This window comes from Copadichromis virginalis, linkage group LG7 (genome assembly GCF_057382275.1).
Source record: "Copadichromis virginalis isolate Kocher_CV1m ecotype Utaka linkage group LG7, C_Virginalis_male_GT1.1, whole genome shotgun sequence".
Taxonomy (NCBI): Eukaryota; Metazoa; Chordata; class Actinopteri; order Cichliformes; family Cichlidae; genus Copadichromis; species Copadichromis virginalis.
In genome coordinates this window covers 6,988,292-7,060,380 of record NC_140624.1, presented here as the reverse complement: position 1 = coordinate 7,060,380, position 72,089 = coordinate 6,988,292, and the positions used below count along the sequence as shown (strand labels likewise).

At 38.7% G+C, this 72,089-nt stretch overlaps 3 protein-coding genes across 6 annotated transcripts in view; all 3 read left to right on the top strand.

Moving 5' to 3' along the window:
* The first annotated feature begins 22,018 nt into the window (after window positions 1-22,018).
* Window positions 22,019-28,577, top strand: ehf (ets homologous factor). 3 transcript variants are annotated; one of them, XM_085461425.1, is made up of 9 exons: window positions 22,019-22,194; window positions 24,497-24,635; window positions 25,002-25,259; window positions 26,251-26,295; window positions 26,452-26,472; window positions 26,559-26,621; window positions 26,705-26,749; window positions 26,848-27,043; window positions 27,875-28,577. In XM_085461425.1, the coding sequence occupies exons 2-9, from the start codon at window positions 24,560-24,562 to the stop codon at window positions 27,972-27,974; spliced, it is 804 nt and encodes a 267-aa protein (XP_085317551.1). In that variant the 5' UTR covers window positions 22,019-22,194; window positions 24,497-24,559; the 3' UTR covers window positions 27,975-28,577. The 3 variants fall into 3 exon arrangements, with proteins under 3 accessions (XP_085317551.1, XP_085317550.1, XP_085317549.1); XM_085461424.1 differs by having other exon boundaries at window positions 26,431-26,472; XM_085461423.1 differs by having other exon boundaries at window positions 26,428-26,472.
* Window positions 28,578-34,579: 6,002 nt separating this feature from the next.
* pdhx (pyruvate dehydrogenase complex component X) lies at window positions 34,580-65,031 on the top strand. 2 transcript variants are annotated; one of them, XM_085461421.1, is made up of 12 exons: window positions 34,580-34,597; window positions 34,800-34,975; window positions 38,794-38,877; window positions 41,300-41,400; window positions 44,975-45,183; window positions 46,428-46,526; window positions 51,996-52,161; window positions 52,623-52,770; window positions 54,836-54,894; window positions 57,269-57,427; window positions 63,241-63,305; window positions 64,134-65,031. In XM_085461421.1, the coding sequence occupies exons 2-12, from the start codon at window positions 34,840-34,842 to the stop codon at window positions 64,387-64,389; spliced, it is 1,482 nt and encodes a 493-aa protein (XP_085317547.1). In that variant the 5' UTR covers window positions 34,580-34,597; window positions 34,800-34,839; the 3' UTR covers window positions 64,390-65,031. The 2 variants fall into 2 exon arrangements, with proteins under 2 accessions (XP_085317547.1, XP_085317548.1); XM_085461422.1 differs by lacking the exon at window positions 34,580-34,597 and adding an exon at window positions 37,261-37,540 and having other exon boundaries at window positions 34,941-34,975.
* A 6,716-nt stretch (window positions 65,032-71,747) lies between these two features.
* Window positions 71,748-72,089, top strand: part of cd44b (CD44 molecule (IN blood group) b) — an 11,873-nt gene continuing 11,531 nt past the window's right edge. The window contains exon 1 of the mRNA XM_085461420.1: window positions 71,748-72,089. This exon is cut by the window's right edge and continues 35 nt beyond it. Within this exon, the coding sequence (XP_085317546.1) occupies window positions 72,052-72,089 (38 nt within the window). The 5' untranslated portion in view covers window positions 71,748-72,051.

Here is a 72,089-nt window from a genome sequence, read left to right as displayed (position 1 = left end):
TCTGCATATTAACACAATATATTGAACTGAGTTTAATGAGCTGTATCCAGCAGTGAATCAGCTGAGTGGAAATCAACTAGGGCATTCTTTGTCAGTAATTTTTTTTAAATTCCGGTGGCAGAGACATATGAAACTGAGCCTAAAAACAGACATGCTTTAATCACGAAGAACAGAAAAGATGAAAATGAAATTGAAGCAGGGATTCTTTAGTTTGTTTTGCTTTTCTTTTACTATAATTTATGTTAAATTGTGTTTCCTAAATGCAATCTGCAAACGTATAGAAAGACTGTATGCAAGCAAATATGGCCCTCACACAAAAGTCAGCAGCGCCATAAGAATGCTCCTCCCTTCAATGTTTCTGACACCAGAGCCTCAGCAGGACCTTCAAATAAATGAAACTGAACCAAATTACATCACTGAGTGAGCACTCATTTAAGCACAGAGGGAAACGCAGAAAGAAAAATGCTATGTGGTCTCTGGCTGTAAAGCGACAGAGAATGGCAGTTTGTCTGACAATGGAGAATGGCATTAAATACAGGACCACTCTGACAAAGTACAGAGTGAGCGGGAACAGCTTGCCTTGGCCGAGCTCATGAGAAAACATGGCTCCCTACAGAAAAACAACACTTTCAGCAGCAAAAAGGAAAAAAAAATACACAGCAGCACCAATGCTCTAAATTTCAGGCTGTCGAAATGTTACAGTTAGTCCGTTCACAAATACCTGCAGCTGCACAGTGTATGATGATACCTCCAGTCTTTTGGCTTGTGACTTTATGAACACTCATCAAGCAAGTTTATGTCTTCAGAGTGTTTTCTGAGATTTTTAATTGCAGTTTTTAACAACTTATAATGAAGCATGTCAATCGTATCATCAAAAACTTCCCCTAGGACATTTGCTTAACATGCATTAGCTGTTGACTCTGCAACTCATGCTTTTAGTCTATATGCAGACTCTCCAAAACTACTCCAGCATGAGGGTAGCCAAAACACTAGTGCTAAGGCTTAAAACTGCAAAGCTTAAGAATGATGACAGAGCCCAGATGATTGATCACTGATCATTCTCACATGCACAAGAGCCAACTCAAGTTGCAGCCTTTCCATTATTGAATTTCAATTAAAATAGAAAATTGATAGTTGATAGATTGATAGTCAAGGAGAATCACTAAAATACAAACTCCTGGTTCTATATAAGTAATCAGTTAACACCACAAACATGCACAAACATTAGTCAATATTTGCTTAACATTTCAAAAACACATTACCAAACCACATGTTGTCGATGTATACAAAGACGAAATAAAACGCAGCTGCTGTGCTGCATTGGCCTCTTCTTAATAGGAACATCACATCAAATGTCATGGAACATGTGGTTGTGTTTGGAGGCTTTCTTCTAAACCCCAGTGACCTGGATGTTATCCTGCACACAACTGGTAGGCTGCCCTTCAAGGAGCACATCAATGAGTAAATAAGTGGCTTCCCAGAAAACAAAACATAATCCCATGGTTTGATGCTGAAGAGGCTTGATTACTTTTGTTGCTCTGTGGATTCTTTATAAGAGTGGGGGCTGTGAGTCTTACCCCTGGAGACAAGAGGGACATCAGAAAGCACAGCGCCTGTCATGTTATATCCTTCCTCTCCATCCCCTTCTCCTGTCATCGTCAATTGAATCAGGGATAATGACTCTCACAGGGACCCCTAACAAGAAGGTGGTCATTACGCAGATATGATAGAGGAGCCACGAATACAGTCATCTGCACGATGGTTAACAACATGCTTCAACACTGCAGCTGAAAGAAAACACGACCAGCTACCAGCCGACTAATGGAGTGCATCATTTCATCACCCTTTCAACCCCTGCCGTGACTGTTACACATGATGGAGGAAGAAGATTTGTAAGGGGGAAAAATAATCATTTTTACAATCCTTACACAAGCCTCTTTAAAACATTTGCATTTATAATTTAATGGATAGGGTTTGTTCTCCTTTTTTATGATTTTGCCAGCTGCTTGAATGCTTAAATCTTGAATCCGGGGGTCAAGACATAAACAACAATAAAAAAGAAAGCAAGAAAACAAGAAAAGGCAACATATGCATAAAAGGATAAGAGGACCGCATCTGCTTGTGACTTTCAGGATTTAGCAGATGGCTATTCTTCATTTCTGGATGTTAATGCTCAACCCACTTACTGCCACTGGAAAAAGCGTTTTCTGTTTCTTTTCCCCTGTGTTTTTTTTTCCACTTTTCTTTCTAAAAGGAAAGGACTGGCCATCTTTTCTCAACACCGAACAAAGCAAGCATCATTATTGGCCAGACTGTGAAAGCTGTGGCTCAACACAAGCCTAGTCTAAGTAAATTCCAGGGAAAGAAAATAGCTCAGTGGTTTGAGACTTCTCAGTTGTAGGGTTTGTATAGACTGAATCAATCAGTGGAGTTTTGGCTTCATTAGGGGTTTAATTTAATTTAATTTAATTTAATTTAATTTAATTTAATTTAATTTAATTTAATTTAATTTTTTAAGACCATTAAATCCAGTCAATGTGCTAATGATAACTTATAGAAATAGCCAAAGTTGGACAAATATGCAATGATGACAGAATACTGGCTTGCATGAAAAATGTACAGAGAATGCATCATTCTGACATTAATCCTGATTTATTGCCTTCATTTCTTAATGTCATAAAGTCTTTCTTTCATTACTTCTCTCTCATCATTCCTCATTCTTCTCTTCTCGTGCTCTCTTACAACTCAAAAAGTCCACATTCTGCTGTTCAAAAGTTGCAACATGTGCCACAGGCGAGGCTATGCCACTTACACTCAGGTTTATAGTCTTAGTTTTATTATGCACTTCCCCATAAGGCAGCCCTCAGAGACGATGACACCCTAGACACCTATTTAAAGAGCTTGGTGCACATGATGGAGCCTGGGCGGTGGCAGGTTGTCATCTGCAGGCCTTGTCTCTGTTTATGGGCTGTTAGAGCATTTGAACCGCAGGGTCATTCCTGCTGTGGAGGCACCATAACACTCCATAGGCAGACCACAAAATGAACAAAAATAAATCCTAATGAACCTTTTAAGCCTTCTTGTCCATCCGGAGGGTAGGATTGCCATGTGTAAAGAGATAATGCAAGGGGACAGGAGGAGAAGTGGTCTGCCAGCAGGGAGAATGAGAATGGGCAGAGCAGGCTGTCACTGCTTGGTAAAACTGGCGATCATCCTCTGACATGACAGAAGCTTAAGAGGTGATGGTATAATGGTGTACATAAAACAGGCAAATGCCTGTTTGTTTGTGTCAACATGACTGTATGAGTGGGAGTGCCTATTTCATGTCTAACTTATCTTAATCAGAGTTCTGACAGCAGTTAATGACCTACGAAACATTTTATATAGGTGCCATCAGTGTGAAGTTGGTTTGTTTCAATTGAGACTTCCTCTTGAACTCCACCTGTCAGCAGGACCCTTTGTAAAACTGCTTTTTCAAACCTCTTTGTGATCACCTCTCAGGCCTTAGAGCTTCACTTTTAGACAGATTTACTGCTTCAGTCTGTCTGTGTGTATTATTGAGAGAATGAAAAAGACTGCTGAGAATAAACAAAGCAACACATGTCATATGGGAATGAGGAAACACCACCAGCATGAGAATGAGGAAGGGAATGAGGAAGTTTTCTCGAACTGTTGATATAGTGGATATGATTTCGAGGAAGTCCTAACAGTGTTTTTATTGTTAGCATGTAGGAGGTTGCTGACGCTACCGGCCACTAAACCTGTATTTTGGAAATCTGCCTGTTTAAAGACTGAATATTTTTGCATCTATCACCTTTCAACTAGCCCTGGATATCCCCACCAACCTACTTGTAATCTAATTTCACTCTGCACACACAAGATACCTTATTTAGGATTCAAGCCAACAAAGCCGTCAGTGTTGGATTTCATGATTGATAATGTTATATGAAATATTATATTCATACTGAAAGGAAATTGTGTACTATATCTCTTTCTGCAACCTCGTTGTGATATTGGTGTAAAGAGCTCAAGTATTTGCATGACAACAAATAAAAATGATATAGTCTTAATCCATTAGGGTCCAAAGTGTCATTTTAAACTTGTCTTTTTTAGTACTTAAAATTCTGTCTATTTGTTGTTGTTGTTTTTTTTACAAATAGAGAACTAGAGATTTCTTTTTTCTTTTAGGAAGAATTGATGGTATGTTTCTTTTTTCCATTGCACTAGAAGTTCACTGGCCACTGCAGACTGCATTTTTTTTAACTAAAAGATGGTATGGTACATTTTTGTATGACTGGATTCCAGAAAACTTTCATTCCTGTACTTCGAAGGCTGGTTTTGTATAAAGTTGTCAGGTTTTTCATCTGTAGGCGAAAGTTGTACCACCGCAAAGTTTGTGTTATCCCTGCTAACAGAAAAAAAATAATAAAAAATATATAACTATGTGTTTACATGATTATATATTTCATGAATATACTAGTCAAGTGTCATTAGTCTCTTCCATTCAATCTCATTTCATTGCCTTAGAGTTCATTTCATCATGTCTTTGATTTCAGATTTCAGACTGGAATAGTTACAGTTCTATGACTAAGCCTCGGCAGCACCCTTGCTACCATTATCTCCCTCCACCTTTGGTCCACTACCTCTATCAGAGAACATGTGGACAGGAGCTTGATAAAAAGGGAACATAGGCAGGCTGAGGAGGGAGGTGATTTCTGCTGTCTCACCTTTCTCCTCATTTGACTCTGATTAGCTCCAATAATGTATCTCAGACTTTTCAGCTATTCTAAAATAGGTTGGGGCTAAAAGGAAGCAAGCAAGTGGTGAAAAATGCACCCTGTCCCTCAGCTCTTCTAAACCATTAATCTTCCTCATGCTCTGTTATCTTGAGAAAGTGATTATGCTGACTTAATTGTATTTAAGGAGTTTCTCTCTACATTGGATATATTAAATGCTATATAAAAGAGGACTTGCCAAACTTTGGATTTGTAAATTACATGCATTTCTCTTGGGGAACTGCAAACCGGCAGAATTGAAAAATGCTGCAAAGCTGTTCTTGGATTTTTGGACTCCTTCTATAGTAAAGAGACAGTGTGTGGGTCATTCCAAGATAATAGGTGAATTCAAAGGAATGAGCCATGGGAGTTAACAAACTTTGGGGAGAAACATATACAGCCTAGGAGCTCATTACCTGTAATGAGTTTAGTGTGTGGATTACATTTTCCCCCTTAAATTCCCCATGTAACAACATTGTTAGTATTGAGCTTTGAGCCATTTGCAGCAGGATGCGTGCCAGATTTTTTTATGATCAGTCCAAACCATGAAAAGGAGCACCAGCCCTTCAAGGTTATGCAGCAATTTTCTTACACTACCCTAGCGGCTAACTATCCACTGCTTTCTACATCAGAATTGCAATTAAGCTTCGAAGGAAAGATGATTGGATAGTAAAGCACAAAGATGAAGCTTAATTTCCTTCAAAGAACATTGCAAGAGGAGTGCCCACACTACAAAGTCCAAAACTTCCGCTTCCACCACACAGTGTTGAGATGGGTATGCTTCAATCATGAAGAGGGCTGAGATGAGGTACTTTTCAGGGTTTTGGTAGGCAACCTTTTCCCTAAGGGATCTTTTTCTAACTTTCAGGAATTGTAGGCTAGCACAATTAGAGGTACTGGTAAGGAATTTCTTAAGCTGTTTACACGTGACAGGGCCTAGCTACTCAGTTACTGTTTGTTTTTACACTGTCTAGGTCTATATTTGGCTGTCCCTTGATAAAGATGAGAGCCAGGAATGAAAGAGATTTTACATTTCTTCATGTTAACATACAGAATGAAATCTCGGGTGCCCAAATGCATTACTAGATATCTCAAGTGTTCTGGAATACTAAAAACCATCTTCCACTTATCTTCTTCTGGAATTTTTAAGGAAGGGGTTTTAAAGCATGGCTTCTTGAGGAGATGTAAAAGTACAGTTAATTAGTGATGATGGGTACTTGTTCTTTACCATAATGTTGTCGGGGCCTCTGAAGTTGATGAACAGTCAGAGGGTCTTGGACAGATAATCCCTGCAGCCAGAGAGTCTTTGACATATTTTTCATGGCCACCTGTTCATGTTTGGAAAGGCTTTAGAGGCAGCTGCCAGGGAGGAGTGTGTCAGACAGAAGGACTATGGGGAGAAGCACAGTTCTTGAAAGGTACACCATAAAGAACAGGGTGCTAATCCCCAGACTTGCACTTGACTGAGCACAGATTGAGGCATAGCAGACTAAAGACAAAAGTGGCTACAACAATTTCAACAAAGAACCAAACTGTTAGGACAGTTTGTTTAATGCCACAGTTGACCAAGGAATATGGCAATAAAAGGTGACTGCACAATAAAGAAACTTTATTTCTCAGGTGCAGTGCTGGAGGTTATTCTAACATGGACACACCCAGATTTGATTACACTAAGATGGCTCACATGAGTGAAAGTTTTCATAAGTCGTCCAATTCTTTAACTACAACAGTATCCAAAAGGATCAGAGCTGCACCCTGGGCTCTCTCAACCACCTTTCTAAACAACAGAGGATGCATGTGGGTTTACAGCCAGTGGGAAGGTTGCTTGATTCATCACTATCCAACAATCCCACTCTTTTTAGGAGGTCACCTGTTGTGGTGGGCTGCACCAATGAACTAAACTCAATTCTGCCCTCGACAACATTCTCACTTGATTCAGCAGAGGCAGGGGTAGCTGAGCAGGAAGCCACAACTGTTTTTCACCTCTCTTCTCCCCCCAAAATATTTACCCATGAAGATGGTTTGCAACGTGTTGGCTGGCAGACATAGTTGGAACACCCATAATATTAATGAACATGATATTTTTATTTTACACAAATGATACAAATGATTTAAAAATGGTACTCAATACGTACAATTAGGTCTGACAAAATTATTCTCAATTCTTATTATTGTAATAGGACCAGAGAATTATGGTACAGATACAAGGTAGTGCATGTTTCTATGAAAAAAATCACAATTTTATCTTATTTAATTTAATATGAGGCTTGTTTTTGTTTTTGTTTTTTTGTTTGTTTGTTTGTTTGTTTTTATTTATTTCTCTGTTGTGCCATTAGCAAGTCAGTTGTACAAATTTCACAAAGTTAATTTTGATCACTAACTATAATAAAGAAATGAATCAGCTCCTGGATTGTTATACAGTACTATGTATGAAACTACCTAAAACATTATTGATTATGACACAACACACTGATTAATAGTAGCTATTAATGAAGGTAAATTATATGTAAGCATCAATCAGGTGCATGCTACCCATATACAACTTATTCATACAAAAACCCATGCACAATATTATCAAGGAAATAACTAATTAACACACAATGGACCTATAGTATATAAGAGCCTCAATAAGAAAAGATCTGTGTATGTGTAACCATGGAAAACTCAAACAATATGTTGAATGTTAATAATGTTAACAAAAGTAAATACCTGTGAAATTGCGTGCCACTGTCTATATGAAATTGTCACAAAGGAATGAAGACTCACAAAGGGCATAGTGTACAAAACACATGCAACACACACAATTTCCAGAAGATACCCGGTGGTCATCAAACATTGTCTCTTTCCTTCAGCTCAGGCAGAAGCTTGTGACATGTTCATTAAGCAGCAGGGATCCCATTACTGCACTCAACAGCCACGCTGTCACAATGCTCATACCTAATTAGTTACACATGCAGCCTCAGGAATGCTAAGTGTTGCTCTCCTCCCCTCACTCACTCATTTCTTTCTATACAATTCCTCACATCCTCTTTCTTTCCCCCCGTTTGATCACTCTGCAGGTGGCATAGTGTGCCACTTTTAGACTGTCAAAGTTGCTCAGAAAAGCTTTCAAATTACAGTTTAAATTTCCCTGCTGAGAACCTATTAACTTTATAATAGAGACCGCAAGAGAGAGACAGAGGGGGAGAATAAGATTCAAATAAAGTTAAAGGTAAGAATAAGAGGGTCGCTGACTTTAGTCACTGTTAAAATTCAAATCCAAATCTTCTTCTAACACTAAATGTTGCTGATTTAGGGGTAAAGGTTTGCAAAATAGCACCCCTTTTTTGGGTTGTTTCCTTGTTTGTTTCTTTGTTTGCATTTGAAACTAGATCGCCGTGGAGCATACTGAAACCCGCGAAGCAGCAGGGACTGGAAATGTTTATGTCTGCAAAATGAGTCCTAGTGCCGTATGCAGCCACCATCCCATCTCTGCTAAGTGATCCGTAATGAACATAATGAAATATAGCACTGCTACACGTATCAGATATAAAACTCAATAAATACAGATGACACTATTCTGGTGGAAATATTTATACTTTTAGCATTTATACTTTTTCATAAAGCACTATTCTGACATTACTGAAGAATCAAGCTATAAGGTACATCATAATTTAGTAAAATTACTTGTTTAGTGAGTGTCTTGGTCAAGAAAACCTATCAACATGTGTTGACCTTTCCCAACTATTTGATAACACATGCTTGCTGAGGTTTTCCAGAGTGGGCATTATGGTTCAAACCTCAGGCTCAAATATAGTCAGTCGTGTGGTCTTCTGTAACTGATCATTGATGTAATTCTATTCAGTCCTTCCACGTAGGAAACCTGTACCTTCTAGAACAGTATTTTTATTAGAAGTGGACAAAGATGAGATGCATGCTACATAATAACTACAACTGCTATATCCATAAGTCTCCCCAAACCCCTACTAATTACAATCTAATTACCCCTATTAATCAGACAGTTCATGTGCTTATATCTTTTCTACTGTTGCCCCCTTTTCACCCCCTATTTTTACTCAATTAATCTGTTAAGCAAAAGCTCTATATTAAAATATTTTTTGTAAAAGTAATTTTTATGTGGAGCTATGAAGAATGATTTGATATATTATGTTTGATTTTACTGAAAAACCAATGGGTTTAGTACTCTATATCTTGAATTAAACTGCCTCACTGTAAAATGAAAGAATAAAATACTTGGGAGAGAACAAGTAAATGTTAGCCTAAAGTAGATATAGACTCTTTGGCAAAATTATAAGGTACATTACAATCAAGTTCCAGAGCTTTTTCATAAATTTTAATTTTACAAATCTTATATTAAGGTCCTAGTGGGTAATGGCAGTGTACTAGACAGCATTTAGAAGTATTTCAAACACACACACAAACTTGTCCAAGATATATCTTTGAATCAACTATGATAACAAATGCATTTAACCATTCATACTAATGCTGCTGTAGAAAAGTATTGACAAGGGCATAAGGACTACAACAGTTAAAAATGATGAAGATGGCTTGGCAGATACCAGTGCATACTTGCTTTCCATTTCTGGTAAAATTAATTGTTACGTGTCTGCAGGCTGCATGTTTTCTTTCCCTTTCCTTTTGTTTGCCATTTCCTCAGGTACACAGACTGCAGGCTGGTGTCAATTTGAGGATCTCCAGCTAATCAGAGAAAGGAGGCTTTGATTGGTTAAACCAGGAGTGCACGCCTTGATAAGGAGACTCACCTGTGGCTGGGGGTGGCTTTCTCTTCCTTGCTTAGAGTTATTTGGCACATGTGCTCTGGTGTATTTCTTTTGTTTGAAGGTTGTGGTAGGAGTAAATAGGACTAGGGTAAGTCTGGGGACCCCATACACTTACTCACGTGGAGTCCTTTCTGTTAGAAACACTAGGTAAGTAGGTTGGTGCCACCCATGTAATTTTGAGCTTGTTTGAGTTGAGGATCAGGGTCTTTTCCCCTTTTTTGTTTTTCTAGGGTAAGAGCTCAGCTAAGTTTTGGTTTTGTCTTTTAGGTGTTAATTTTGGCACAACCTGTCCCTTTCTCCCCCACATGTGTTGTATGAATTTGGGTAATTGTTTTTGTGAGAAAACTGCCATTAAACTTGTTTTTCTTTATTACACTTGTACTGAGTTTCTGGAGTTGTTGTGTTACCCCCTCCTGCTCTCGAGGAGGCGTAACACAAGTGGGAGCTTATCTGGGATCTATTTTCCGGAGCTGTAGACAATTCTGATGTTTGGTACAATGTTGCTGCCTTGTATTTAATTATGGATTTCGACTTACAAGATTTCATTCATGCTCGGAGTTCTGAGAAGTTTGAGTTATGTTGTAAAGATGACTTGTTGAGTCTTGTGGCACACTTTGATAATCCAGTAAAGAAATATAGTGTGGAAAAAAAAATTAATAGTATTTTACAACTATTAGTTGAGTTGAAAATCTTGACGGGCTCTGATGTTTGTGATGATAACATTCCTTCTGTTGAGCAAGGTGTCAAACCTTTGAAGGAGGATGTTGGTGCTACAGCAACTCTCCCAAAAGTCCAGGTGGAGCCTAAGGAACTTCCCACTCTACCTCGTTTATATCCTGTGTCCCTAGACTTCAGTGGGTCAAACGGAAATGCTAGACTTAAGATGCGTCTAGCTCGCCTTCGGCTGGAGGCGCAGGAAAGGGAGCAAGCACGTAAGGCCAAGTTTGACCTCAAACTTCAGATACGTCAGCTGGAAATTGAAGCTGAGAAGGAGGTAAAGTTAAAACAGCTAGAGGTGGAAGCTATGAGGCTTACAAAGCCAGTCTTCACCCAGCTCACCGGTTACTTCATGTTCTTCACATTTATCTGGCAACACCTGCAGGTTTAATGTGAGCAAAAATATTGCTTTGGTGCCAACATTTAGAGAGACAGAAGTTGATTCCTACTTTAATGCTTTTGAAAGGATTGCAACAGCACTGGAATGGCCAAAAGAAATGTGGGCTGTGCTACTGCAATGAAAGCTGGTTGGCAAAGAACAGAATGTTGTGTCATCGCTCTCTCTATCGAAAATAGAATGAAATACAATGTACTGAAAGAGTCCATCTTTCGTGCTTATGAGCTTGTACCTGAGGCCTACCGACAAAAGTTCAGGAATCACAAGAAGTCTAATGGTCAAACATATGTAGAGTTTGCATGTGAGAAGGCAGTTCTTTTTGACAAGTGGTGCACAGCAAGTGAAGTGAGAGACTTTGAAGCTCTTCCTCAGTTAATCCTGTTGGAAGATTTTAAGAATCTGTTATCAGAGAAGCTTGTAATGTTTTTAAATATGTGTTTGCATCATCCCCTCGTTCAGATAAAGTTTTGATCACACGCTCACCAAAGCCTGATCTTGGTCAGCCTGAAGTCAAAGCAAGCAACCATTTCTTTCCCGTGAGGTACGTGAATGCTTCTATTGCCATAAAAAAGGTCATGTCATTGCTGATTGCCTTGCACTAAAAAATAAGACTACACCGCCGCAGCCCAAGGGCATGGGTTTGATTTAAAAACATGTTGCCTCCCAGAACCCAAACATCTCAGTGAAATAGATCCCTGTTTTAAACCTTTTATCACACAGGGTTGTTTCTTTAACAGGTGCTACTGTTGACAACCAGTCTGTAACAATACTGAGAAACACGGATGGTTCGCAGTCTATCATTCGAGAGGGTATTTTGCCTTTGTCTGTTGAGTCATCCTGTCAGTCAAGTGTTGTGGTCCAGGGTATTGGAATGACTTTTGTGTCTGCACCTTTGCACAATGTTCATATCACTTCCTCTGTTTTCAGTGGAGTTGGAAAGGTCGCTGTCCTCCCCTCGCTGCCCATAAAAGGAGTTGATTTTATCCTCGGAAATGATTTGGCTGGTGGAAATGTGCTGCCTGTGCCTGGATTAGCCTGAAACAAGCTTCAAAGTTAAACAGCAAGAGTTTGCCAGCATTTTTCCTGCTTGTGTGGTAACTAGATCTCAATCCAAGAAGAATGACTGATTTGTCTGACTCTTTCTTCATTATGAAAGAAGCACCTGATAGTGTTAGACCAGAAGCTAAGCTTAATGATGAGTCTAGAAAGATGTTTTCTCTTCCTAATGCAGACATTACACTGCCCGCTTCTAGAGAGGAATTTATTGTTGCACAGCATTAAGATGCCTTTCTTCTGAAATGCCGTTCTTCTGTACTTACTCAGGAGAAAGTTAAGGTAAAGAAGGTGGCGTACATTGTTGATGAGGGCCGCCTCCTACATCGCTGGGCTGGTGGAAACTTGGATGACTGGCATACAGTTTATCAAGTTGTTGTGCGAAACGTTTTCCGCTAGCAAGTTCTAGCATTAGCACATGATAACCCACTTTCCAGACACCTTGGCATAAATAAAACATAAGGTCCTCAAACCTTTTTTTTGGGCCAGGATTCAAGTCTGATGTTATACATGACTGTCGTACCTTCCATGTTTGCCAAATTGTGGGCAAGCGAAATCAAATTAATCCACCTGCACCCAATGTTCCCTCTAATTTTTGTATGTGTCTGAGCGAACACAAACTCCCTGAGCGATCCCGTGGACCACTGTGAGCAACATTAGACGTGTGCACTGTGGTCACGCCAGCGTCGACTCCATCCAAGTTACATGGTTTATTAAAATAATCAAATTACAGCATTTACATTTATGTTAGACTACCGTTAGCCAAGGTGTTTTTTTAAATAAACATTTCAAACTATTTACAGAACAATCAGCTGTTCTGCGTCAAATTTGATGCCTCACAAATTATTTGTGCCACTCTAAAAATAATTTCTGTCCACTATGAGATAAAGGAGAACAACAGCCTGATACCTGCAGGCCTGACAACAGGAGATGTCACTCCTGTAACACCTGTAACATTCAGCACTCGCCTCATTGTTCTGACACACACAACAAAGCTATTGACTACACTACACACTAACTACACAAGATTTGAGCTAAACGTTGCAAATCTCTCACATCTCAAAACACCACCGTCACTCCTAAAACTTCTTCCCGTTTCTTAACAACTAAATGCCATGTTTTGATTGGTCGACATGGTACATTTTTCGACCAATAGGAAAGGGTGGGGTGTTTTGGTTTCGTCTTTGCTTACAGGTGGAGAGTGCTTTCGAGCATTTTCCTTATAAAACGCCATTTTTACCGTTTCTTCCCACAGTAAATATAAACAGCTGTAGTATACAGGAAGAAAACCAAACATTGCGTATTTTTTCTATCATAACTCTGGTTTTACGTGGCCGATCAACACAATTTAAAAGCTGGTATAAAGTCCACACTTTTTCCGTCAATTGTTCCGTCTGTCCTGCTCACATCTCCAATGGTTGTACACGTTGTCATTAACGTGGCTTCACTCCACATCAGCCACGCCGCTTTGCTAGCTAAAACACCGGCACATATTTACTTTAATTTCAATTCAGGTTAGAATTCTTTTTGTGTGCGCAACACAGATTTTCTCTGCGCAGAGACCGTGCCAACAGTGCGCAATTTTGCACGTGCGCAGCTTAGAGGGAACGTTGCCTGCACCCCTGTCGCCAATTCCAGTGATGGGTGAACCATTTAGCAGAGTTACTGTTGACTGTGTAGGACCTTTACCAAAATCAAAGTCAGGGCACCAATACATTCTAACAATGATGTGGGCTTCTACTAGGTTTCCCGAAGCAGTACCCCTGCAAAGGATCACTGCCCCTGTCATCAGTAAAGCTCTGGTAGGGTTCTTCTCAGTGTTTGGTCTTCCAAAGGTAGTCCAAACTGATCAGGGAACCAACTTTAAGTCTAGGACCTTTGCTCAGGCATTAAAAGCATTAGGAGTGGAGCACATTACGTCAAGCTCCTACCATCCAGTCAGGGAGCACTTGGAAGATTTCACCAGACATTCAAGTCCATGCTCCGCAAATACTGGGATGAGGGTATCCCATTCTTAGAATCAGGGTCTTTTCCCCTTTTTTTTGTTTTTCTAGGGTAAGAGCTCAGCTAAGTTTTGGTTTTGTCTTTTAGGTGTTTATTTTGGCACAACCTAACTGTCCCTTTCTCCCCCACATTTGTTGTATGAGTTTAGGTTATTGTTTTTGTGAGAAAACTGCCATTAAACTTGTTTTTCTTTATTACACTTGTACCGAGTTTCTGGAGTTGTTGCGGTACCCCCTCCTGCTCTTGAGGAAGTGTAACATTCATTTTTTAGGTGAATGTTTCTCTTTACTCTTTGTCTGTTGCAACTTTCTGACTGCCACAGCCTCCCTCTGGTATGCATCATCCTCTGCTACAGCATCTTTGGCCAACCCGTTTTGTATTTCTTCCTAAGTTTGATTCTGGTTCCACATCTTCAAGAGATTTGTGGCACATCCGTTCCACCCTCATTTTTGAATGCTTATTTTCTCTGACCTGAGTCTTTCACACACTCAGGTCAGCTTGACTACAGTAGACTCTAATCTGACAATGATCTGTTTGCTGAGATCAATCTCTAGCATGAAATCTCATGGTAAGTGCATTTTCTATCCTGTCTATGTTTGGTTCATGAGCATTTGTTACACACAACCTTACTGCATTGGTCGAGTCATCACCTTGTGGCATTCTTATCGTACATTAACCTGCGCTCTCACTACTCTGCTTTATTTTTAGTGCAGATCGGTTGCACGAATATAAACCCAGAGAGTGCAGAGCATGGTCGTCGGCAACTGCGGTCTTGGTCTCTCTCCTCTTCCTTCATCTGCATCAGTACCAGCTTTAACTTTCTATTGCTTTTAAAGCTTTATTTATTAAGTATATTTTAGAGTTACTGGCAGTCCTGTTTTCAATTTTGTTTCTATTAGTTTACCAAACTAGTTTATTGAGAAGCCTGAGTCCAACAGCCCATTGCATGATTGGTTTATGGTCTCCTGTCTCTTTTGTCTGTATTAGGCAGGAATCCCGTCTGTTTGTGCTTCTGTTTATCCTTTGTAACTTAGTAACTGTATTTTCATTATTAAAAGCTTAGTGAGTGGCAGCAGTGTTGTGGTATCTTATATGTTAAGTTCTTTTGAGCCACGAAGTTAGAGACTGTAACAGTGTTCTATTTCTGTTATTCCAGTGTTGCTTGTATTTTCTTCCAGGTACAGTTTGTTTGCTGGCAGCAGCAGGTTCCTGTAGAGCACACACACTGTTTTGAAATTGTTCCAATGAGAGTGTTATACGTTCCATATCTGTGCGTATACAAAGGTCCACTTGGGGCTGAGTGATAAACCTTCTTTATCAGAAGGTGTTTGCAAGGCTTTTTTTTTTTTTTTATGCCCATGTATCCTCCAATTTGATGTACCATGCAGACTTGTCTGCATGGTACAACAAATTTTTATGCCCATGTATCCTCCAATTTGTTGTACCATGCAGACTTGTCTGCTGAGACACTACCTTAAAAAGGCACCAACTGTGCATGCTTCCTCTAATTCTTCAAATAAACTGAAGGTAGTATAATAAGAACATAAGGCTACCCTACCTGCTCCCAGGAAGCCTGCAGATTGCCAAGCCTAACTCTGTCTGACACATTTTTCACCAACGCTGTCACCTGGCAGGAGAACAACACCTTTCACTGTAGGATTTTTCAGTTATTTACTCTAATTTCATGTACGGAATATACTCTTTGTCTGCAGAAAATATGTGAAAATCTTTTTAAAAAAAATGTATATTTTAAACATGGAGTTTAAACAGTAAAGTGGAAAATTAGTGGATTATTTACACCTCATGCAGTTGTAGGCATTTACAACACAGGAATGTTGTATATGGAGACCATTTATATCTTTAACCCTCTCCAGGCAGACGTTGCAGATTTGCAACAGTTAAGAACTAACAACCTTATTACCCCACATACATATTTTATGAGTTGTTTTTTTTTGTTTTTGTTTTTTTTTTACTCAGAAGTACCACTGCAGGACTTGGTTGTGCATTAGCAACAAAGAACTTAATTTGGGCCTGAGAGAGTTAATATCTGACTAGAGGTTGCAGTTCAATCTGTCCACTGGATTGCTTTGTGGATGATATGGAACTGGTTGTGAATGACCAATTCCAGCCAGGTGGGAGGTTTGGATTAGTCAGCATGCCAGACTTGAAATATAGAACAAACCAACCTCAGTAGCTGCCTGGTGGACATAGATTATATGAGAACATAATGTCAGAAGTGACTTATATTCACATTTGATGAACTCATTCTCTTTCCAGGATTTCTGATCTTTCTTCAGTGATCCCCTGCCTTCCTCTTGGAGATACAGAAAAAGCCTAATTGCCTTCCTATTGGAAGCACGAAAAAAACAGGATTGTAGCTACTTCCAGGGAAATAAAGATGGAAAGTAGCACCCAGGTGCTGCTAATCAAATACACTTGATTAACTGATCACTGGAAAGTGTGATTACCTCTATAAACACAGAGGTTTGGGCAGTTTCCTGTTCTGGAGCATTCAAGTGTGAGTTAACACAAAGCCACAGCTTTCCCAGGAGTGAACGTCACAGCTAATTCTCCCGCAAGGTCAGACTGTGCTCAGAGAAATCACAAAAACTTCGAGAGTTACATGTCAAACGCTACAGGCCTCAGTTACATTCATGACAGTACATTCATGACAGTACATAAGAAAACTGAACAGGTTTGGTTGGACTGCTTGTTTGGCATGACCAAGTTTGCCAAGAAAAAGTTTCTTCTTTCTAAAATCAATCTCAGCATGAGATTGCAAAATTGCATCTGAACTAAACACAAGACTTCTAGAAAAATGTCCTTTGAACAGTCAAGACCAATGGAGATCTTTGGCCATATTGCTGCACCACATTTAAAAACAAAAGCAAAAAGCAAACAAACACTGCATATCAACATAAGCACCTCGTACCAACTGTTGAGCACAGCAGTGGAGGACAGATGATTTGGGCGCCTTGCAGTTATTGATGATGAACTCCTCTGTAAGTGAAAAGTGAGGCCATCTGTCCAACATCTGATACTAGGCCCAAAATGGGTGATACAACAGCACAATGATCCAAAGCTTGTAGGCACATCTAGGACAGAAAGGCTGAAAGAAAAGAATCAAAGTGCTGTGGCAAAACATTCAGAGATCTGTGTATAAATGAATGACCACAAATCTCAATAAACTGAAGTATTATCAAGAAAAGTGACTCAAAATTCCTCCACAATGACATGAGAGACTAATAAAGCGCTGCAGACAATGATTACTTAAAATTATTGGTTCTAAATGCAGTTCCAATGCTACTGAATCATGGGGTGTATTTAGTTTTTCACAGGACACTGAACATTTTGTTTTTCACATGACTGTCAGCTACTGTATATGGCTCATATTTAGCCTTTATGGTTGTCTCGGGTAGTTGGACGGCACTCAGCAAGCTCCCGTACAAAGTCCTAAAGAAATAGTTAAGGCCGAAACTGAGGCTATGTTGTCACGTCATGTACAGCTGTGTTGTTTTGCCTGAACTTCAGTTTGAAGAATGCAAGTGGAAAGCAGACTGGATGTTTTCTTTCCACCTTATCCATCACAGCAACTAGTGGCTGTTGTCTTTTGTTGCTGAACCAGCCAGTTTGTCTCTGAACCTCTTCACTCACTGACTTTATCATTATCCCCAGAAAATCATTAGTTACACATGTTGGTGATAAGAATTGAACATATGTATATTTGTCATCTATTCAGAAGGAGTGAAGGGAACCTCTTTCAGACACTTTCTTTATCGTGGTGTTTTAGCCCACTTAACTTGTAATGCGTACCTGAGTATTGTTCCCGACCACATACAGTTCAGCCATCTTATGATGGTTGCTTTCAGCAGCATGACCTTTCACAAAGCTCAAATCATCTCAAACTGGTTCCTTGAACATGAAAATGAGTTTTTTGTTCTCAAATGGCTTCCAGATCTTAACCTAACAGCAATTTTTAGATGTGGTGCAATACAGTTTTATAGATTATGTCACTGTTTAGTTAAAGGTTACTTAGCCTATTGTGTTGTACATATTCAGGAAATCAACATGAACAATACATGAACATTCATTCTGTGTCATATTTCCAACCACCTAATAAATGGTCCCATATCCACTGTCCTGTATGTTACATTTTGCTTTCTACCAGTTCCTGACAGGAATATTTAGCTCTTTAGCTGCTAAGCTAAATGGAACTTTGTTTGCTCCAGCGTTTTGCATCTCTAGGTTGTGTGCCTTTTGAGGCAGAGCGTGCAGTAGGTTGTGCAATGGTTTTTTCTTCTGGTTTCTTTTTTGGAAAACTGCATTTTGAAATGACACAGATGAAGCCTAGCAGAAGGAACCTTTTAAGTAGGAAAGTGTAAAAACAAAATGCTTATTTTGATACAGCTCAGGGGAAATGCAGAGTCTGGTAACAATAATCATTAGTTTTGTCCCTGTGCACAGCTCTTTTCAGTTGAATACATTATTAAAGACTAAGAAGATCAGCTATAAAACTTGTGCCAATTTAAATCATTTCAAACTTATAATAGTGATCATGCTGTACTGCAGTCCTGCTGGTTAAATGCTGGAGTCTACATGATCATTTTGCAGCTTTCATCGTCCCATTTTAAATGACAGGCTGCTTCACTGATGTGTTGCACCTCTGGTCAGAAAAGCAGACAATGATGCCCAAAAAGGACGGTTCTGATAGATGAACTCAGAGATCCATTTATTGATAGAAAAAATGTTATGTTAAAGCAAGCTGGCCGTGCACCGTTTTAAGTCTTCACTGCCCTCCCTGCATGGTCTTTCTTCTCTTTGTTCCTCATGTATGTAACAAAGCTAATAATTTATGTAGGTTATTCTACCTCCCTCTGTAGACACTGTAGTCAGTAATTGTTAGGAAGCATGTTCCACCTACACTTTCTCATATCACATTTGTATTCAGCACTCATTCAATAAGCATGATTTCAGAGCTCTCTGGCACTACACGGGACAACAGTGTCACCTATGGGCTAATAATAGATCTGCACCCTATCAAGTCAAGTGCAGTTTTTACTCCTGGACAGTAAATGGGTGAAAAAGTGGGGGGTTTTGTGTGTTTTTTAACATATACTCACTCTTGCTCCTCGTATATATTACCTGCAAGATGGACAGAACCTGTGTTCTCAGCGCGCTGACATTAATGAGGCCGGGCAGATGTCAAACAAACAGACACGGTGGAGTTCAAAAGAACATGAAAGAAAACTGATTCTGAATAATTCATTTTTCTGTTGCACTTCTCATTACTGTAATTACACAGCCATTGTTCTTTGACAGGGACGAAATGTAAAATTACAATTTAGGCAGTGAAATTGTCATTTGTAGCAATAATTGACACTAATAAAATGATTTTTCCTTCTTTCCCCATGGAACATATGCTAATCAAAATGTGAAGTATTAAAGATGACACTAACAGGCGTGATAAGCAGTTAATGAAAGATGGGAGGCAAGTGGGACAGTAATAGACATACTCCAGCTAATAAGTTCCTGTTCATTAGAGCATGCAACTGTACCCTCCTCCTGTCTTGTCTGTTTCTTCTGACTGACAGTTCTGACAGCCTTTCCTGTCAAAGGGAAACTTTTGACCGCATGCTCAGATAAAACGTTAATAATTCACAGCAGCACTAAGCAAGTTATAAGCCTCTTTATAAATGGATCAGTAGTGTACTATTATTGGAGGATGACATAAGCCTCTACTTGACTCTACTTAAAAATAGATGACACTGTCTATAATGCCAGCATTTTGATGACATTTTCTTGAGTCTGGGAGGATGTCTTCGCTGCGTCTTGCAATGTTGGTGGGCTGACTCACACAGAGTGGAGCAGAGATGACAGGCTTTGATCTCTCCCCCTCTGTTTCTCCAGCTTTTTTCTGTTCCCCCAGTGGACTTTTACACATGTCGACCCGCAACCACCCTGAAAAAGCAGAATGAAGATCCATGAAATGAGATGACAAATACTAGGCTCTCCTTGTGACACGGCAAATGAAAAGCCTGATGGAGAGAGAACAAAAAAGAAGGCGGTGCGAGGCAGCCTAAACAGCGGACTGTAATGAGAAGTGTGTGACTTCTGTTCACTGCTGATGGCCATATTAATCTTACTGCAATAAAATCTGGTCAGGCATTCACAACGGGAGGACACCAAATGCAGCTAAGGCCCCAAATTGCACCCTGGAGGCATGTTACCCTTTAAAAAGAGGATAGGAAAGTTCTGCAAAAAATCCAGAAAATAGCACCTGTGTTACAAGTAGGCGGTAGACGGGCTGCCGGGAGGGCTGGAGGCAAGTTATCTGTAACCCATGCAGCTAGGGTGGTGTCGGAGGGCTGCGGGGAGATCAGGAGTGGTGATTTTTGCCATTAGGACATGCAGATGAGGGGAACTCTCAGAGATAATCATGCTTACACTGAATTCCCTCATTACCTCTGAAGCTCAGCCATGGGCAAGAGTCCAAGTCACACAAAAATACGCATACTGCACGCGCTCAGAGAGCGAGAGCTCCCAGAGTGAGCATAGTATGAACACAGGCAGTATGTTGATCATAAGGATCTAGGAAATTAGGCTATTAAAGTCAGCCTGTTGGGATAACACAATGTTCGGTGTAATAGTGCAATGCATGTTTTATTCTTGAAAATATTGAATATTAAGACTCTGAAGGGATTTTATATGATTACATGCTCAATAGATCAATGTTACGTAAAAGCAAATTAATTTGTTCAGCGTCACCTATTGTTTCCCTCCACATGACTCTGCTGAAGAAGCTCTGAGAAATCCCTGACATCCCTGGCTTTCACTTCTCTCTGCTTCAGCCTATTATACAGTTCAACCCTGCTCAAAGTCACTTCAATTATCAGCATGATACTGTGAGTGCCTCTGGTCCCAAGAGGTATTGTAACAGTACAATGCTATAGATCCGATTTAGATCTCAGATCAAAGATGTTACAATTCGCCCAAACTCTAATTGGCGTCAAGTAAAAATAGACTTTTTGAACTTCCTCTGATCTTTGTCAGTATGGGCCAACAGCAGATATAAATGGTGACAACGTTCAGTAAAAATGGTTTTTGTTGCTTTTGTTTTTTTTGACACACTAACTTGTGCACGTATGCTGTTTGAACAGTACAGTTGTCTTTTTGGAAATACCTGCTCCGCTCATGTTTGATGTCAAGTGGAAAAAATAGCTAAACAGGACAAACATGTTTTGAGGAATTTGAAAACACCAAACAGATCCACTGCCATACATTCTCCTAGTGTACAAGGGCTCATTCAATTAGACACAAGATTTTACGCTTTCCATCTAACAGTATTTCACATTTTTAGTTAAGTCTTGTTTGACACATTTTTCAAAAGGAAATTTTGTAAATGTTGCAACAGGGAAATACATAATACCTGCAGGGAGCATACTGGCAAATAATTCACATAAATTAAAGAGGCTCACTGTTGTCACAGTGCTGTGATACTGACTGGAATTTTTGGGACACATACCGGAACTAATTGGCATTTGTCACTCTTTACTCAGACACCTGTGGATCCCTGCATGTTGTTAGCTAGTATGTTTACTAGACGATCAAAGTTGGATGTGATTGCAACATGGTGAAGCCCCGCATTGCTCTGAGTCAGTCTGAAACAAGCTCACCCTAATAGTGATCATCACTCAGAGACAAATTTAATATGCAAATTCAAAGGTGAAAGAGGCCACAGTGTAAAATTGTAGACATTTATAAACGTCTAACCCCCATAACCCCATTTTATTACAGTCTTTTCAGGCACACAGTTACTAATGTTTCTTTGTCAGTTCCAGCAACTTTAAAAGAGTAAAAGGAACACATTCTCTCAGGCCCTCCTACCAAACTGTCAGCACCTCGTTCATCATGATGAAATAAAGCAAGCAACTGTTTTCCTGCATAATAGCACAGAGGGAAGTTTCTCTAAGGTTAAACACTATTTTAAGAAACCACATGAACTTTGAGGATTTAAACTTTGTGGTCTATTGTATGTGTATCTGTGTATATGTTTCCTCATAAGTGTAAGCTAAACTGCGTGAGTGAGCTTGCGTTTGTGTGCTTGACTCCGTGAGAGGAAATGCTGCCAACAGAGATAATAAAAAGTTTTGTCAGGTGTGTGTGTGGATCTGTTTTATGTTTCTGTGTGTGGGTGTGCATTATGCAAATACCTATCTGGTATGAGCATGAACAGGTAGCCAATTGGAGTGGGATAAGGAAGTTAACAGGATAAAAAACCCATTGTGGTGGGGCAGCACCTGCAGTTTCTACATGCTTCTGTTAATTCTAAGCTTTCGTTAGCAAAAGGACTCACCTTGTCTGACTTTACACTCTAGTAAACTACGGTGTCGGAATCTCAGGAGACTGCTGAAAGCGGATCTTCGCGAGACCTCTAACAGGTCTGGTCAGACTCCATTCTACTGCTCTGGTAGGCTGTCACACTGGTTCTGGATAATCAGCACTAATGACTGGTTGCAGTATAATTAACCCGAAGGCTCAAAGTGTACTAAGTGTACAAAATCCTAATAAGAATTCTCAATATGCTTTAATATGCTGATGTTTTACCTTGTTTTAGTCAGGTTGGCTGTGCATGTGGTATTTTCATTTCACAGTTTGTCTCTTGTTACTGTAATTTTTAGCTATGCATTGGCTACATTATTTGTTTCAGTCATACAGGACATCGTCAATTTTAAAGACACTGAAAGCTGTATTGTGTAATTCACAAAACTTAAACTTTAAGAGGTTCCTCTTTGAAGTTAACTTAAATAAAAATTAAATGCAAAATTAAGAATAAAGACAAATAAGATTTTTAAAAGTCCACCAAGTTACTTTCAGTTATGTTTCAGTGCTACCACAAGGCTTTAGCTCTGACTTAAAGGGAAAGCAGCCAGTCTTGTCAAGAGCAGACAAAATGTTCATGTTAACTTATTCTTCAACTGCTGCTTGTGTCCTTGCATCATGACATATCCAGTGCAATGATTGTTCTCTGTGACTTGGCCGACAGCATATTGATTCATGACTGTGACTTGAATTGCTGCGTGCGCGTTGTATTGACAGAAACAACTTTCTGTTGCAGAAACTACTCTCTTGTTAAGATACGTGCTTGGCACTCGTAGTACTCATAGATTGAAGATAAACACATAAGAGATTTGGGCTGATTGGCAGCTGATGAGATGTTCTGCTTTGATTTGACGAATGTATACCTTATCTTCTGTAGAAATCGAATTCATAAATCTTGGCTTTTGTTTGCTATAAAACTGTTTTGCTAGGTCTTTAAAGTGATAAATTTCTCTAACTGTATGCAGATGTGTTATACTGGCGACTCAGTGTTTACTGAAGAAATGTGTGACATGGCTTGGAGCTATTTTGTTTATAACCTACCATAAAACTGCAGCCAAGTTTTTCTATGGAACGGTCAGAGTACTGTGTATTACACTGTTTAATGTGTAGCCATTTAAAACGGGTATCTCATCTGCTAGCCTTTCATAGTTTCATTATCATCTAGTAAGTCAGAAAAATTTAGAATAACAGCACTCACACCTAAGCAGCTCTTCTTGTCATTTTGGGCAGATACAGATTTAAAGAAGATTTTAAGAAAAATAATAAATGATCGTCCCAAAACTTTACATATACAGACAACACTTTATTTCTTTTAACAACAGCAGTATTAGCTGGACGTTTGGATTTCTATGTCTGCCTTATGTTCTGAGCATTCAAGGGGAATTTCAGTGCAACAGTAACAGAAAACCAGATGCTGGCATTGGACCATCGAAGATATGACTAAGCTATTGTGCACATGCAACACTTGTGCTACCAAAACAGTGGAGGTGCTGAAATTCACACTGACTTTATTTACATGGAATGCAAATATACTTGTGGTTACATTTGAAACATGTCTTTATTTATTTTTTATATGTGAACAGCTCACCCTTCAAAAGTAACTGCACCTGTGAATAACGAATCCTCAGTGAGTCGATATTACGCTAATAAACATCAACTCAATGGCGACATAAGCTGCTGTACTTTAAGTGCATCTAATGATTAAGCGGAGTGTACCTTTCTGTTAGTCTTCTGCTACTTTACTTCTTCAAGGATGATGCTACAAGCAAACCAAAAATATGATTACACCACTGAAGAACAAATAAAATTCATGTTTTAAGCTGGGTAAAAACAAATAGATTAGACCTTGATTAAAATACAAAACCCAACAGACCCTTTCTTCATAACGAGTACACAACATGCCCAACCTGCCACCTGTGCTGACACGGAATAAGTTTGTGACCACACTTTGATGGTAACAAACAATCAGACCTGTGTTTGATTTTTTTTGCTGAAATTCTGACACCTGTGGTTACCACAATAACAGCAAGAAGAATGTAAAAATAAGGGAAAACATTTCCAGAGCAGCTACTTTCCAGATGGCAGTTAGCTCGAATACACTGAATACTGCTACATCAGATATGTGAAGCAGCAGCTGCAGCATTTGCTGTCTGCATTATTAGCACGTTACTTTAGCTTTGATGCAATGTAAAGAGGACAGCGTCTGTGCTGACATCCTGTGAATCTGTTGTGCGTAAATAAAGTAGATTCAGTCATGCATGAGATGTATACATAATCTTTTAATATGGAATGTCATCATCGAGGTCAAAAGCTCAATTTTCTTTACCTTTATCTATGCGAGTATGTGTGCATACATGAGTGACAGATTATTTTTGACTCTGTCTATACAGTAAAGTACTACCCTCCTGCCTCAGCCCCTGGGCCATGGTACATCTGAGCATAGAAGTAGCAGTATGAGTGTAACTACATCCACAACCCTCGACAGCCAGGTGACCAGTGCCTGGGGCCCTGCTAACCCCTATCCTGATGGTGAGGATTATTGCACACACTGACACAATCAGAATGAGGCCTACTGTATTTTTATTCCTACTCTTATATTCTGAAGACTCCAGTTCACTCAATGGTTACAAAGCTGCAATTCAAAATGTAAATAATTCAACAATTAGCAGCTAATGTATTGTTCACCTGGAGAGCCCAGAGCTCTGAAACACAAGGCGTGAATTAGACATACCCAGCTGAGAAATAGTGTTACAGTAAATGAATTTGCTATTTAATTGTTGACAAATACCTTTGCTTGTGGGAGTCATGCTTCCCTCATCAGATACACCTTTACAATGAAACTAAATGAAGTCACTGTTAAGTCTAAGAAAAGAGCAATTATGTCTGTGCCTGCAGGTTCATTGGTGATGGCTGGTTACACGAGCCGTCTGTGGCCTCATGAGTCCCAGCCTCAGTTCTGGAGTAAGTACCAAGTGTGGGAATGGCTGCAGCAAATTATGGACATGCACCAAATTGATGCCTCCAGCATCCCATTCCAAAACTTTGACATCGATGGCCATCAGCTTTGCAGCCTAAGCTACCAGGACTTCATCCGTGCAGCTGGCAGCGTGGGACCCATTCTCTTCCACAGCATCACAGAGCTCAAGTGGAGCGGTACGTCTAAAAACTCTGGGAGAGAGGTTTAAGGGGCAGCAAAGGAAGATGATTAGTGCCAATAAAAAAGAAGCTGGGTGATCCGAGTTGTGTCTGGAACGAGGTCTTGATGATGAGTTGTTGAGAACGGATCGCAGAGCTGGTCAGGGGGTCGCACAGCATGCTGCTGTAGAGGGGCAAAGGATTGCTTAGAGCCAAGGAGATGATGGATTTGTTGTTTGCTCTTGCTAGAATGGGTTTCCTAACAAAGCACAGAGGGGGTGTGAAGCTGAGAAACAAGCTGAGAATTGGATCGTCCATTGTTTTTTAATTAGAGCTTTTAAACAAAGTCAAAAGGTTTTTCTTTTTTCTTTGCCTTTTTTGTTTCTTAGGCCTAATACTTCATTTTTTGGCTTATACCTGTTGCAACTGTATGTATAGCATGTGGCTAAATAAGAAAAGAAAATAATACAAATTTATGTAAATTACACAAGCAGACTATATTTTATCTAGCAAATAAAGCCAATACCTTTTCAAGAGTAGCACCAATAGATCTTGCACAACAGGTTTAACCCTGAGGTTAAAAAGAATTTCGAAGTAAACTGAACCAAGAGAACAGTTCTGCTATTGTTGTAACCAACTGTAAGAAACCTGCTCAGTTTCTTGAGATAAGGTGTCACATTTTAATACATCAAATATTGTTCTCACACTGATTGTGATCACAGGGTGTTATTGCTAGATGAGTTTGAAGTCATTGGTGGTTATTGGAATTTAGAATACATTTCTGATGTTACTACTTTTTTTGATCAAAAAAGGTGTGTCGGTGCTTCACTGTTGCTTTTCCCATTTCTACTGAGACAGCCGGGAAATGGGAGAGAGGAGTGCAGAAAGTAATTTGTTGACCAATCCCTCAATACCAGCCATTTTGAAAATAGTGAATGTACTGACTTAAATATTAATTTGCAATTTATGCTTATATTTCATTTATTTTTCCGTCTTTATCTCTGCACAGGCCAGTACCACGTGGATATAGGGCAAATGGAAAGCAAACCTGAATGTAAGAGTCCTTCACACAAAATGTTAGCCAAAAACACAAACATCAGCATTATAATGAATACATTTTCCTGTTCATTGTACTCATTGTGTTATTGCCCTAATTAAGCCTGCCTCCTACCTATTTCTTTCACAGTAGACTTCTCTTGTCCATTTCCAGATGTCAGCTATCCACCTGGAGGTACTGCTGTGATATTTCTGCTATTGTCTATTCAAGTTTTATTCATCGCAGACAAAAAATACTGACCTGACTTCTTTTTTATTTAGAAATCTATGACCCCTCGGTTCACCCCCTTGCACCTGTTGCCTCTCCCAGGGCTCCTAGTCCAGGTGAAGATTTATTTGTACTATATAGAGAGCAACAAACTGTGTAACTGAAAATTATGTTTCACAATGAATTATCTCTTTCCCAGACATCAAACGATCTTTCACCCGTCCACATCCAGTCAAAAAACACAGTAAGTAATAGAAAAAATCTTTTTAAACTAATGCCTTTTATGTAATTTTGATGTTTATTAAACAACCACTATCTACTCTTTTGTTGTTTTTACCAAAGACCCAAGGGGGACCCATTTGTGGGAGTTTATCAGGGACATTCTACTGAATCCAGAGCGAAACCCAGGACTGATCAAGTGGGAGGATCGGACAGAGGGTATTTTTCGTTTCCTGAAGTCAGAGGCAGTGGCACAATTATGGGGCAAGAAGAAAAATAACAGCAGCATGACTTACGAGAAACTAAGCCGTGCAATGAGGTACAACCCCTCACAGCTCTCTTACATTATTTATTAAAATATAAACCTTATGTTTGCATACCATGAACACACAATCACGATTAAGACGTTGGGATGTTGTTTTTCTCAGATTGGTGCTGTCAGCAACAGAAAACAATAACTTTTGTTTGAATGACCATGAATAAAGATGAAAACGTGTACTTTGTGCTTCTATTTGATGCATTAATTCATCTCTTTGTGTAACTGATGTTGCACCTGTTTTGACTCTTACCTTAACGACAGGTTGTTTTCTTTTTAGTACCTCTTTGTTCTGTTAGTTGATTTGATGAAAGAATGACACAATACTGTAGACTGCTGAATTCTAAATAGGTTATGGAGAATATTAAATGCGTAAATAGGTGTGAACAAACTGGTGTAGGAGTTATTTTTTTTAATTAATGGGGTGCAAGAATTTAAACTCTGTCTGAAATGCAAGCACAAAGCTAAAGTAGCACAAGCGAGTATATGTATGAAGTTGCCAGTCTTTTTCTAAACAGAAAGTTAAGAACAAGTAACCTGTAAACTGTGATGTGATAGAACCTGAATTGTCAGTAAGTTTCCTGGCATTTCCAGCAAATGGCAGATAAGAACGCAAAGAATCTTTTGCATTTCAACTGTCAGTTGAAATGCAAAAGTCATCAGAAGGTACTGCGGATTATTTTGAACTGACTGGGGGAAAGTGGAGTGAAACACAAACAGCAGTAAAACTTTACTTAATTCAGTCAATCCAACTAAGTGAAATATGCAAGACTTTTTTTATACATGTGTTTTTCATAATCTAAAATTACTTGATTTGTCCGTTCTGTCTTACAGATATTACTACAAAAGAGAAATCCTAGAACGAGTAGATGGCCGCAGGCTGGTTTATAAGTTTGGAAGAAATGCAAGAGGGTGGAGAGAGTCGGACAAGTGACGGTTTCATTAATTTATGTTTTATTTGGTGTTGTGTGCTTAATGCTTTATTATAGTTTGCATTGACTGTTTTTGATGATGTCTAAACTGTTTTTCTTCCTGTTTTTTTTTTTATTTCAATTTATAACTATGTTGTGATACTGCACTGAAATATTCTTTACTGTGCCTTAATAGCAGTCAAACCTTAAAATCTTGCTTTAAAAAGATGAAAAAATTATAATAACCAATTTTTTAAAGAGTTTTCAGATGTTTCTTTTCAAACAGATACTTTTTCCAAGTACCAAAAGAGCACATGTCGATAACACATTCAAAATACATGTGGCAAAGAAATGTATGTAGCGTGTTTTGACACTGATACTGTGAAGTGTACTTACGAAAGGATGATTGTTCACTGCTTAAAAACCAACCAACCAAAAAAAAAAAAAAAACAATAGTAAGAAAATAATAAGGCCAAAGCACAGCACTGAATACATAAACTAGTGATGAACTAGAAATATTTACAATGTGACAATATGGTTTGTACTATTTCATACTTTACATCCATTGAACTGTCCAGAAAGTGTGTAAATGTTTGTTGATATTACAAATAAAGCTTGTAACTGTTTTTATTTTATAAAACTCTTTATTTTCATGAATTCCATGTGTAAGATCTGAATGTAAATTAAGAAACTGAAATCCATCCATCCATTTTTTTTAAACTGCTTATTCAGTTCAGGGTGTCAGGGACTGGAGCCGGTCCCAGCTGTCATTAGGCGAGAGCAGATACTCTGGACAATCACACTAGCATTCACACCTACGGCCAATTTAGAATCACCAGCAAACGAGCATGTCTTTGGGAAGCCAGAGTGAACCTGCAAACTGCAGCTATTCTTGCCCAAACTTGAACAATATTGATGAGCTACAGAGTGCTGTTTAGATCCACAAGTGAAAGCCTTGTTCCCACTAAATCTGTTACAAGCTTGACTCTGAAAAGCCATGCACTTAAAGATAGTTACTGCTTTATCATGACAGTGTGAAATGCCACACAGTTAATTGTTTGTCACTGTGTGCTGTAGCTGCCAAGCTGGTTCCTGCAGGCAGCAGACAAATGAGAGGGCCTTGATGGCCAGCAAGATAAAGGCAGTGCCAGTAAAAGACTGCCTTCTTTGACTTGCATTTGCAAGCAAATCCATTGCTAATCTTCAAATTTGATTTATCTGGCTTATGCAAGCCTTCTTTACATATTGATGACTGACACCACGTTCAGTCGTTATCTTTTGCACTTTCGCACTGCGCCGCACTGCATTGTTTTCAGTTTAGTCACTATTCTGTCTCATACGTATGCATCATAAGGCAATAATTGCATGTTGTACACTGAAAGACAAAACATGGCCTGTTCTTAAAGCATAATTGTCAATAGGTTGTGATCAGAACTGATGGAATGCATGAAAGCTAAACAGAACACTCCTTATTGGTGAAAAAACATATCTGAGTAGAGGCGTTTCAAGGATGGGTGAATGAATTAATGTAAAGTGGTACAAACAGAATCTTCCTGATTGGACTGAAATAATAGCTAGTGATTGTCCGATTGTTGTATTACATGAAGTAATGTAATTCAAACTGAAGTGTTTATTCATCAAATCCCATTGTTTCTTTTCAGAGCTATTATCAACAAATCACACTCTATAGTTTCTCTGGAGCTGATCTTGTTACGATCCATACATACATTTGAAATGTATACAAAATCAAACCTAGTTGTATTTAAGGCTCGATGTATATAAAGTTAGATTGTACATGATCCTTAAATAGTAAAAGAAAAATGGAAAATGTCAACTATGGTTAAAAAAAAAAGTCTAAAATCAAGTGTCAAAATCAGTTAACATAATTTTTCTAAAAGCAGCTTTGTGTCGTAGCATCCGTTGTGAACTTCCTAAAATTTACTTCTAACAAATAAGACACATATAATTAAAGAAGAAAGAAATGATAATGAAATTAATCTGTGCTGTTTATGTGACAAGAAAATTTCAAAATTAACTAACAAAACTAATGCTTTGGATACTCATGGCGAAAAGTCCAACTGTCAAGCAAACACCAAGGCAGATATTGAATTGTGTATTATGTAACCATTACTGCATTTGCCCATGATACCATACCAGTGAGTGGTTTAAGGCAAACTAAGGCTCATTGCACATGAACGCTGATATACTGTATTACAAAGAGATGAATCGAGAAATTAATGAATGTAATGACCAGAAGCACAGGAATACATCAACAGCTCACATTTAGCCTTAGTTTGACTTTGTAATAATATTAAGCATATTATATCACTGCTGTGAGCTGTGATAAGACAAAACTTTGATGTGAGTCACTGAAGATGATTGAGCAGTTATGCAAATGTTAGACTCACGTAACCTCTGCAAACATGAGCATGATTTTCCTAACAGACCACTGCCCAGTGATCACAAATCATAGCTTTACATACTTCTGATACTGTGACACGAATAGTGCTGTATGTGACCGAAATGGCTCCCAGAAGCAAGCTGCACGTATGACAAGGCAGCATATCTGACGAATTCAAGAGAGCACCGTTAAACCAGCGTGACATGTATTTACAGGACTTGATTCTAAGTTATCGAGTGCTGGTAACGAAAGCATTCATGCAAACATGCACCCAAACCGGTTGTAATAGATCTGGGAAGGAAGAAAAAATACATTTGCACCTGAGGAGATATTTAATCCATGTGCCTCACTTTAGCACTTTGAATTCTTGTGAGTTTTTTGTTTTTTTTACAGACATGCTATTATAATAAGAACAGTCCAGACAATTGTCTAGGAAGATGACAACAAACTCTACGTGGGGTAGAATTATCTAGTGGCCTCCTTGTTCTGATTTATTAGACAATGGCTGCCTTTGTTTGGCCAAAAAGCATATGCAATACCTCCCCACGAGTACCTTTATCTCTTATAGTTACAAAATGATTTTCTGATTTGAATAAACCAAGCAAAGGGTATTTTATTATTTAAAAAGGGAGAGCATTAATTCAATCAGATAGATGCAAGAGAAAGAACAGGGAAGTGATAAAAGATAGCCTAAGCATGGGCATGAAGACAGCAAGATGTGATTTTATGTCTGCATCCCATGCCAATAAGTGGGGCTATTGTGTTCTCTCAGTGGATACACTGGCTCAGCTTATCTGGGCCCCTTATCATTTTTGTCTCATACTCAAATGGACCTGTGAGGCGTCCAATCCAACACTGAGTTGGACAGATTAGTGCTCTGTTACTGATGCAGCTTTGCTTTTTGGGGTTATGGGGAGGTCAATCTAGCATTTTATTACCCATTACAAAATGACACACTAGATCATAGTCTTATGATAGGTAAGGAAAGTAGCATTTAAAGTACTTGTGAAGAACGAAGAAAGTATTTTGGTTTTTCTTCTGCATTTGCATTAAACAAAAAATAATTCAGAAATGACCTTTGTTCATATTTTTTGCTGTAACCAAAAACATGAGGAAGTATTCATGAAAATGCACAAATTATTTGTTTCCAGTATGTTACGGAGCCAATTTCCATTGAAGATTTTGGAGTTCCCATTACTGTTGATTTCCTTGTCTGCATTTGACAATTACTAAAGCTGTAATTTCCTTGTTTCAACCCAAAAAAAAAAAAAAAAAAAAAAAAAAAAAAAAAAAAATCAGGTAGAACGTCAGTGTCAAGTGTACATTTTTTGCATAAAAGGTGAAAACAAAGTTCAAAAATAATTTGAACATCAAAATATTAAAAGCATATAAACCAGCTCTACCACTGCTGCAAACCCAAAGCAGCTAAATAAGAGTGTCCATCTTTACATTTCATTTAAAAATCAAATTAAAATAAAGACTGCAGGATCAAATGTCCACACTGGTATTTTCTTTTTTCCCCAGAATACTCATGATACTGTCTTGGACACAGTTCGTTATCAGCAGCACAACTGAGATTGATGACAGATGACAATAAAGTTCCGGATAGATCTGACAGTTACTCATTTTCTGGGCTTGTTTTCTTTTTAGACAGGTTTCATTTTACAAAAATCTATTGTTTTCAAAAAGTTAGTTTCGTAAACTCTGGTGTAATCATAAATGTTTCCATTCAGTCAAAACTGTGAAATAAATATACTAAACAGATCAATCCTAGGCTATATAATATTTGTGCAACAGGTTTTTTTTGTTTTTTTTAAATGCAATTTTCTGGACCAGGCTGAAGCTGGACACGGCGAAGCCGAAGCTGGACCAGGCGACGGCAAAGCTGAAGCTGAAAACTGAGCAGGTAGCAGAGCTGACAGAGCTAGAGACTGAGCTAATGACTGAAGTAGAGGTTGTAGTAATGGCGGACAACAAGGTAACTGATCCAATTCTCCTGAGCTTCCTGAACACAAGGAAAAAGGCTGGACGGGCTCACTAGCAGAACCTCAGCTGGCCTGGGAGCAGGGACAGGAGTCATGGATGCAGGCTCAGAAAAACAGTCTTTTGAGGTGTCACATGAACAGTTTCAGTGGATATCGACACAAAAAACCCCACACACCATGGTGAGCTGATTCAAACATGAATGGCCGTGGAAGACAAAACTTAACTTGATCCATTAGCTCTGAGGCAGTAAGTCCAAGTAGTTTAGCCAGTTTAAATATGGTGGATGGCACCTTGTTATCTGTAACGTTCTCACCAGTCACATCATACACATCCTTAGATAGTTCACTAGGGACAGATACAGAAACTAGGGAGTCCCTTAAAACATTGTCCTGTTCTGAGACGATGGTGTCACTTGTGCTCACCTCCGGGGCTTTCTCAATTGTGGCAAAAACAAAGTTCTTAGAGTCTACAGGCAAGTAGTCCATAAAACCTGGGTTGGCCATTGCTATCTGAGCTGGTTGGGCCCAAATGGAGTCCTTCTCTTCCTCCTGCTTCCCTGCGCAGGAAATAATCCAGAGTCCTCGAAGTTGCGTGACACGAATTTTAAATTCAACAAAGTTACTGAAGTAAATGTCTGCTGGGTCCAACATGGTCAGGTTGTTCTGTTACAGTCTGGCAGAAGCAGACTGTATGTATTGTGAAGAGTGGACCCAAAATGCAGACACCAAGGAACTTGGATCAAAACTTGAGTATCAACAAAAAGCGAGCCGTTTAATGAGGCTGGCAGAAAAGGTACAAATAAAGGGCAAGGCAAACAGAAATAAAACTAACATTAACCTAAACTGGGAGAACTAAACAAACAACATGGAAAAACCTGGACATGAAACCTAGAAACATGGCATGGAGAACATGGCGTGAACAACAGACGACCTGACAAGGAATGACTGAAGACACACGGACTAAATACACACAGGAGGATAATGAGGGAAACGGAAACACATGGGGAAACAGCTGACACACATGAACATAACCACGTCACAAGGGGAGAGTAAAACTAAAAACATTGAACATAGGAACACAGGACCACTTCAAAATAAAACAGGAAACATAATGAGACGCAGACATGACAACCTGAACTTGACAACGTAAGACACAGACATGAAACACATGAAGGGCAAGGGAGACTTAACAGGGGTTGGAAGACACAAGGGGAATCTAATAACAAATTAAATAGAAAAACTAATGAGCTTAACCATATACTATAAACATCAAAATAAACTAAAACTCAAAACACTGGGTCATAAGACCCAGGATCGTGACATACAGTCCTTCAAGTACCTCTGTGTCCACAACCCCTCAGATCTGACATGGTCTGCTCACATTCAGGTCCAGTACAAAAAGGCTAGGCAGCGCCTGTACCACCTACGACAACTGAGGAAGTTCAGGGTCTCTCCAGAGATCCTCAGGACTTTCTATATAGGCGCTGTGGAGAGCATCCTCACACAGAACATCATGTCCTGGTATGCGAACAGCTGTGTCAAGGACAAAAAACAAACATTCCCATATCATGCCTGATCCTTCTGACTTCTTTGCAGCACAACTTTAACACCACACTCACACAATGTACATGCCCAAATTTTAAAATTGTAAATTTCCAGATTGTTTTATTCTATTTAACTTGTATGTAATTCACTCACTTATTGCACGTAATGTCCTCTTTGTATATATCTACCTACTTTACTTACTTCCGTGGAGCATATCAGGTTTCACTGCGTGTTATACTTGTATAACTATCTGTGTGACAAAAAAAGGGATCTCGAATCTTGAATAAGCAGAATAAAAATGGATAAAGACACATTTTGAATTATATGTCCTTATGTATCTTTGAATGTATGTTGGTAATATGTGTGCAATTTACAATGCATTCATTACAAACATTCTTGTCTAAAAGTCTCTGAGTTACAGAGAGAAATACATAACCAACAGCACACTCTTCAATAATGACAACACTTGCTTTTATAGATAAATTAATAAATGGTTTTGTTGTGGTAACGGGAAAGAATTTGTTCTTCTCAAAGTCTGGCTCTGCGTACATATCTCTTCTCTTCGATATAGTACGAACAACAACAGCAGTTCAGCACGAGCATCGACCCTTTTCATCCTTTAACAAAGTACCTTCACAGCAGAGGGCAGTAGTTCACTGAGTCTATTTAAAAGCGACAGAACTACATTTTAAAGGCACTTGAAGGACCAATGTAGGTAAGACTCTTGTTGCCTGATCGTTAATGTCTACACGAGCTTATAATACATTTATCACCGGGGTAAACTTTTTTTTTCATTAGTCCAGTGTTTGCGTTTAAAGATTTTTCTGTGCTTCATGTTTTTCTTTTAAAAATACGGATTTTATGGCAGAAAACGGCTCTGTCCTTCTTCACCCCACCCCCTCCTTTTTTGTCGTCAGGCATCTATATGGACACGTCTTGCCGACGGAGGACGATAACATGGCGGCCTCCTTGCGTTTGGGTCGTCAGGGAATGTTATTTGGCCTCAGACTGAATAATTTTAATAAATGTTTAAGGTCGACACACCAATGGCAAGACCAAGTCAGACACTTCTTTCAGTCGCCATGGGTACTCGGTAAGTGTTGACAGTTTACCAGGTAAATGGCTGTTGCCCTTTCTGTGCTGACAATCGCTGGCATTTGCAATCGTCACTACCCTTTAATGGTGCAACGTTACTTTGCTCTCGTTTTGTCAGGGCATGACAAATAGTAGGAGTGTTGGTAAATCAGAGGGTTGGCATGAGTGTTAAGCGAAAAATGTAATGGTTATTTTTTGCAGTTAACGGTATGGAAAGCTGCTAATGCCGCTTTCTAAATCACTTGGATTATCTTGCATGTCTCCAACCAGTCTGGTTTCTCTCCCTGTAAACGAACTTGCGTCATCAAAGCTGTCACATTTGTAGCAGAATCATTAAATGTTAAAAAAAAAAAAAAAAAAGAGTATTAGCTCCAAAAAGTGCTAACACTGAAGCGGCAAGGAGGAGAAAGAGTGATAGTAGATGAGTTTAAACACGTAGGTCAAACAACAAAAGCAATGAACAGTGTATAAGAGAGGTGAAGAGAGTGTGGGCAGGGTGGAGTTGAGTGTCAGATGTGATAGTAGAAAGAGTGAAAGGCAAGGTTTACATGATGGCAGCCAGACCTGCTGTGATATAAGGTCTGGAGACAGTGACACTGACTAAAAGACAGGAAGCAGATTTGGAGATGCTAAGATTTCCATTGGGAGTGCAAAGAATGGACAAGATTAACACTCAGTATATCAGAGCCCAGATTGAGCGCTTTAAGTTAAAGAGGCGAGACTGAGAGGGTTTGGATATGTTCAAAGAAAGAATCATGGATATGTTCGGCAAAAGGTCTTGAATATGGAGCTGCTTGGCAGGAGGAAAAGAGGAAAGACCACAGAGGATGTAGTGAAGGAGAAGATGCAGACGGTTGGTGTGACAAAAGAGGGCTCCAAAAAGTTCCAAGAGTGTAAATGCGGTGTATCAGAACTAGGGCTGCACGATTAATCGTTAGAAAATCGCGATCTCGATTCATACTTATGTGCGATCTCATTTCCAAATGACAACGATTTAAAAAAAAAAATAAAAATAAAAAAAATAAGACGACGACGATTGTACCGCATTTTGATCCGGGACGTACTCTGCATGAAAACAAGCGCTCACTCTTCCTGCTCAACAAATGACAAGGGCGGAGCCTTATACCACGTGATACAGAAGCCGTGCCGTGTGATGCTAAAATTAGCAGGGAAAAAACAACTGAGAGCACGTCAGGGATGACGAGAAAGTGACAGGAGAAAATCCGTTCCGGTCAACCACCCAAACACCAATGACGGGAACCTTATACAGCGCTTTCCTATACACATCGAACTCAAAGAAATTACGGAGGCTATCACTTATCACCTGACCAAAGATATGGCTCCCATCAACACTGTGCAAAACGAGGGATTTAGGAAAATGATCAACACCCTAGACAAACGCTACACAGTGCCGTCCTGCAACTATTTTTCTATTGTTGCACTACCTGCTCTATACACGCAGTGTCGAGCAACGGTGGAGACAGAATTTCAAGCAGTACAACATTTTGCGGCAACAACAAAACGTGAGACATTTGTTGTTTTTATGTTTATTTATTGTTTTTATGTTCAGTCTCAACTGTTACGAAGTCGATGTGCAGTTAATAAGTGCAATAAATATTTATACTGGAAAAGAAAATCGTGAGAGAATCGTGATCTCAATTCTAAGCCAAAAAATCGTGATTCTCATTTTATGCAAAATCGTGCAGCCCTAATCAGAACTTTATTTAAAGGGATCTTATTGAGAAACCTTAAACTAGCTCCTCCAGGATGATGGCGCTTTAGGGCACTGGTACTTCACTATTTGCAGATTTGAAGAGATGCACTGAAGCTGTTCTGGTGGAACTTGTTGTGCCCATGATATGCCCATATGCCCATGATTCCTGCGCTTAATTTTTTTTTTTTCCGTTGTGACATGTAAACATGTCAGTAATTAAAATAAAATGTTCAGTCCCAAATCCAGTGTGAGTATATGAATTTGAAAAGTTACACAGATGTCATTCTTTGTCAATGAATCTCATTCAGAAATAAAACTGCCCAGTAAATGTTTTGGGACTTTAAGCATGAAGAAGATAAAATGTAAACAGACAGATTTTCTGTTTTTGAGTACTGAAACAACACGCATGCCATATAAATACACAACTCTTCCTTACACATCTCTGAAGGTTGATTCTGTTCATCTGGACGTCCCGATGAATAGAATCAACCTTTGGAGATTTACTTACCATACCTGGATAATTGAGCGTGCATCAAGCTCTTCCTTACACACTGAATATGTCTGTGAAGGTTCTCAGGACAAGACTCAGCAGTCCATCTGCATCTTAAGGATAAAGGACACTCTTTCGAGGATGCCAATGTTCACATTTTGGACAGAGAGGACAGATGGTTTGAAAGAGGAGTGAAAGAAGCCATCTATGTCCACTGTGAGCGACCATCTTTGAACAGAGGCGGTGGTTTACGACACCAACTCTCTGCCATCTATAATCCAGTTTTGAGATCCCTTCCCAGACGCCTTAACGCCCACTCTCATCCAGGGCCATCTGACCTCAGGAATTCGCATGATAAGGTGGGGCCAGGTTTCACAATGAACTCACCCGAAACTCTGGCTGATTGGGACCCACACCCAGTTTCACACCTTGGCTCAGGCAATTAGAGGATCATCAGGGGGTCCTTTTGTCCCTCTGTGGGGGGAAACTCCCACTAGGCTTATATGTGGGACTCTCCACCATTTGACCTTAGAACTGAAGAAGCTTCTCGGATGAGAGGTGAAACGTCTTCGAGTAACTTAAAGAAGTCCAGACGCTTTTCTTTGCAAGCTCCTTTGACTTACACACTGAAGTTTTGCACCACTGCTGAACATACAGCAGGTGGCAGCAGCACACAGTTTGGCCAGAGACCATGCAACATGAAACAAAGGCCATGTTACAATAAATAAAAACTAACACACCAAGAATTTGAATAATTGAATCCCCAAATTATTTACATTTTTCATTTCTCTTTTAAATTAAATGTATATAGATTTATAGTTATATAACTGACTAACTTGGCTGCCTGACTTTTATTATGTAAGATTAATTTAAAGTGTGGCGTCAAATGGAAAGGGCTTTTTTTTTTTTTTTTTTTTTTTTTTTTTTTCTAGTTTTTGTTTTTCTTTTACCTGTTTGGGTTAATGTTGTTTACTGCTAACAGAAACTTTTTTAAAATATGTATCATGCATTAAAAAATTCTATTATAAATGACTGTAATATGTGTGTTGTTCAGTAAACATAAAGAATGTGTAAAACAAAGGGCTATTCATTTTAAGTTGTACCGTGTTTGAGCTCTAAACCTTATTTTTGTTGCTTTCAGCTTTACTACCATATGTAGTAAAGCTGTTATCTTGGATTTATGTTTTCTTCTGGCAGCCTGAAGCTCTAGTGTGAACTCTGGCCTTCTGTGTGACTACAGATGGTGACAGTTGGGGACCACAATGATACAAATGCCTTTGCATCTTCTGGTGTGGTGTCATCCAGGAGCACAGTTGTATAAGTGACATGGCAACATTTTCATGGTACCGCTGTCTCTTGTGCTCTGCTGCAAGTTGAACATACGGACCCCCAAGGGCTTTATTCGAACTATTCAGTGCTACTTCTGAGCATGTTACTTGATGCATTTTGACATTCAAATATTTTAGATGAAATTGCAAAACCTTACTGGAAGGGCTAATTTTTTTCCTATTCTGAAAGAAAGGGGGGATTTTTGTTTTAAATTTAAACCTAATGAAACCCTTGACATTATGTGCCGTCGAAAATCATATGTTATTTTCTTTCTCTCCTCTAGGCGTCAGTCCACTCAAAGTGCAGATGCCCGCACTCTCTCCTACCATGGAAGAGGGAAACATAGTCAAATGGCTGAAGAAGGAAGGTAAAGAAAGCACGTTGACAGAAGACTTTATTAGAAAATTTAACAGACACTCATCACACATTTGTACTGAGCTTCTTTGTCAGATTTTAAACCTCTTTGCGTTTTAATATGTTATCCAAAGGGATAGATGCTTCACTTTTCTTGTACTTGTAATATCCTCCCCTGTAGTGCTCAGTTGGTTTCCAGTTCTTAAAGTAACAGAGAGAGGCCTGAGAAATGGGTCACCTGAGGGCCTCTGGTGGCTAATTGGCTCAAGGACCATGGCAGTCATTATCAGTCACTGTTTAGCAACTCTGCATAGCCAGGATCCTTAGTCGCACACTCATTTATCAAGAGGCCAGATGCTGAATTCTGATTGGCTTCTCTGCTGTGTTGCTATGTGCTGTGACTTGAGGTTAGATTTGAGTTTGTTTGTGTGTGAGTGAGTGAGAAAGGTGGGGGAAAAAACAGATGAATTATTTGAGAAAAATATATCTACACTACTACTTTCTTGCTTTTTAAAAATGAGTTTATGGGAGACTGATTAAAAGCACTCAATTTGGATAAGATAATATGTTCAATTAATCAACTGCTGCTTGAACTGGTATTTGAACAGGATCCACCTGAAAGGGTCAAATGAATCCTTTATCATTTTTTTTTTCAGCAAAACATTGAAACAGCAGTGAGAAGATTCAATTTAGGGGAATTTATTTTTACAGGTATTCTTAAGTGAGCCACAACATTAAAACCGTGTCTACTATATTGTTTACAGTAGTGTGCAGAAATAACAGTGATGTAGACGTCTCCAAAAACTCTATATGAGGTGTGCTATATTTGTACAATTCTAACAAGCTTGAAAGTCAATATTTGGATTTTGAAGGATTCAAAGCCAGCCATTCAAAACAGTGCTAACCAGTGCAGCACCATGCTACACTAAACCTATATAAATTTGAGAAATTGGATAAGCTGGATTTGTGTACTTTGTTGCCTCTGCATCACTGACAGTCCTGGTTGTTGTTAATAGATTTTAAGCTTATCTTTCTATATACCATTGTAGCCAGTGAAAAGGTTTAAATTTCGGTGGACTTGGCATAGATGTTTGCTTGATTAGACAGATCAACTAATTAGATTTTGATGATTGAGGATCACACTCACTCTGTTCATAACTCCTAGAATAAAGTCCCAATTATGACAGTACACAGTGTTTAAGAGGGTAAATGATTAGGCGATTACATTTATATTTAAAAGGTCACATTGACTATGACATCATAATGTCCTGAAAAAAACATGCTGAAACTTGAATGGTGGTAGATGAATTCTTCAGCAAGGCACAAGGCTAGTTTTGTCATCATGTCCATTGCACTCGAGTAGAGCAAAGGTGAAAATGTCCAGGGTCACCTTTTTTAATCTTTATTTCTACACATTGCACCTCACCCCAGGGGTCATGTGGTGTTAAAACCTCATACCAATCCAATCTGCATTAACTCTCAGGGGCTTCCAAAATCAATACTCCCTCTGCTCTTCCAACCTTTCCCCCATTTCTTTCCACCTTAACCTACCCTGTTTTGTTTTTGTTTGTTTTTTTTCTTCCTACACCTCATCCTACCTGTAATAAATCCTATACATTTAGAAAATTATTTGCAATTTTGCAAAATATTTTTTTAGGCATCCTGTTTTCAAAATTTGCTACATTGCCATATTATCTATCATCTCACAGCTGATTAAAATGTGACCAGATATCAAATTTGGGTAACCCTTTTTCAGGCCCCAGCCTTTAGGAAACCATAGCGCAACACAAAAATGAACTACGTTTTATAAACCTTATCTGTTCCTACCACTTCCTGTTATCACACAGCCAATAAGAAGATTCACTCAGTTTCCAAAGAACTGACAACAACAATTTATTTCTGTCTTGACTGAAATACCATTTAAGTTGCAAAAAATTTGAATTTCTTAAGTATCTGAGCATTACAGAACCAGTGGTTCCTAATTGCTATCCTACTTCTTTGCAAATCAGATGATAATGTATTCCAGCTCTTTCATGAAGTGGACTAGTGAGAACCTACTGGGATAGCCAACGATCTTGCCTTCTATCAGACTTGCTGCATTTTCAGATCTCACATTCTTTCCCATGAAACATTGATTGGTTCTTTTATTTGATATGTAAGCTGGAGGATAAACTTTTTTTGCATAACCTTTTTGTTCTTTCAGTGGAATTCCTTCATCTTTATGCAACAAATTTGTTCTCTTTGTGTATAAAGTGCGATTCAAAGTGCTACTGATGATTGTGACTCATGCATTCATGATAGAATGAATAAGCTGCACTTCCACAAAGGTCCGAAACACTCCCAGAAAATATAAAATTTGGTGTTGAAATACCAAACAAGTATTTATTTTAATTTATTATCTGAAAGTTCTCAGATGTGTTTGTTTACATCTTCAGGTGAGGCAGTTGCAGCAGGTGATGCCCTTTGCGAGATTGAGACTGACAAGGCTGTGGTTACCATGGAATCTAATGATGACGGCGTCTTGGCGAAGATATTGGTGAGTGAGCAAAAACACACATGGTGCTGTTCTGACAGAGATTAATAGAAATGTGAATTTATTTACAAAGAGCAGGCATCCTTGGGCCTTGGGTACTTTTTTCTTAGATAAGTTATTAAGTGGAAGGTCTGAGGATGTGTTTAGATGTGTGTGCAGTTCTTAATGTTATGTTACGGAATCATTTAAATAACGCAGGATATCATCATCTTTCAAGGCTCCTTCATTGATTTTGCTAATTGGCTGTGCTTCTTAAATAGCTTCCTCTTTCCAGTGACAGCAAAGCTTTGACAAGGTGACTGAGAACCTTCACAGACACTTTACTGACAAATATTTCTTTCTTTCCATCCCCCAAGTCTGGTAGCTGTATGAATTTTTAATAGGCTGTCAAAGACCAAGCAATCAGTTGTCTTTCATCAGTACTACACCACATGTTTTTTTTTTCTCTAAGAATGATGAAAATATTTTATCTCTATTGCTTTATTAATACATATTTGTGATTTAATGAATTTGTGCAAGGGGAATCTGAGGTAATTTCCTTATAATTTCAGCAAGATTTGCCTTAATTTAAAAAAAAAAAAAAAAAATTAGGAATAGTGGTTGGGTATTTTCTGTGTATGTTCCTGTAAATGCACAAAAGCCAAAATATTCTTTCATGTCATAAAGAGTGCCTTATGTAATTATTATACAACATGTCCTCTGGCTATGTAATTTTGGACATGCTCAAGTTGTAATGACGCCTGGGAGCAAGAGGGTTCAATTAGGCAATGTATTTGAAACCACAACAAAAACAAATATGCAGCCAGTTCTCGCAAGCAGATGTACTCACAAATATATACACAGATATACTGACAATTCAGAGTATACGATACACTAATTTTTTTTTAGTTAGAAATATATTTATGTTTTCATTTGGTTGCACTTTTTCACATTCACTTACTCCATCCTTGTCTTAGCCACTGTGGGGATGAAGTAGTTTCCATAGCAACCATCGAAGAATTGGGGGTAGGGGCTTTAGCTGGAGGAGAATGATGGTCTGCATTAGATAAGCCCCCAAGCTTTCGTTCTCTCGGTCTGTGACAAAGAACATGTGTATTGGAAAAACCAGCAGACTTTGGCGCCATTTCAGAGTTTTGTGTTTTGGTCTTAAAGTGCCAAAACAATATGGCACTTTGTCAGGGTCAGAGTGCATTAACACCTTAGAAGTGTAATTGTGGCTCTCCAAACACACAGTGGGTTTCTAATATATAGACTACAATAATTACCTGCAGCTGGTGCAATCCTGTACAGACTAAAGCAGACATGAAACTTGTGCACCACAGGGTTTATTTATGGGGGTCAAGTACTGCTATGGCACACTACCAATTTCCAGCCATCAGTCATGGATCCTGCTCGTGTTATGATATTGAACACTAGCACCGTGGATTACTGCATCTTATTAAGCGCTTACTGCTTTGCTCTACCCTGACCCTCGCACTTCAATCCTAAACTTAGTCAAGCGTACAATGACCCATCGACTCGTGAACTAACAAATATTTTTGAAGATAAATTCATGTTGGTCCCCTGTGTTCAGCAAATTGAAATAAAAGAGGCCTTGTCTAGAAATTAATTAAAAGGTGACAGATGGTATTTAAAAGTTGATTAGTTGGTGATTAAGACCAAAAGTAAATTGCAGGAAAGATTTAGAGGAAGATTCATGAATCAATGAATTGATAAGGATGTCCAAACATTCTGCAGCGCTAACCTGTCAAGTTTGTCATTTATCACCCCTCCACATGTGTGATTTTATGTGAAAGAGCTTAAATTCGACTGTCAGTCTGTTTGATAAGTCAAAGATATAACTGCCATCCTCTTTTTACATTATCTATCATGCTCTATTGATCAGGAGCAAACCTTGCCTTACTAACTAAACAAAACTGTCTCATTTTCTCTGTTATTTTTGTGTTCCTTTTCCAAGTAAACTGCTCATACACTGTATAATCAGAGGGTCCTTCTGAGCTTTGTGTTCATCTTCTTCTGTACACTGTGTATGCCAGTATAGACTATAACAATTTAAAAACAGACCTGAAATGGTTGTTATCAGGTAACGTATGTAAAACGTTGTACAGGTATAGCATCTAACAACTGTTATTTTGAGATTATTGTCAATAAGCTGTTGAAAGTCTCAAAGGGCTTGTATTGTTGTATAAAAATATTATGTTGAACGTTAAGCCTCATAAATGGTCTGGTTTTGTAATATCTTTAGCCGTGCTGAAGGTTTCATGAGAGGTCTCTTAAGGGCTCTATGTAAAATTTATACCTTCTTTCACTGGGCAGTAAGAATAGTGAGTGTCTGCAAAATCCTAAATTGCTGCACCATTGTAAGCTGTAGACATTATTGCCACGTGCTTCACTTTTTTCGCAGATAGCCTACTATGTTTTTTACACAGGTTATCCAAATGAATGAATGAATGAATGAATGAATGAATTTGTGTTTCTGTCTTGATACATTATGTTCTTTTATTTAGCCTACACATTGTAAGTTGTGTGTTTTTGTTTGCATGGAAAAATCCTTTTCATGATTGAAGATGAATAGCTGTGGAAATTTGCAGAACAACATATTTATTGGAAAACCTCTTTACATATTACCTCATCTTTCACCTCCCACTGGCCAGCAAGGGCGCTGTGGGGTCACTAAATGTGAAGAATAAGTCAAGCATAGGCTTAATGCACACTTATATAATGCTAAAAAAAATACATTTTCAACCTGTCATTTAAGGATTATGTTTTCCTTTAAAACTTTAATGTTTTACCATATGGGGCAGATTAGTAGATGTGAGTTAATATTACTTTTCTTTGTTAATCCTACTTTGTTTTTGCAAGCCTAAAGGAGAGGGGTGGATTATGTTTACAATGTTGGTATTATGATCATAGATTGCATTATTTAATTATTATAATTTTTAATTTTCTTTAATGACTATTTATTGTTCATCTATCTTTTTTGCATTTGGTCAGATTTTTTTTTTTTTCCCCTTAACTTACCCGTGGTCTTGTTGGATATTTAAGTACAACAACATGGGTAGTTCTTCATCCTCCTGATTGTCCTCCTTATCATATTGTGCTACATGTTTAGGGGCAGCTCAATAAGGACATATGGTTTGAAATGAGATCCAATGCACTAGCTGAGCACACTATGTTAAGCTTTGGCCTTTCATTTAGACTGATCAATATGTGAGGAACAACACCTTACACAGGCGCGGGAGAGTAGGAAAAAGCTTGATCTGGATTTGGATTACTTCATAAGAACATGGTAAATCAATGGTTGACAGCTTTGAAGAGCATAAGACACATCCTTGACGAACCTATTCCAGTAGATGTTGTTGTCACTGAGAAGGTGGCGTCATTTTCAAGGGATCCTCTAATAATTCCTGGCAGGTTCATCTGTTCAGTTACCACAGGTTAAGTGATGAATGTCACTTTCCCACTTTCACCTTCCCTTTATCTATTTCAAAATAGCCCTTCACCTGTGTTCTAGCAGTCTCCGCTGTAATTATGAAATTATTGAACCAATTTTATTAGTACACTTCTCTCTCTACAGATGGAAGAGGGTAGTCGCAACATCCGCCTTGGCACTCTCATTGCTCTCATGGTGGAGGAAGGGCAGGACTGGAAACAAGTAGAGATCCCCTCTTCAGATGTTGCACCTCCATCTGAAGCTACACCTGCTACAAAAGCAGTTGCTACCACGGTTGTGACCTCTTCTGCTCCCTCTCCATCTTCTGCACCAAAACCAGTCACATCAGGACAGTGAGTGTCACTTTCATGCTTTTGTTTTTTTTGTTCGTTTGTTTTGCTTAATCAAATGATATCTGTCAAATATTTAGTTTAATAAATCTGATGTAGAGTCCATAGACCTTTTATTCACTCTACAGAACAATCCTTTTTAACCCCTATTGGTTATATGACGAGTTTTTCCATGTGCTAAATGTGCTTACACAGTAGGCCATTGTGGTTTTTAGCACTCCAATTTGATCAAAAGTAGATAAAGAGATTCCGTAGCCTTAAGATACATAATGAATGAATGAGGTTATCTTTTCTTGTTTAGAGCACATTGTGCTGGTCGGATTGGATTTGCAGTATCTACCACCATGTAATATGCTGAATGAGATGATCTTTTTCTGTTCACATTTCAGAATGTCCCTATTTACACAATAAATACTGTTGTAAAAGGCAAAGGAACCACTCCCTGACAAACGGAACTTGTTTTGCAAACATTTTTTGCTGAGCACATTCTCATATTCAGATTTGAACTTTGGTAACATCACTGTGGCAGGGCCAAAAGGTCAAGCATGGATATATCTAGAGTGGAGATCTAGAGTGGAAAACAACATTGACAGTTAAAGACTTTTTTATGCATTATTTTTTTCAGTATAAATATTTTTAGATGTGAAGATTTTTTTTTTTTTTATTTCACTAAAGTTATCGTGTACATTGTTGCACTAGTTAAGTCAACCATATAACTGACTGTGTCTATAGAGCCCAAACGGTATTATGTATTAGCTGATACATCAGTATTGGCCTTTACAAAATCTGATAAATGAACAAGTAAAAAGTAAAAAAAAAAATATGGGGAAAAACACAATTCAGTCGTCATATTACTGGTGATCTTCCATAGTTTATCCACCAGATGGGACTCTACAAATTCCCTGTTGGCAGCACACGTCTGTATGCAGAAACAGAACAACCAGCTCTTTTGAGCAGAGCGCGCTCAGGGACTCATGAATAACTGGACGTAATAAATGTTAGAGAAATTTCTTTATCTGTTCATGTTTTTGTGCTAGAAACGAAAAAACATTGACTGATATGTCAGAAGAAAGATGTTAAATTACACTAGTCTTTATAGTTAAGCAATGGAGTTCAGTGTCACCACATGGTATTGGGTAAGCTGTCCCATGTAAAACTCATTTGAAGTTTCTCTGCAACTACCTTGAAGCTACCAGATGAGGTCTTTAAAACTAAAAGTTTTGCCACTCTCTCGTTTTCTTTTCCAGGTTACGTCTGAGCCCAGCAGCACGACACATTCTGGACACTCATGGTTTGGATCCAAAACTGGCCACACCCACAGGCCCTAGAGGAATAATCACAAAGGAGTAAGTGCCTAAATGACACAAGTTGTTTTTTTTTGTTTGTTTGTTTGTTTTTTCACTTAACTGGCTTAACTTTCTTTTGTCTTTTTCTTATTTTTTTGCAAGATATATCATGCTTAAGGCAAGCATATGGGATATATACCTTCCTATAATAATAAACATCTGTGCATCAGTTATGCTGGAGGTTGTAAAAAGTGCAAACAAGCTGTCAGGCTTATTTATGGTGGCAAATTTAAGACTTTTTTTTTTTCTTATTTTTGTTGAAGGTCACATAATACCCTTATAGCTTATGTTTTAATCTTTGACTTACGGTTGTTTGAGTGTTTGCACACAAACCTTGAGATGGCCAATAATTATTATGTTTGCTAAAATCTCTATAGATTCAGATGCTAGACATAATCATATGCAGGTCAGTCTGAAAGGTCAAGAGTTTAAAGTAAAATTATCAGTCTCAGTTTTTGCATGCACTGTACTCTGTTTGTTTACACTGTTAGTGGTGTATCAGCTTAAAAAGGATTGTTTGGTATGGTAATCAGTCACCATAATATTGCAGAATCTCTAAAGGAAGGAGATGTTAGAAGAACAGGTCAATGTGGACAGTAATGTTGGAGAAATTTCTCTAACATGGTTTAAAGTATCAGGTATTTAAATCTTCATGCAACAGAAAGTGGCAAACAGACAAGGATCTAATGGCTACCTGCTGTCAGTGGGGACTTGATTGAATGCTCTCGTTACCCAACTAACACCCTGCTGAGGGATCTCATTAAGAAACTTCTGTTGCCATAGCAACCCAGTCTCTGGGACACACTGGTGACCATAGAAACACAGACCATATGCTTTCAAGGGTGTGTATGTGTTAGACAGTAAGGGAAGTATGCACGAAGTCTTTTAAACTAAATGCTGTAAAGAATGATTACTCCTAGAACTAGGGTGGGTTTTTCTTTTCTCATAAGATAAACCTTCTCATAATTTCACCACTGTGATTTACGTTAAATGTTTTCAACATGTCACCAATTTTATTAACAAGTGAGTTTAAGGCTGCAAGAAAGCCTAGAAAACCTGTTAGGCACTTGTTTTGTTTTAGCAATCCCGTTCTGTAGATGTACATCTTGATCGCAAACTAAAAATCATATGTAAATGTTTCTTAACAACAAACAAGCAAGTACGATATGCTGTTCTACACTAGGTACATTTAGATATGTATTTTTAATACAAATCTACATTAATTTTCTAGGTTATAAGCATAGACATGCTGGGTGTTTTGTGTGTCAACATTTCAAGGTAAATTGTTCGATTAGTGATGCAGTTTTAATTGTATTTCATGTGGTTGCTCAGAGACCTCCTCTTTAAACCTTCAGCTGGGCTCCAGATTTGCTTGAATGCTTTAGCGGAATATTCACTTGATGAAACTTAAGCTGATCCTCAGAAAGGAAAGGCTGAGGCTGAAAACATATCAAAGGAAGAGGGACTCTTTTAATTAAAAATTAAAAGGCTAACCATCCCTCTGTTATTGAACAATGTGCTCTTCAAAGAGCAACCAGAAAATCAAAGCAAACAAGCAAAAAGCTACAAATACAAAGCTTTATTTCTAAGGCATTACCTAGCTGGTATCTACTAAAACTCTGCAGGCAAGGCTGTCACTGCCAGGGGTGATACAAAATATTGGTACAGAGGCATACTATGTTGTTTACTTAGTGATAATATCAGTAAAAGCTTGGGAGGCCCGGCCAGTTTGACTTACCAGACTTACAATTTCCCTACTCATTGTCGTGGGATTTACCAGCTAGAGGAAATGTTTAACAAGTGGTTTCTTTGCTTATGTTTTTAGCCCTTTACTTCCCATCAGTGACTTTTTTTGGTTGGAGCAGTATCACAGAAAGGCATATTCCAAGTATTTGGTATATATTTAGGAAATGAATAAATATTTAGGGAGACTAAAACCAAATGTTTTCATATCGCTTTGACATAAGCTTTGTACTTTCTTGAGTAAAAACAGACACAAATTCGCATTCAATTTCAGTGCTAGCCAGTTGTGGCGTAGAACGTAGAGCACGTTGTGTAACTGTCAGAAAGTCGGTGTGTTGGCAATATATTCTGCACGAGTTTCCCGTGATGTATCCATTAAAGCGTGAGTGTGTGAATGTTAGCTTAAAACGCACTTTTTAGAAAAACGTGATTGTGTGTGAACAGGTAATTGAGGCTTATAGTAAGAAAGCACTTTGAGTGCTGAAATAGATTAGAAAAGTACTGTGTAAGTACTGGTCAATAATCAAAAGCAGAGCTTTAAAACAGAAAGTGTAAAGGCAAATGCATTTTTTGCTCTTTTTCACCATTTTTATCACCATTGTCATTAACAACGATTGACTCGTCCAATGCTGTGACAGCTAATTAAAAACCAGCACCAGCTGTGTTTGCTATATTTTCACAACAGGAATATATTAACCCTGTGATAATCCAGGGGAGATATCATTTATGTTCATTTTGATTGCATTAGTGAAAAGGATAGCCAGTAATTCTGAAGCTTTCACATTGCTGTGCATTTGAAGTATCTTTAGTTTGGGAGGCCTATACTTTTAAATTTAACCCCTTTTTGATCTTGTTAACACCTAGATGTAAATCTACACCCTTTTTGTTACACCCTGAATTGTAAACAATATTCTAAACAATAATATTGTTAATAATATTGTTGTTTTATTTCTGAGTTTTGTAGTGGAAATGTGCTGTTTAATGTGTGCTTCTGCACTGATGTTATTTTTTAAAGCTGAAATCATTAAGAAAACGCTAGTCAGACTACACTACACTTATTTTTTGTAATACATCATTTTGATTCTCTCTGAATTTAAAAGCATTGATTTCTTTTTGTTTGTTTATTTTAAATTCATGATCCCTGCAGTGTGTTCAGACTTGTCTTTTCATGCGTGCATGTGAGTGCTGCTTCTGTGCCTTTTTAATATTCTGGTCACCTTCTCCTAGTCTTTCCACAGCTCCTTTTCCTTGGCTGTCAGTAATGATATAAATGGTTGGTCTGAAAAAGGCATGGCAGAAAGCCACATTTAAAAAAAAAAAAAAAAAAAAGAGGTATCTGCGGTGTCATCTTTTAGTGGCCCCTCCAGGTTGCTGTTGACTTGACTTGAATTTATTCAAGAACATAAAGGCTTTATTGATTCTTATATGGGACTTTCATAATACTTTGTGGTATTGAAATTGATAGCCCTCTGTAATCAATAAACACTCTCTGTCGTCCTTTGTGGTTAGCTGAGGGACTTGCAAACTGCCCCTTTCCCTCCACAAACACATACTTTTATAGGTAAGAGAAAGGGAGGAGTGAATGTGCCAGACGGAACAAATTGGCAGCTGTGGGGCTTTGGCTATTCCTAGCGCTATGCTAGGGGTGAGAGGCAGCTGGTCCAGACAAAAGACCCCTTACATATCCGATGAACTAGAACTAAAGAGCTAGAAACAAGTACACCTGATACCTGCTCCTTCCAGCTCTTACTAGTAGGATCAAAATTATCCAGAGCGGTTTTCTTAGTACCTCCTCTCTTTTATTGCCTTTCTCTTCCCATTTTAGTTCTTAGCATAGCAGTCTTTAATATCTTCAATCACTTTCTCTACAACCTTTATGAAACTGTAGGCTGTTAGAGAAAAATGTCCATATCATGCTCAGTGATTGATGTAATTATAGAGTAAAGATTCTGTGTTTAAGGTAATATTATTACCTCAAGTTTCACAAGTTGTCCAATTTAATCGGCTGTCTTGATTGTCTGATATTGCCCACAAAAGCCTTGCAGAACAAACGTATTGAGACTTTTTTTTTCAGTTTGAAACAGAGCTGCAAGGCCTGTAAATTGGAGGGCTGCTGAAGGCATGTGGCAGGACCTATGGCCTGGAGACTAATGTGGAACCATTCAATTTTGACTAAAAGGCCCAAAACAGCAACTTGATTTAAAGCTATATTTACATTTTTTTCATCCTGCCTTTAAATGCCTTCAGTTATTACATGGATTTTATTGTTTGTCCTTTTCAGAATTAAGTTTTTATTAATTCTAGTTTCTCGTGCTGTTTGTTAACTTTTGTAAACCAGGCACTCTTGTCTAAGGAAATGCTATTTGAATAAATTGCTTTAGCTTTTGCTTGCTTTAGCACATTAGCCACATGTTGGAAATTTTCATTTCCTGGGTTACCATAGTGACAATTCCACATCCACATTTTACATCTGCTTGTTCAAATGACTCCTCGAGATAGCGTGATTGTAATCCTTAACTTTAAAGGGTGAACTATGAGCCTTAATGAAGGGACTGTGTTATTATGTTGTATCAAGTTGGTGCAGGATGACTTGCAAGTTGTATACAAACAGTTCTTTAATGTGAATGCAGTGTTACATCAAAATAATTAGTATACAGCATTTGATAGTGTTTTTTTCATGGTTAAAGTCAGGCTGTCCATGACTCACTATGCTAGAGGGAAGTCCACTTAGACCAAAGGTTTTGAATAAGCTTTCCTGCAGTTGGCACCGGATCCTACCCGTGCTGATGGTGTTTGAGAATAACGGACGATTCTCATGACTCCTTTTCTCCAGAAGAAACTGAATGTTACCTTTCCAGAAATCTGACACAAACAAAAACCAGATGACTGTTACTTGTAGGGCAAATAGAACGATGTGGATGAATAATGCATTTTTATACTAACTTTAGTTATGTAAGTGTTGTTTCACACAGATGAAATTGTGTTAATAACAGTCAAGGCAGAGATAATGGCATTGGAGCACTTTTTCATGAAGAAGAAAATATTTTGATTTGTTGTTTACATAAAAAAATTAGGTCATTTGATAAATGAAAAAGAAAAGGGTTATTAGAAGTAATAAATGATGTCTGTTATCTCTTTAACAGGCTGGAACTGAAAATCAGGTGCAGTTCAACAAAGACTGAGTCAACTAAAGCTGAAAAATAATCATGTTTTTTTTTTTTTTTTTTTTTTTTTTTCTTCAAACGAAGCATGTTTTCGTTGTCTATTTGGATTGTCATGTGGTGCAATCATAAATATTGATAATTTTATATAAAGTTTTATCCTGAGTAGTATTTGACAAACTTCTGACCCAGTCCAATGTGTTTATTGTGCCTAGTTTGAGGTGTCTGGTTTTCCCTGCATCCAAAACAGTTTTGACACTCTTCCAGGTGGCCTCAGTGAATGGAAAATCACTAGGATTGCTGTTGAAGCTAGGCTAAGAGGAGCGGCAATGATCAGTGAGCAGTAGTATGGCTTCATACTTAGAAAGAAGAAAGAGATAAGGCTGAGATGGTTTGGTCATGTTCAGAGGCAGGATAGTGTATTTGTTGGACAAAAAGGTGTTGAATATGGTGCTTCCAGCTTCAGTGGAGGTTCGTGGATGTAGTTTGTTTTTTTGGTTTTTTTTCTTCTAAAAGTGTCTTTCTCACATTTAATGTTAAAATGGTCCCTTTTTTTTCTTAACAGGGATGCACTGAATCTTCTGAAAGCATCTCCTGCTCCCAAAGCAGTGCCATCTGTGGTAGCCTCAACTCCTCCAAGTCCCATCTCTGCTCCAGCAGCCAGTCCTCTACCTCCAGGAAGCAGACCAAACATACCTCCATTGTCTGTACCGGGAAAACCAGGAGCACCGGTGATCACTCCTCACACATCCTCTCAAAAATACTCTTACATGGCGCAGTTTCTATTTCGGGTCGTACTAAGAAACTGCCAGATATCATTCAGTCATTTGGGGATTTGTCGCTTTTGGCTAAGAGGATGTAATGGGATTGTCTCATCTCAATCACTATTTCTGCATGGTTAACTTTTACATTGCTGCTGTAGATATTTATCAGTTTCATTTGGTATAGTTAGTGGTATCCCGTAAGGTATTGCCTGTTCATCTCAAAGATTGAGGATTCTTTTTAACCAGCCATTAACTATCAAGGCTGCCGTCAACATTTATTCATTTCATGGGTTTTTGGAGTCATTAGCAGACACAGCAGTGAAGATGTGTCCACCATATCAGTGTTGGCTCTCTCAAAATGTCTTTTTTTTTTTTTTTATCCTTCACTGAATTATTTACCTCCCCTTCTTCCTCCTTCATATCTCCAGGGAACTTTCACTGAGGTTCCAGCTTCAAATGTCCGTCGTGTGATTGCTCAAAGGCTTACCCAGTCAAAGACCACCATCCCCCATTCATATGCATCCATCGACTGTGACATGGCTGCTGTCATGCAACTCCGCAAAGATCTGGCCAAGGGTAAAAACAATGAAATGAAAAAACTTGTCTTTTTATTAACACTGTTGTTGTCCTGCAAGTGGTATCTCCCTTAATGCATACTGACAGGTACATTTGTAAGACAGCTTATCTGTGAAGTTGTGGATTTCAGAAGATTAATGTGACGCTTCATTCAAGCATTCAGCTCGTAGTTCATGTCCGTTCCTGTGTTTCAAATCAATACACACATCTGTGTTCCACAGGGGTGGTGACTTTTGTTTTATGGACAGGTAAATTATTGTACTTGGCAAATGATTTAGCCAATTGTGAAGTTTAAATGCCTATCCATGAAGCAGTACCCCACAAGCAAGACCTGCAGTATATCTATGGCTGCAATAGAGCCCTATGCTCAGTATCACAGAGACAGTATGGCATCATAAAGAGAAGTAATTTAGACAAACTAAATCCAAAAAGGAATTGCAGTCAGTTTCTCTTGACAAAGGGCACAACTTGTAACTTTATTTCTGTTTGCTGTGCTTTTTGTTAAGCATCAACAGTATCACTATGTTTTGTGTACTTGCCACATTTTACTTACTCAGCATGATGAGTGTGCACATGCTGTATGGATTCTTAAGAGGGGATTTGTGAATGGCTGAAGTTGGATTCACAGGGCTGACTTCTACTGATGAGATCTAGGAAAGAGCCATGTCTACCAAAGCCATTTCTTAATTTTCTACAGCATAGTATTAATACTTAAACATGTTTAATCTGTTGTTGTGTACCATGTGATAAATGACAGTATTACTGAATTTTAAAAAAATGCTATTAAAGGCCTCTAAATACAAGTCAAATTTATTTATATAGCACATTTAAACCAATAGCCGTTGACCAAAGTGTTGTGCATTTCAAATAATCAAGTGACATTTAAGAACTGAAGTATAAAATGAGAAAACTTGAGTAAGAAATGACAAAATAAAGGTAGTCAGAACTGAAAGCCAAGGAATAAATGTGGGTTTAACAGTAAATGTAGGGGCAGTGAATACCACAGGGAAGATAGATTGTTACAATCTTATAATTTTAAAAAAAAAAATACACACTATACACATTGAATACTGTAAGTCTGATGCAATTCTAATATCAAATGAAGCATTGATTGAAACTAGCAGTGTGGTCATTACTTCCTCAGCTTCACAACCTTCCCTAACAACGGTTATTGAGCAAACAGCTACTGCTTGTGAAACAGAATTTTGGGTGTGTAATTTGAAGGACAGTTTCCACTACAAACCATTCACTTTTGCACATAAAAAGAAAAATATCTATCCTTAATGGCTTGATTTTCTAAATGGATCCTGTGACTACTTCAGGACATTTTTTCATGTTGATTAAGTAAGAGTACTATGTCAGATTCCAATTTTAAAACACTTAGTTTAATGCTGTGTCACGTAATTGGCCTTATTTAGCTCAACTTTTCAGCACAGTCAAACAAACAGTAAATCTCTTTGGGTCCTGTCTCTGTGATAGAGGAAATGGGATGGCCATTCCAGACCTATTAGCAAGGTTGTGTGTGTACGGAGGGATTCTCTCACCGGTTGTTTTTGTGGACTCTCATTGTTCTCGACCAGTGCGATTTCACGGTTAGCTCATTAATCATACTGCTCACAGCATTCAGAACTGTCTGGTACTGCATTATTGGCCACTAGTAAAAGTTGGCTCTGATGCCAAGCCTGACTGCCCCAATGTGTGTTACACATCAAGCAGGGAATGAAGCAAATTCGCATCAGTGAGTTTGGCATAGAGGGGCCTCTTCTGATCAGCTGGAGTGAACAACAACAATATATTGCATTTTTCCCTATGCAATAGCATGTGTAATGTCATGCACTTGCAGTTTGTTTACATGGAAATTAATTCATTTAGAATTTCCCCTCTTTAACTGAATGTTTTTTGATAACTGAAACATTGCAGGTCTTGTACAAGATACTCGACTTTCACTGTGCCTTGGCATTTGGAACCATAGGTTTTTAGCTTATCCAGCTTTCCGCTTGGCTTAGATCTGATAATAATAAGCAGAGATTAGGTTATTCTCATAAATCCTCCTTTGTCCTTTCAGAACAGATTAAAGTGTCTGTTAATGACTTCATCATCAAGGCAGCAGCTGTTACACTCAGAGTAAGTACTCCTCATTTGTTGTCATTTGTTCCTTCAGTGTGTGTAATTGCTAAAGATGGGTCATCTGTTCATCTCTAACCCTGTATTTTTTAGAACATTGCAGTGTTATCCATAACTTTAATCTCTTCCAGTGCTCAATAAACCATTTGGACACATGTGTCTAAGATGTGTTGTTAGATTTAAAGAATATGTGCAAGGCATAGGACGTTGTGGACGATGTGGCCCTCCTGGTAATGTAGTTATTCCAGCAACATTTCATAAGAATATAATGACTTACTTATTTTACACTCTAAAATACTATTTTATTATATTAATATAAAATATTGTGTCACATTATTGCCACTTCCCATCCTCATTTTCAAGTAAATTTCATGGCAAAGACACACACATCTACACACTTCCACTCGACACTCTCTCTCCCTTTCTCTCTCTGTCACACACACACTCCCCCCACAAGAAGAATGTTGATTTATGTACCCAGTTTTGAATTTTTGTGTTCCAGATGATTGTTTTTTTTTTTCTTACAGGTGCGCCAATTGGTGATAAATGCACTTCTGTTTGCACTCTATCCTTTTATTATGACTTCCTGTCGTGCCTTAGATGTTGTCATATTCTATGCCACATAATATGTAATAACTTTAATAACACGAATAGAAATGAAGAAATAAAAAGATGAACCCTCAACGAAAGGAACCTACAGAGAATTTATAGAGCTAATGTCTGTGCAGGTTCTCAGTCATCCAGGTCATTGTAGTCTAAGGAGCTTGGAAAGAAAAGCGTCTGGACTTCTTTAAGTTGCTTGAAGATGTTTCACCTCTCATCCGAGAAGCTTCTTCAGTTCTAAGAACAAATGGGTGAGAGTCCCAGATTTAAGCCCCATGGGAGTGTCACCCCAAGAGGGACAATGGACCCCCTTATGATCCTCTACCTAATTACACGAGCCGAAGTGTGAAAATGGTAGGTGTAGGTCACAATCAGCCAATGTTTTGGGTGAGCTCATTGTGAAACCTAGCCCCACCCTATCATATGATTTCCTGAGGTCAGATGACCCAGGATATGAGTGGGCGTTAAGGCATCTGGGAAGGGATCTCAACACTGGATTGTAGATTGCAGACAGTTGGTGTCTGCCATCTAAACACAAACCTAAACAGAAACTTAACAATGTACTGTATGCTGTACAGTGTAGCGAGGAATGCTCAGACCTCCATATTGGAGAGACCAAACAGCCACTTCATAAACGCTTGGCACAACATAGCAGAGCCACCTCCACGAGACAAGACTTGACTGTCCATCTGCATCTAAAGGACAAAGGTCACCCTTTCAAGGATGCCAATGTTCATATTTCATATATTTTGGACAGAGAAGACTGATGGTTTGAAAGAGGAGTGAAAGAGCCATCTATGTCCACTGTGAACGACCATCTTTGAACAGAGGCGGTGGCTTACGACACTTAACTGTCTGCCATCTATAATCCAGCTTTGAGATCCCTTCCCAGATGCCTTAACGCCCACTCACATCCTGGGCCATTTGACCTCAGGAAATCAGATGATAGGGTGGGGCCAGGTTTCACAATGAGCTCACCCAAAACATTGGCGGACAGTGACCTACACCCGTTTTCACACTTAGGCTCGTGTAATTGGGTAGAGGATCATTAGGGGGTCCATTGTCCCTCTTGGGGTGACACTCCCATGGGGCTTAAATCTGGGACTCTCACCCGTTTGATCTTAGAACTGAAGAAGCTTCTCGGATGAAAGGTGAAACATTTTCAAGCAACTTAAAGAAGTCTAGACGATTTTCTTTCCAAGCTCCTTAGATTATAGAGCTAATAAGATAAGATACCTTTATTAGTCCCACAAGGGGAAATCTTGAAAAAGCAAAATGTGTTTGGCACAATAGTGAATTCATATCTTAATTCTGATTGCAAAAGCTACCAAAGCAACACAGGCACTGTCACATTCACTGTGTTTTACTGTTGGTCTAATGTATTTGTGTACCTCTCAAATGTCAAGCTCATTTGCATTACCACTAATATTTTATTATAGGGGCTCCACTTCTGATGAGTATTTGTTAAAAACACTCAAAAGATTCCCAGTTTAGAGCAGGAGGAGATACAAATTCAGCCTCAGGGGATCACAAACTAATGGTCTTCTAGTGCCAGTCACAAGCCCAGATAAAGTAGGAGGGCTGCATCAAGAGTGAGAGTGTAAGTGAGTGTAAAATCTGTGCCAAATCAAATATGTGGATCCGTAGCAACCTCTGTAGAAATAAGGAAGCAGCTTAACACACCTCAACTGAAGAGAGCTTATCTCTTTTTGTCTTGATTTATCCCTGATAACATGAGGACATGAGGTGACCTTTGACTCCTGTTTCCTAGGAAATGCCAGAAGTGAATGTGACGTGGTCTGGTGATGGAGCCCGTGCACTTGATTCAGTGCATATTTCTATTGCTGTGGCGACAGACAAAGGTCTCATTACTCCAATCATCAAGGATGCTGCAAACAAAGGAGTCCAGGAGATCTCATCTAATGCTAAGGTAAAGAACTGGAAAATAAAAGAGTTGAAGGCAAAAAACAACTATGTGTAATCATTGTTCTGACATGCTATGAGTTAATGTGAGATTTAGACTTGACTGGACCCTAACAGATTCTGGCTGGAACTTAATTAATTCAGAGTAGCATCATTCAATCCTCATTTCCACTCCTTCAGGGAACAGAAGTTGTAGTAATAACATTGTGTTTCCTTGGAGTTGATTCACTCATCACAACAAATACATTACGGAGTATATGTACACGCCCTGTAGAGTAGCCACTGAACCAGTGTCAGAGCACCAGTAATAGATCTGAACAAGAGTGTGGTAATGACTTACTAGCTACAATACAAATATCATTCACAGAAACCTCCTTAAATAGGGCTCATGAGGTTGCCCTGGTGGACTATGCTGTCACTCCCTGAGGCAAAGGCAAACCTTTGGTGCTAGGTTCAGTGGAGGTTCAGTGGGGCAACCCCTGTTTAGACAGTCCTTTACCTCTAGCTGAATTAACATAGCAAATAAACAACTGGTCATATTCGGAGTGCTGTCAGTGAAGGTACGTAGCACACACACCAGACACAAGACAAGCTCCTCTATTCCTCATAGGGGGGAAGTGAGAAAACGGAGAATCTCAAAATCCATAGAGTGCAGTGCCACGTGCAGACGTTGTTTTCTCCATGTGGTGGTTAGTTCTGAAACAAAATCTGGGAACATGGGCAGATGGTTTTTGACCATTGTGTACTCTGGAGCTTGGAAAACCCCTTGAAAGATGATGTTTCCTGAACAGAATATTTCTTCTTTTCTTGCTTTGATAAAAATAAATAAATGCAAAGCAAAAAGTACTGCATGGAAAAGTCCAAATTAGCACTCTGGGCAACCTACGCACCAGCTCAGTGGTGGTGGCTAAAACAGTATTTGAAGTTAAGTTAGCATCAAGTCAGCAGATAGCAGAGCTAACTAACCAGATGAACCTGATATCTCCCAAGTGTTGTACAAAGTTAATCAACTGAAAAGGAGAAGCACTTTATATCTAATATAAAGGCCAGTAGATTTGGAATTTGATTTTTGATATCTGGAGAAGAGATCGATCAGATATGGTATATGAAGTAAAAATGGTCTTTTTTTTTGTTTGTTTCATTTTTTGCTTTCTCATAAACACCTGGGAACAATAATTTGTTTCCAAGGTTGCTCTGAAAATGTAAAGCACCAAAAAGATACTTAATGAAAAGAGCCACACACTTCTATCAAAGACGCATGCATCACAAATCGATGAATTATAAATGACTTTGAAATAGACGATGATAATAAAAAATATAATGTTTGACATGTAAAATTCCCTAAAGTTCAGAGCCTGTTTTTATGACTGTCTTATCTTTGTACACATTGATGTTGGATTCATCAGCTACCAGTCATAAAACCTGAAAATGCAAAACTCTTTCCATAATCAAGAAGTAGAGCTGACTTTTAGAACACTTATGGCTCTAATGACACAGTGTTGCTTGCACATTATCGACATCACAGCTCAGTGTCAGCACATGTAACCTTAGCTGTTGCAGTGACAGTGGTGGAAACCGTATTAGTATAATAGCATTTGTTCATGCAAGAGTGCTAATTTAAACTTGAGAGGGGTGAAAGTACGTTTGATTCACGGTGCATATCTGTGTATGCCAGTGATAGTCAGCAGGTGGTTGGATTTAGCAGTGGGTGTGTGATTAGGTTTTAGACATACTATTACTGTAACTGCCTAAACCCATGTGATCAGTTTTTGCAACAAATGTGATTGCTCAAGATCGGGTGCTTCTGTTTGTGTTGACTTTCACTTTGACTTTGACTACCAAAACCAGAGGTGAATATGTGTAAACAGTTGTGTACACAATACAATTTTACATTTTTCATCAACCTATTGAATACACATAGCTGCTTGCTTTGAAATATGTACATGTATTATTATATAGTTTGTCTCCACTGGCTGCTGTGGTGGTCCAGCTCAGACCAGAAGCGCTGCTATGTTTGTTAAACACTTTTGCATCACAAACAGTTCCTTTTTTATCTTTTGTTCCTTTTTGCGTTCCTTCCTTTTTCATTATATTGAAAAACAATTGTTTTCGTTTGTTTTTTTTTCTTTAGAGAACTAAAATTAAAGTGGTCAAAGTGTTCTGTTCTTTCTAATTATATTGCTAATGATTTGTTGTGACTCCCAGAAGACAATGTATTACTTTTATAGTGATTGTCTTAACCTATTTTGATTATTTTAGTTCAAATAATGTAATATTTGTCAGTTGTTCAGATGCCAGATCAGAATGTTTCAGTACTAACATACTTGCATACACAACAGCTGCTTTAAAGCATGAGTAGTAACACTGCACACATGTCACTCCACCTAAGCCTTCAAAATGCTCTTTACCACCCACAGCTATTCAATTTATTTGTGCTGCTGCTTTGAGGTAAATGTGCATTTGCTGGTTTTCATAGGTCTCGAATTAAAATTAACACAATGTCTGAATAGAGCACTGCTGGCCGTTGATTTGATGCAGAGGAACATGACTGTTTTTGCACTTAGGGCTCTTATCATAATTGTACCGACCATACTCTATTGTGTCTTGTGAGTCACTCTCAAGTTTCCGTGATGGTTATATCCCACCATTAACCTTTTAAGAACATTTCTATTCAAATAAGCCAATAACTTAGAAGAAGATAAGTTCAGTGCTACATTTTAACAATAAGCTCTTCATTATTTCAACACAGTCTGTGGTATAATGTGGAGCATGTACTTTTATAATGTTTTACTGCTTGATATCACCATCCCTTTTTGAGAAGGTTGAATGAGCCATGTGTTTGCACTAGAAACAATACCTTTTTCACGCTTTGTTTCTCAGTTATATTGGGTTTTCTCCAAGCTTTTCAGACAGCATTCATGCTGTGAGAGAGCAAGGATTCGCATAACCTAGCTGAACTAATGTATTACCAGATGCCTCATCTGCAGTTCTGGGTGCTTTTCATTCCCGTTTCTTTAATTTACCCATGCACATTAGGATAGTAATTTATTTCTGTGAGGACCATGGTGAACATTTTAAAAGTGCAATTTCAGTTTTGAATTCCATTTGCGTTTCTTTATTCTGTCTTTTCGTTTTTTTCAATGTCAGACATTGATTTTAATATTATTTTCATTAGTTGTGTGGATGCCCTCAAGGGCATTGAGTTCCTGTTTCTCTTTATTCTTTATCCTTTATCCTTTATTCTTGTCGCTTCCGTACGTTTTTTGCACCTTAACTACTCCCTCAGTTTTCAGCCGATTTTCTCAGTTCAAACTCTAAACTGTTCTGCTCTTTCCGGCTATATCTTTTGGTGTTTATTGCTATTATACTATTTAAAATATTACACTTTTTTCCTTTAATTTGTCCCATTGAAATGAATGGAAAACTTCAGAAATTCTGCTACAACTTTCTTGTTTTTGAAACTTAACTACATGCTCATACTTTCACATAGAAACACCATTCAAACTTTAAAACGTTCTCAAATGATTGGGCTATTCCTGTGTGTTTCAGCTTTTTCATATCTGTTACCGTTTTCATTTAATGCCTCTTTAAGTTTTCAGTTGCAGCTTTGTGATTTTTCACAAAATACATGCGTTGTTATGGTTGCTATGCAATTAACTCAGAGTGCTCGTCCGTTCTGAATTTTCTCTTCATGTCTGAACAACTTCTTGCTACTTGCTCAATTTCCACTCATCCCCCACAAATTATACATCAAAATGTAGGTATTTTTGCTGGCTTTAAGACAGTGTCACTATAATTATTGTGTGAGTTACGGTTTTTTCACAATTTGCCTCGAAGTGACACAAGGTCTCAAAACTCCCCATTCAAAGTCTATGGGGAGGTTGTGAAACTCAGAGCTGAAATACTGAAACTGAAGGCATTTTCAAATCGTCATTTCTCCTTAACGAAGCGAAGTTAAGACATGGGGCTTGTGCCAATTCATCTTCAGACAGTGCTGACACTCACGGTCTAAGCAGTTTTTACAGTCATCTTACCGTTGAGCCATAAATTACGTTTGTTTGAGGGGTGGAAATCTGTCCTCCTTTCATTTTTCAAACTCCGAAAATGAATCCGTTTCTTCTCTCGTCATATCTCCGCGACGGAGTTACAAAGAGCTATGAAAATCGCAGTCAAAGTAAACCAAAGTCCGCTGATTCACCCAGTACAAGAATTATGCTTCTATCCCACCTAGTTATTGAGTTACACGACGTTTTGTAACTCCAAAAAACGGCGTTTTTCGCCTCTTACCGCGATCTAATTCTGACTGCTCATCACCCTGTTTTCCAGGCGTCCCGGGCTCTTTCCCAGTGGCGCAGTTGGTAATGACACGGGTCTGAAGCCCAAAGGTCGTGGGTTCAATTCCACCTTGTCCACATGTTTTCTTCCACTACAAATTAATACACTATCACAGACCTGTAATTCATATTGATAATTTATTACAATTCGGCAACATTTTATGATTTTGGCAGCTTTTCTAATATGGATCTCAGATTCTTGTTAACGCTCCATGGCAGAAATACATACAAGTACACACCCTGATGAAGCAGACAGAAGCAGTACCTCTGATTGGTGGACTGAAATTGAGCAGAACCAGGTTGTTCTGCCTCTTTTCACCAGAAAGTTCAGTGTTTTCTCGGCCTCTTCTGCTGTTTTTAATAAGAATTTTCAGCTTTTTCACCTTTTTTCAGGTATATGAGAACCAGTTTGGCTCAGTGAGATGAGTATGAGATGAAATTCTACTGATTTACCTCTTTTCTGCCAAATTGTCAAAGGAGCTTGCAAAGAAAAGCGTCTGGACTTCTTTAAGTTGCTTGAAGACGTTTCAGGTCTCATCCGAGAAGCTTCTTCAGTTCTAAGGTCAAATGGTGGAGAACTGAAGAACTGAAGAAGCTTCTCGGATGAGAGGTGAAACGTCTTCAAGCAACTTAAAGAAGTCCAGACGCTTTTCTTTGCAAGCTCCTTTGACTACGATGACCTGGATGCCTGAGAACCTTCACAGACATATTTTTCTGCCAAATCTTCAAACATTTCACCTCTTATCAGCATAATTCTCAGCAGCTTCTGCTCTTTTCAGCAGAATTCTGCTCATTCACCTCTTTTCAGCAGAAATTCTGCTTATTCACCTCTGCTGCAAAAATTTTCAGCCTTTTCACCTCTTATCAGCACAATTCTCAGCAGCTTCTGCTCATTTCATCAAAACTGTCAGTCTCTCCACCTCTTCTTTGTGAGAATGAGCTTGCCTTAGTGAGACAAGTGGCTACCTTGAGACCAAAAGGGCCAGGTTCGAATCCTGCTCAGGGCTACATTTTTTTTTTCACCACTTTTCAGCAAAAATTTCTCCGTCTTTACCCCTTTCAGTAGGATTTTTTGCTATTCACCACTTTTCAGCAAAAAAATTCTGCTTGTTCACCTGTTTTCTGCAAAATTTTCAGTTTCTTCACCGCCAGACAACTTTTTGCAATTTTTTAACTTTTTCAGCTTTTTTCAGCAGACGTCTTACGCGTTAAGGCATCCACACAGCATTTTCGCAGGAAATGCAAATTTTTCTAGTTGCATTTGTGAGGAGCTGAACCTTATTAGGAAAACATTCTTTTCTGTATTTTGTGTTGCAGACTGTACAATAACTAAAAGTTAATTAGTACTGCACATGCTTATGGTTTTATCTACATTTCCAAGTCTGTTGTGTATATCACACATGTATTCTGGCTATTGTGTATTTGATCTATTTTATACATCAAATGTATTTATTTCTTTAAGAATATCCATCTTGTGTTTTTATAGGCTCTGGCCCAGAAGGCTCGAGATGGGAAACTGCTTCCTGAGGAATACCAGGGAGGCTCATTTAGGTAAAGTCATTATTATAGTCAGTATTTTTACCAGGTTTTCCTTTTTATTTTTAGTACTGCTGTCTCAGTTAATTGCTATTCAATATACTTTTTTGTAATGTGTCAAAAAGTGGTTCCTGTGATCTATTAATACTATTTCCCCAATGTTCCTTTGAAACTCAGTTATAAGAATAAGCCATTATACATTTCCGCATTTATGATTAAAATCTGGTTTCACAGTGAGCCAATATATTATGCATATTCTACATTTCGTGTAAGCCTGAGCTGAATGTGTTCTTGGGCGACAAAGACCATCAGTTACTGTTCATCAATTGCAGAAGTGTGAAGGAGGGGGGCTTTTTAACTCATTAGAATTAATGGTGTCATTTAGAAACAAATGGGGTTTCTGTGTCAGGCAGAAGCAATGGATTCCTACGGAGACCACTTTCTTCGTCCTCCTGAGGATATACATTATGTCTATATCCTTCACCTATTAGTTTTTCCATTCCCCTGAACCAGAACTCCCATTAATGCAAACATCAGAAAGCCCTCAGGTCATTTTTGCACAATATTTAGGGGCAGTTCTTGAGCTGAATTTTTCTGTAGTAATCTTAACTGCTTAGCGTTTTATTTTAGCAGCTGTCTATCAGATGTTGACAAAAAGTCATTCATTAAAAGTGATAATATTCTTTTTTCTTTTTTTTCTTTTTTTGTTTTTAACCTAAATAAATTTGTTTTATAGCCACTAATGCCTGCTTAGTTTTTATTTATCGTCTTGACCTTTTATTATCTTCAGCTAACTTTGACGTGCTAATATGCGTGCTATCTTTTTCTCTTTTTATCCCACAGTATATCTAACCTAGGGATGTTTGGAATCAGTGGCTTCAGTGCTGTGATTAACCCGCCTCAGGCATGTATCCTTGCTGTTGGGACGTCCAGGGCTGAACTGCACCTCTGTGAGGATGATCAGACCCTATGCACCAAGCAGCTGATGACAATTACATTGTCCAGTGACGGGAGACTAGTGGACGACGAATTAGCATCACGGTTTCTTGATAAATTTCGAGCCAACCTAGAAAAACCACAACGCATGGCCCTGGTGTGAAAAAACAAACAGAGAGAGCTTTATAAAAGGCACTTTATAGATATAGGAAGAAACACCTACATGACAAAGCCTGGCTCATGGTTTTCACAGCCAGAGAGCTCTTAAACGGTTGGTTTCCAACTAAGGCTTACAGAGTTAGAATTGTACATAATTAAAAGTTCATTTTTTGGACTACTTCTGACTGATGATCAACCAGGCTTTGTGATGGAGGAGTTATGGGGACTCAGCTAGAGTGGAGGAACATTCTTGGTGCCAAATTACCAAGAAAAAGATTATTCTGCCACACTAGTGTTGTGTACATAAAGTGTTTCAAGTCCAGCTCAACTGCTGTTTCGCAGTCAAGTGTATCTGCTCGATGTCACTGTTGGTAAACATGCAAATAGTTCTCTCAAAACTTCACTATACATTTCTACAACAAAGCTATACATTACTGAACAATACAACTGGCAGTATAATTTCCATTTAGATTGCAAAACCCACGTAAAATGGTTTCTGTTACAAAATGTAAGAATCTAATTGATTTATTATTAATTTTCCTATTAATATGTTTTAACTTATTTAAAATCAACTACACTGGAGAACAAGTCCTTCAAATTCAGCTGTATACAAATCAAGGTTGCCAATAAAACACATTGTTCAGTCTTAAAATGTTTGTGTGTGTGTGTCATTAATGTTTTTTCTTGATTTTCAGAAAGTAGCAGATTCACAAACTGGATTACACAAGTGTGTGTTTCTGTATAATTAGAATCCAAAGAGATTACATAGTAATTATTTTTTAAAAGCCAATTAGGATAATTTGCTGGGTTGAGTGTACAGGTCAGGTTCTGATGGCAGATGCTTATCTTTGCTTTAAGCGTGGGAAGAACAGCTGTCTCTTTATATACTACCAGTAAGACAAAGCTTATCCTAAATATGCAAAAGCATATTCTAATATTTTTAAAGCAGGAGGAAAAAAGCTGTGGTTTCAAACATCCACTGTGGGTTAGATTTCCATTTTATCCACTATCAGCCTTGAAAGGGTTAAAAAAAACCCCAAAAAAAACGGTTGCCTTGCACCTGTTCAGCTGAATTCAGATAGATTTTAAGTCTGAATGTAAATTACCCGAGGTGAGTTGTGGAATAGGCAGGTTGCAACGGTACCAAAGCAGACTTGATTTGATGTTGCTATGGCCAGGATTAAAGACAGAGGGGGGGGGAATTCAATTTTATTTATATAGCGACAAGGTGTAGGCTGCTGGGGGATTCCCAGCAGCCTACACCTATCGTGGCATAACTAATGGAGGATTCAGGAGAACAGTGAACACAAACTCTAATACCAGCCTTTCCTTTCTCATTTTTCCTTCACTGCAAGTCTTCCGGCCCTTTACAACCTTTTCCTAATAACAAGCAAGGACATTTCGTGCTATGGTTGCTGTGGCATCAGATTGAGAGGGAGACATAGACACAGAAAGGGGTACTTAGGAACAGGGGGTTGGTTGGCATAGCCCAACTGTTTTATCCACTATGCTCACCTCTGCACACACACTCCCTTTCATTAGTTACCAAGGCAACAGAAAATGCACTTAAGCACAAAGAGAGTATTAGATAAAGTGGTAGTTGTTAACATTTCTTGTTTCAACATGTGGATATAAACTTTACTTTTCATCAACATTCTCACAGAGATGTACTAGTCGTGACAGTCAACATTAGAATAGAGTGGCCTATTGTTATTATTGTACATGTACCATAAAATTGTGGGTGCTCCACACCAACTGTGCAGGAAACATAAATAGTAAAACAACAGAAATAAATGACATGCAGGACTAATATACAAACACTATTGACTAATTTAGTTTTGTCAGTTACATTTAGGTTATTAGGGAACTGAATACTATATCACCACATCTGATAGTATTTCAGCCTCAGTCGAACCCATTCTTCATCTCCATTACTTTTTAATGTATGAATGATGATGAATATAAATAGTTTTGCATGTCGTCTGTGCTGATCTCACTGCTGAGTATTTATCACTATGCACAATTTACCCGTATGCTGAGAAGAGATGATGTGCCTTTACAGATCATTAAATATCAAGTCCAATGCAGCACAACTGATCCATAAAAAGCACCAGCATCTATACAAATATTTGTATAGAATGAATGCATTGATAAATTGGACTATAATGTTATGATGTATCTTTTTATATGTGCCTCACTGTTACAGAACTGAATGTCAATGAGGGGAAATCTTGCTGTGTTTCGGCCTTCATGCTATTGCAGATTGCGATCAGTTTGACAACTGCTGGATCTGTTAATTAAAGCAGCTGAACAACACACTTCGAGATATCAGCTCTGCAGCAAAACAGAGTCTGACATTTCCTTGGCTTTCTTTGCACAGTTTGACATTTAGTCCTCTGATAGCCACCCCGCCAATCTCTGCCCAACGATCTTATTATATGTAACAGCTGGATAAGGGAACTGCATTGACAGCAAGAATTAGATTTGTTCCCACTAAGGTTTTGCTGAACAGTTTTCAGGGTCTTGAAGATAATACAGGGGCTCAGGCATATGTGTAGGTCAGGCCAATGGACACACAGCATGGTACTGAGTGCTGGAGGCAGTTGCTATGGAGACCAAAGAGAACAAGTGTGCACCTCTTGGATGTCCTTCAGGCACTTGGTCCAAAAAACGTGTTGGTCCAAAAGCTGTAATGGCTGAATTCCATGTTTGAGGGTTTTCAGCTGCATATAATGAGGGATTGGGACCAGATCTTGTTTATATTAGAAAAAAAAGGCATAGGGGGAATTGCAGTCTCTTCAATTTGAATCCCACCCTTTCCCCAAGCCATTCAATCCTGGAGATGTAGATTTCTTCATCAAGTCAAGAAATAGATAATTATTGGAAGTATAAATTAAGACTTTTTTTTTTTTTTTTTACCAGGAACCATGATTTAAAGCAAACCGTTAAGGTTACATCTTCTGTAATGCACTATTCTATTGCCTGCTTTATTCTGGTCATTTATATAGGGAGGGCCACATGCAGTGCAGATTTACATTGTACAAGCAGGCAGGCTAATCACCGCAGCTGGCAAGAGGGTTGCTCTCATCCACATTATCTCATGCTCAAGTTTGTTCAACCATTGTTGACAGGATTTCCTCTGGTCTCCCCATTTCCCCTTACGACCAGGACTTCTTTATTCAATCCTCTTTTAAATATGATACGTTTTGTTTGCTTAACCCAGCTGTAACACTACTACTCTATACTTCCCCTTCTTTTTTCTGAGTTATGCCACATTTAGAACTTGATGTCATTTCTTTCCAAAGGCGTAAGTTGCTGCTGAGCTTAAAGCATCCTGTTTGTTTCTTCTGAAAGGAAACACATGTAGCGTTCCCAGAAACCGAGAGATATCTGCAAACATTTCAAATGAGACTTACTGAGGCTTATCTTTATGCAAACTGAGGGTACAGGTGACACAGGACATTCCATTTGGCTTTACAGTATGCTGTGACACTCACTATCCAAACACGGTCTCTGCTGTCCCAGCACCCAAACAGAAGCAAGGCCCTTGCTTTGTTGTTGTTGCAAAGCCCAGCCTTTTGAAGCGGTCCAGTCATGGTCCCGTGATGCTGGGAGAGCTCACTCAGCTCGACACTCTGCAGTGTGAGGCAGAGCTCGGCCAGAGATACACAATGAGGACACAGTCCTAGCAACCTCCTAACTTTATTAAGTTTATTAGACAAAGGCAAAGAATAGTTGTTTTGGGGAGAATTGGGTAAAAACACAAACTTGCTATTTTTGTCACTCGCAGATAATTTGTACAAATATTCAACAGTTTCAAGGGGATAACTAAGAAAATACTAAATATATAAAAGCAATATTGATAAATGAGACCGACAGAACCTTAGTGTCAAAATAAGCTGTACAAAAATTGGTTCAACATATTACAAAGTGGTGGTACCAGGGATGAAGGGCCCTTTTGACTGCAGAATTGGCAAGTTATTGGCAAGTTGCTTTTTATTATTTGACAGAGTTCAGCTCCAGGCAACCAGGAGATGAGCTTCATCATGCTGAGACAACACACACAAATATAGAAAGAGTTCCTGTGGTCGTCATACTGTACAGCCTCACTACACCACATACTTTACATCACTCATATTCATCACATGTTTAGACTGTGAATGTTGAATGTTTGTCTCACTGCTCTGCACTTATTTGGACATCTTGCAGTCTCTTTTAGCTCAAATTCCAGTAACGGCTCTGGTCGAAAGGAAAAAGGCACGCTGCCTAAAAGGAATTCTAAGGAGTTGCCAATATGCAGCCTAAATTACCACAAGGATTCCCAAACACGGTGTCAGCGTATGTGTGTGATCTCATTTAGTTAACATCATGGGAAAGTTCCTTTTTTTTATAATCAGTGACTCAGGAGTCTGATGTTTAATTAGGGATTTACTCATATATTGTATCCCCCAGTGTTCCTTTGTGTTCTTTGCTTTTCTTTTCACTGCCATACACCAGCAATAGCCACATGATAACCCTTGAAGGTTATCTGCAATTTGTTATTTTTCAAGCCATCATTGCAGCCTATGTGGTTATGAATAGGGTTTACAACCTAAATCACGGTTGAATGGGAAATATGACCCACTTAGTCATTAGCCCATTTTCATGTTCATACGAGCTCTTAAACACGATGGGTTCAACTAGGAAGAGCAAGTTTATTTTACTTGTATAAACTGACGGTGATTGAGAGTTTTGTGCATTCCATTGTGCTGGAGTGTTGACCAAGTTAGCCTCTCCTTGGCTCAGTCTAGCTTATATGGGACTGTGTATGTACAGCTGTTTAAGAGAGGCTTCAGCAGTCGTGGCAAATGTTACTCATTGACCCAACTATTCATTAAAGCAGTGGATCATCATTTCAGTTTAAATCATTGTTGTTTCTCCTGTGAGACTGGGGCAGACATTGTGCTGAGAAGGAAACATGCTAGACAGCTCTTGATCATTCTATACAAACATTTGGTCTTCAGAAGCTTGTTGTCATTGTTTCTCCTGTTCTTTTTCTTTCTTTCTTTCTTTCTTTGGGGGGGGGGCCTTTTTCAGATTATTTGAGTGATGTTTCATTTTTTAAATGTCAGTATAGCCCATTTCCAGTCAAAGGTTAAGAGCAAGATATACTAATCACACTAGGAAAGGCAGGAAATGCATCTGTGTTATGAGGTGTAAAAAAGGAAGTTGAAATAAATAGGGGTTTTTATGGTTTCTAGTATTGCAAACATGTTTACTTGCATTCTGTCTTGTAGGATAAACTGTCATGTCACTATGGCAACAGTAAAACAGGAAGTAAGCTATATTTGTGATGTAGGAGTGTGAATAACTCAGATACCTAGTTACATTTGTTTATTTATTTTTTGCATAGATAAGCAGCAAAAACTTAATAACTTAATAATTTAATTTATATATATATATTCAAGAATGGGCTCAGTTCTCAGCTTTTCTCCATCAGATGTAGCAGTAGCATTGCTCAAAAATAAGTCCAATTGATGCTTCTCTTACATGCTAATCATATACAAATCATGAGATTATACCTATACAAATCATTTAATCCAAATCATGAGATGTCGTTTAGAGATTATAATTAAGACTTTGAAGCAGATATTTGTGTGTCCTTGGTGTATTCTGTGCTTTTGCATATGTTGGACACTTGACTCTAGGGATGGCAACATCCAGTTGGTTAATCACTCAGCTTAATTGCCAATTACAAAGATATTTCAAAACCTATTACATGAATGGCCATGAACTATGGGTTCGAAGCACAGGGTGATCGTGATAGTGATGTTTACTGTATGTTTTCTTTTGCACCTCAGTCTCCTTTTTCACTTAACTTGAACTATGGGACAATTCCGAATGGGGATCTCCCTACTCAGGCACGATGCTCACATTTTTGGTATGTCAGCCAACTCCTAGGAACTTCTTTAGTAATCTCTTAACTTTTGAGTTAATGCTGTCTCCAAGTCAGTATTTCAGATGAAACTTTAAATGGTTCTCGAATGCGAGAATAACTCACAGGTGCTTACAATGGACTGTGTTTTTTGTACAATGACGGTACGAATAATGAGCTGGTTAAGATGTAGAGTTTTATTTCAGGCACGTTGGAATGATTGGTGAGCATTTTACTCAGTACACCGTGCTGCTGTGCCAACTGTTGCTTACTTGCACCCTTACTAGAGCTGTTGACACTTAACCTTGGTGCAATGGTAACCTTACACTTCCTGTGTTGGACCGCTAAAGCATGTAAGGAGTTTCACATTGAAAAGCATATGTAAAAGAGTCTGCAAGTCAACTGTGAGGGAAATTGTGATTTAAATGAGTGGGAAAATGCTGAGATGTAAGATATAAAAGCTAAAGTAATAAAGTAATGCACTAATAACGGTTTTCAACTGAAGGGCCAGGTCACTTATTATTTGAATTCTGTTCCCATGACTACAGAGGTACTGGCCATGCTGAGCCATTAGACATACTTTATGGTTGATATGGAACTCCCGCGAACACAGACAGTCACTTGTGCTTTCTCACCGCACTGTTTACTTGAGATATTGCGCAATCACATGCAAAATCACAAGATGTGTCACTGGGGAGATTCCGGTAATCTGAGGTGGCTTTATCCATCATCCTGATGAAGTGAAATGTTAAACCTAAAGATAGATTTGAGACAGGTTTCTCATGATGGTAGTGAAACCTCTAGTTGTTGAGATAGCACCACACATTGTTCTGCGTTAACAGGCACCATTGCATGAAAAGTGAAAAGTTTCAAGGTGCTTTCTGTATGCAGATTTTTAATAAAGTTGTGTCTTGAACACATTTCCATTGATGGATCTGTATCTTTGAAGTGTTTGCAATGTTCAAGGCAGATGTCGGACACACACACAGAGAGATAAAGGTGCAGTAAGAAGTTGAAGCTGATGATGAGGTGTGTCTGTGAAATGGATTTGACCTCTTATAATTGGTCACGCAGGCAAAAAAAAAAATAGACATAGAGACAGAAAAAGTGCAAAGGAGCACAAGACAAAAAAGGAAGCAAAAAAATCTGATGACAATAGAGTGAGGATTAAAGAGAAAACAGATGGGCTCTTTTAAAACTGTCAAGAACATGAAAAGGGGAAGTTGGGGGGGGGGGGGGGGGGGGTGCTAGGAGACAAGGCAGCGGAGCGGTAGGGAAGCAGGGAGAGGATAAGCAGCCAGACAGAAGAAGAGATGACGTTCATCTTATTCATTGCAAACTGTAGAAACGGGAAGCAAGTGAGAGGAAGAGAGGGGGAGTCTGTGTGAGGTGGGGCAGCAGGGGGGTGGGGCAAGTGTGGGAGAGGCACAAGGGTGTGTGCTCAAATGAATCACTCTTCTATGTGGTGTGCCACTGGTCTCTCAGGCAGAGAATCGAAAAGTTGGGGTAAAATCTGAGTCAGCTCCACCAGCTACCAGACACTCACAGCAACTCTCCTCCACAGCACCAGGTTTCCTCTCTGTCTCTCTTTTCTGTTCTCTTACTCATTTGCTCTCTTTTACTCTGACACACACCCACACGCACAAACACACACACACACACCAACCGTCACTCCTGGCTGAAAGAAGACGGGACCACAGGAGAACTGTTAAACACCTTTACTGCTACTCACCCAGCTCATCAGCAATCGCAATGCCCAGGATGTGGACGCTTATCTTGGGGGTCATGTT

Bases quoted from the DNA above. Each gene is read 5' to 3' on its own strand.
- ehf (XM_085461423.1), top strand. From the start codon at position 24,560: ATGAGTGTAACTACATCCACAACCCTCGACAGCCAGGTGACCAGTGCC. The intron at 26,296-26,427 runs GTAAGAGTCCTT...TTTCTTTCACAG, and splicing joins AATGGAAAGCAAACCTGAAT to TAGACTTCTCTTGTCCATTT. The intron at 26,622-26,704 runs GTGAAGATTTAT...TCTCTTTCCCAG, and splicing joins TCCCAGGGCTCCTAGTCCAG to ACATCAAACGATCTTTCACC.
- pdhx (XM_085461421.1), top strand. From the start codon at position 34,840: ATGGCGGCCTCCTTGCGTTTGGGTCGTCAGGGAATGTTATTTGGCCTC. The intron at 41,401-44,974 runs GTGAGTGAGCAA...CTCTCTCTACAG, and splicing joins GCGTCTTGGCGAAGATATTG to ATGGAAGAGGGTAGTCGCAA. The intron at 52,162-52,622 runs GTGATCACTCCT...TCATATCTCCAG, and splicing joins CGGGAAAACCAGGAGCACCG to GGAACTTTCACTGAGGTTCC.